Consider the following 72,089-nt stretch of genomic DNA (forward strand, 5'->3'; position numbering starts at 1 on the left):
AAATTGTTCATTTTATGGGTTTAAAGTTAACCATTTATTCTAGTTCATGTTTTAGATTTTAATTTTTAAACTGTAATATTATACAAGTAAAAGTTTTTATACAAAACCGACAAAGGTTGTACATAAGTATAATGCCTTATTAAGATAGTTGTTAAAGTTTTTTTTATCATCATTGGAGTTTGTTGTGCGAAGATGGACTCGGGCATTAAACCTGAGCCGCTTAAACAATACACACGAAAAAATAAACAAACAAGTTACTTTCAATGAAAACTAAAATATATAACATAGTAAAAATTTACAAATAAATAGTCTCGTATGATCAAATATATATTAGTATTCACAAATAACAAAACAAAATAAATTTCCATAGATAAACTTATGTATTGACTATAAAAGATTACACATTTACAAAAATTAAATAAAACAAGTTATAATCCTTAGGGGAAGGCGTAGGGAAGAAAAATCGTTTTTAGTAATACTAATACTTTAAAATAAGTAAACACAAACTACTTCAAACCATCATTATAATGATTTTTTAATCAATAATAACTGTATTTTACTGGTGTTTTTATTATTTAAATCTATTTTCTAATTTTTAATCGAAAATTTTCCACCTTCTTACACGAAACCACATTCTGCGGTAACTTATTCCACGTATTTATTGTTCTGTAGAAAAAATGACTTTGCCACTGACTGTTATTAAGATTACTTTTACATTTTATTTTTTATCATTTCCTTTCAAATTATAATTGGTCTGAGAAAATTTAAAAAACTGATTGAAAAATGCTTTATATTTACCATTAACAATTTTATAAAGTGTTATAAAATCGTACTGCCATCTTCTATATTCTAGAGACTCCATTCTGAGCTTTACCAATCTATCTTTGTATGAGGTGTTGGAAATGTTGCATCCATTACAAACAAAAAATTTCTCTACACAGACTTAATCCTAATAACGACTTTTTTTAAATAGGGGTATTTTGGTACTGTAACCATATTTTGGTACTGTATTCAGTTTAGGGCGAACATAGATTTTAAATAACTTAGTAAGAACACTTGCAGAACTAGTCTTAAAACTTTTAAGTACTTGATAAGATTAATTTTAAGCAATTTTATATAAATAATTTACATGTTCGTTCCAATTTAGATTTTCAGATATATACTCCTAAATCTTTAAAAAAACTTTACTGTTGGTATTTTAGTTTTATTAATTAAAGGGTTAATAGGAAAGGATTTATATTTATTAATGGTTAGAACTTGGCATTTTTTTGGATTTAAATCAAGTTTTCTTGTTTTTAGCCATTCATGAATATTGTCTAATATTAATTATAAAGAAGTTTCTGACTTGCCAAATACTTTTTCCTCATCTGCAAATAAACTTATTTTGCTTTGAAAGTGAGTATTTAAAGTAATATCGTTGGTGTAAATTAAAAAAAAAAAGAGGACCAATGATTCCAACTTATGGTACTCGAATGTGAATTTTAAAGAATCCGATAATGTGTTGTTAATGAGTACACTTTGTGACCTATTATTTAAAAATTCGTTTTACCACTTTAATAAGTTATCATTAAATCCTTTTTGAGTAAAAATTTTTAATAATCTATTGTGTGACACAGAGTCAAAAGCTTTTTTGATGTCAGTGTAACCACTCTGGCTGATTCATTAACCAAGTAAGTTATTAACCAAGTATGTAAACATGTCAATAGCTGAATTCCTGATGATCAGTGGGGAACAAAGCTAAATTGTTTTGATGTATATAAATTAAAGTCGAAAAGGTGATTAAATATTTTATGAGAAATAATGTGTTCAAAATTCGGGAAAACGTACTGGTTAAGGATATTGGCCTATAACTTAATGGGTCGTGTTTGTTACCTTCTTTATATACTAGAATTACATAAAAAATTTTCCATTTTTTTTTGGTACTTCTAGTAGTGCTAGGGAGCAATTAAAAACTAATGATAAAGGAAAAACTAATGATGGAATAGCATGCTTAATAAAATAAGGTGGATTTTTTGTGGCGTTCTGATGATTTTATCTTTAAGTGCTCAGTCGATGTGTTAATATCTTTACAACTTATAAAAAACTTTTCATTTTACTGCATTTCTTTAGGTTGTTAAAAATTTTGATGATTTTGATCTTGTTTAAATACATTTTGGAAATTTTTATTAAAAAGTGTGGCTCTTTCAAAATCGGAACTTACTTGTCTTTATGGTGATCAAATAGGGGAGGCAATGAAGTATTTAATTTAATTTTAGATTAGAAAAAAAAATCTAAATTTGGGTTAGTGCTGAAGTATCTTTCGTATTCTAAATTGTATTTTTCAACAGCTAATTCATATTTTTTGATTTATTTTCATAATCTTTGGAGATTGATTTATTTTTCTTACTTTTTACCCCTACTTATCCTATCGTTTCGGAAAATATTATAATTACGAGGACAAATAACGGCATCGTTGACTATAGGAGTCAACCATGTTTCAGTTTAAAAAAATAAATTAATATCTTTCATATTAAAATAATTTTCTAAAATATAAATTTTTTAAAAGAGATCGTATATTAGTATAAAAAATCTTTAAATTACTATTAATATAACTATTAAAAAAAGACTGATTAACCTTATCAAAACTAATAGATATATTAAATTTCTCATAAAAAATTAAAAGGTCTGAGTTACAGTCTGTCCTATTAATCCCAGGGTTTCTTGGCGTCATATCGAAAAAGATGATTTGTAGCTTCCATTATTTTATTGTTTTTAATCATGTATTTTATATTGAGATTATTTTGTTCTGCCATAGCTTGTTTTTTTTTTAATTCTTCTCGTAGCTTCTTAAAAATTTTCAGTTGTTCAATGGTTCGATCCGGATTAAGTATATTTTAACTTCAAATCCATGTGTCACATGTTTGAGATTTCTCAGCTTAATCAGTCTTTCTTTAGCTTTTATGTCATTGAGTTTTACAATTATATGTCTCAATTTTCCAACTTCAAATTTACCTATACAGTATAAAAATTTTAGTTCATGTTTTTCGATTTTAGTTTCACCTAATATTTCTTGTAGGATTTTGAAATCTTTCTTACAGCTATCAAATTGACTTTGTAGAAAAACACTTTTATTTTCAGGAATATTAAATACGATGGTACTCAATCTTTTCTTTTCAATCTGTTTCTGTTCGGTATCAACGTCTTATATATCTTTAACAACATCAAGTTTACTGCTTATGTCGGTAAAAACTTCAACTGGCTTGTTTCAGCACAAATTTTAAATTTTGCTTCAAAACTGTTGAATCTGTTCACAAATTATGTCTTAAAGTCCGTTAAGCTATTTTGCAGAAGGTTTATTTTAATTTAGAATTAAGGAAGTTCTACGTGATCAATTTGTAAGTTTAGAATTTTTTTCTTTTAACCCTTCACTTTTGTCTGCATAGTCAGCTTTTAAATCATGTACGTCAGTTTTCAGAAAATCTAGCTCCACATCCTTTGATCTATCAAAATTAAAAAGCTTTTCCTTTAGGACTTTGCTAATTTTTGCTGACTTGACTAAGCAGCGGATTTGAGATTAAGCTCGTTCCATTCTTTATTTTACAAAACTTACAACAAAAACCTTATTCAAATAGAATTTTCTTAAATTAAAAGTTTTTATTCATAATTTTCTTTTTGTAAACTTCCAATAAGAAAAGCCTAGATTAATTCGTTCACATTATTTGACTTTTAGCTGAAAAGGATAGCAAATTACTTTGTCAATTGCTATAGGGCAATTTTTCAAACTTATCAAAGTTATTTAAACAATACTTTAAATAAACAGTTTTCAAACTTTGTCTTTCCATATTTTTAATTTTCTTTACTTAGTTTCAAGAAGTTTTAATAGCCATTTAGAAATATATTTTTCCTTAAAGTACAGAACTAGTTTGGCGTGCTTAATTTATTTCTAAAATAAAAAAACTGATAGAAATTTAAATTAAAGGCTTTTTTGTAAAATTATTTAACATTAACTTATTATAAAACAGCACAAGTATAGTTTTATATAAAGCTATACTTATGCTGTTTTTTATTTATGCAAAATCAAAACTGGCAACATTTCTTTTGTTGTTTATATAACAGGAAAATTAGCTGGAAATTCAGTTTTCATCAAAACTGCGTGTTAATACTTTGTGTTTGTTACATTAATAAATTAAAAAAAGTTATAATTCAATTTGGAAAGCTTTTTAAACCTTCAGGTTTTTTATTAAAAAATGAACCTTGTATATTTTTTTCTGTGGAATTTAATGTAATTTAATAAAACATCTATAACCTACACATTAAGTACAGTATAAATATGTAAATTTACATAATTTTACAAAATTTTAATTAATTATTTTAAGAGTTAAATGAGGCTATGTTTATATTTTAGCTAAAAAATTCTTAAAATGTTTTAAATAAAACATGTAAACATTGTAAATGCATTTAAAAAAATTATGTAAAAAGCATATTAAGAATAATATTTTTATAAATTATTCTTTTTAGTTTTGTGCTTGAAAACTAAAAGGGTAAAGTTTTTTTTATAATTTAAAAACACTTTTGCGGTCAGCAGACGTATTTATGACTACAGCAATACTTTGATTATATTTTTATAATTTATAAAATTTACCTATTTTATAAAAATTACAACTTCAGCTATATATCAAAAATAAAGTTCGTATATTATACAAGCTGTTGGAGCCGAGTGGTTGAGTTGAGACGATTGAGCACTTTTCAATTGGGCTCTGCCCGCGCAGGTTCAAATCCTGCCGACGATGTCTTTTTACTTTATTTAATACTATTGATTCCATTTATACTTAGTACAATAATTTACTGTAAAACTTCATTCTTTTTACAAAATTGTTACGAGAAAAAACTAGTTTTGAAATTTACATTAATTTAAAATTTTAAATACTTCAGTTTGATTAGAAATACTACTATAACAAACAGACTATAATATTTCAGTAACTAAACTTAAATAAAATATAGTTTTATTTTAGTTTTTAGAATTAATAAAAAAAGCTGGTTAAAATCCATTAAACATTTTTGGGTAATAAATAAAAAATATGTTTTTATGAATTTTATAAACAGATAAATTTTTAAAATACGCTTTTAATTGACATAGTACTCTCTGTATTAAACTAAGAATTGTTTCAGATAGTCATTTTTTTAACAAAGAAGAAAATTTCGAAGCAGATTCCTTTTATTATTTACTCCAGCGATTTTGCTTCGCTATAATCTGTATTAACAAACAACTAGTCCATTTGCTATAATTTTAAATATTTAAAACATGATTTTCATTTTTTTTGTTTAACTTTATTTTATTTTTTTTATTTAACTGAAAACATTTTTGTGAACTCTATTTTGATTTTTTAATATATTTAACTCAATTTTGTTATTAACAGTACTGAATAACATTAATTTAATTCTATTTTAAACTGTAACAGTATTTAATTTCATTCAGTTTATTACTTACTATTTATATTTGAGGGCTCGAATTATTATTAAAAAAAATACGATAAAAATAAAACTCTAATTTAAATACAAAATATTTTTTAACTTATTTATAGAAATACTAGTTAAATAAAAGCTAGAAACGAAGTAATTTATACAAGCCTATCTCTTGATTTAAAATTAAAAAAATTCACAAAATTAAAGAATCGTTTACACTTTTTACAGGCTGTAATAAAAAAATTCAGATTTATTTAAATTTTATTATAATTAGCTGATTTTTTTTTACTTAACATTTAATCCTATTTTACTTTATGAAAAAAGCTCAAAATTTCAAAAAATGTTAAGGAGAAAAATTCCATCAAAGCTTTGCAGATGGAAAAAATGGATTTTGCAGGAAATTTCTGCAAAGTTTGTTCAGCGAAATGTAAACAAAGAGTTTGGAATTTACAATACAACTGTGTTGTGTGTTGACTTGGCAAAATGAGATTTAGTTTTTTATTTTTATTTGTATTGTTTTTTTTTTGTTTACAGTTACATAGGAATATTCAGAAAAGTTAATAAAAATAAAACAGCTTGGACTTATCTAGTGACTTTTACAAAAATAACATTTTCCAAAAAAGAAAATACAACTTAACTTTTATTGTTACTTCAGCAATTTTAAATTGGCAAATAGAAATAAAATTATCACTGATATAATTCATTTTGGTTATTAATATTTAGATAAAATTTTACTGACAAAAGTTATCAAAAAAAGTTTATTTTAATAGGTTTATTTTTTATCTAATTGAAACATTAAGATTTCTACCTTTAAAAAAACAAAAAAAAAAATATTTTTTTGCACTTGTTCAACTTTTGAAAGACTTTACAGTTAAAAAACTTATACTTATAATAAACTTGATATAAAGTTGTTTATTGTATGTTGAATTAAGCTAAAGTTTTTTGTTATAGTTTTTATTTGTTGTAACTGTAAACTGGATTGTTTCAAAAATTTAAAAAATCATATTTATAGAACTCAAATCATGGAGGACTTAATTAGATGTTGTTATAGTTCTGTGTTCTTGATAAAACTCTAGTAGTTGAATTATAAATACAAGTTTTTATTGATTATTATACATTTATAACTACAAACTTTACACTCAAAAACTAATATGTAAATAAAACTCTGCCTATAGGCCAACGTTTAATTTAAATATACCAATAATGTCTGTAATATTATCTCTGGCCAAAGTATTAACTATATATAAAATAAAGTTTTTATAAACGAAGCATTTCTAACTACTTTTAAGTAACATTTTTTATATATTTTTGTAAAAAATTTCCTAGAATATCCTATAGTAATCCTAGGGAATTATCAGAGTTTTTGAAATAAACTTATAGAATGCATTTTAGTTTTTCTTGCAAATTATAATAATCATAATTTTTTCTATTTAATTTGAACTAAACCTCAAAATTTCAAGCAATTTACCTTGCATTGTATAGATAAGTAAGGCAAAAAAATGTGTTTATAAATTGAGATCAACCTTCTAATCTAATAGATATCAAGTTTATCATATAAAAATAAAACCAAGAAAGTGTATCTTTGCTCAAAAATAAAAAGAGGAAATAACATTTAGTTAGGTTTCCCAGAATTTTTAGTATGTGCTTTTTATAAGTCTTGTAAACTCTCAAAATTTGATATATTATATTTGAAATATTCATAAACTTTTATAGAATGGTTAAAAATATATGCTAGTATTGGTAGCTTATAAAAAAACTTTAAGAAAAAGAACATATATTAATGGCATTTAATATTTTTTTAGTTTCACTTATTGGTTTACAACCTTCCTAAATTATTAAGTTATAAAAATATCTTTTAATTTATTTAATTATTTTATTAACTGTTTTAAAATAATATGTTTTGATAAGCTTAGGTTGGAATAATTTTTTATTAAAAGAATTATTTTTACAAAACCTTATAAAAATACAAAAACAGTTCAAAATATCAAAACTGATTAATTACAAATAGACATTTTTTTAGAATAAGATTTCAACTTTATAACTTTTTATATTTTTAAGTTGTATCCTACTATATGCAGAAAGTATTTATGTAATAAGAATTTCACTAAAATTCTTTAATCTCTTATAAGCCTTATTACCGGAATTAAAGTTAGTACTTCTTTTAAGTGATTATTATTATTAGTTGTACTATGTATCATTAAAACTTTAAAACAACTAAGTTTCATTAAAACAAAAAAAAAAAGATAATAATAATGTAATGCATACCTGTGTTAACTGAAATGTTTAAAATTTTAGGATTTTGCATCTTAAAGTAAAACTTTTGTAATTTATATAAAATTTTAAAATAAACTTTTTATATAAATTCCATACTGTTAAAATTCCAGCTTAATGAATGTATAAATTTTCTTTTTGATTTGTAAAAAAATACTTATGAGATAGAAAAGTCTATCAATTATAAAACAAACTCAAGTTTAATGCTTTTATTATTGTTTTAAAAAGAGAAAGTTTAAATTTAAGTTTTTAAGTTGTGTAATACTTTAAAGTTTTTGTACAAATTTTTATTAGTATTTTTATTGGGTACATCTGTAAAAGATTTAAAAACAGAAAATTAAAATATTTTTCTTAGCTTTGCAAACTAAAACCCTGTTATTACATATGGTTGTTTAAAAATTTAATCAACTTGAATAATTTTTTAATTTTGGTCTTTTAGCATATGTATATAATTTTTTTTTTCACTGCAGTTTATTGACTGCTTAAACTATTTAAATATGTTATTTCAGAGAATTTGTTAAAAAAGTTAATTTAGTAAAAACTAGTAAGAAATTCACTTGGAAATTTTTATATTTAAAATTTTACTTACATATATAAGTTGTAGCGTCCTTATTAATTACATTAAAATACAATAATAAGTTTCTTGTATTTATTTAATTTTTTATTAGTTAGCTTAATAATGCTTATAAGAAAATATTACATTTAAAAATTTAACCAACATTAATATTTACAGTTATAAAAATACTTAATACTGAAATTAATATGAATTTAAAGTATTAATGTAGTAAGTTTTGACTAACTTATTTTATACTTTTCCCTCTGTGAAAATCAAGTTGAGAACTTGAATTGTTATATTTAATATTACCCCTATGCAACTGCACCTAATATTTATAAAAAATAAAAAAATAATTTTTTAATCAAAAATTACTTGGTAAGCACATACTGGCCAAAATAAAAACCAAAAAAAAAATTGAAGTTGTCATTGATTTTGTCTACTCAAAGTAATTTAAATACTTTAAAAAAATATTTATGTTCATAATTTATGGTGCTTAACAGTAATTTCTTGAACATTTGGTAACTATTGGTGATAAGTAATTTTTTAAAAATTCATAAACATAATCTAAATAAAACATAAAATCTTCTTATTTGACCTTCTAATTATAAAATTTTTTTCTGAAAAGTTTATTCAGGCTTATGGTATAAAAAAATTGAAAGTAAACTTTGAAAAAAACTTTGAAAAAAAATTTACAACATCATTAAACTCAGAATAGTTAAAGCACACTCAGAATATCTTAACTAGTTTTTTATTTAACTCAGAGTAGTTTATTTTTAATTTGGACTAGTTATTATATATAAAATAAAATAAAATATTTTTCGTTAATTTAAGGCTAGTTTATATGGTTAGAAGTATTTCTATTTTTAAAAGTTATGTTTTTATAAAATACTTTAGTAATTAATTTGCTTTTATTAGTTTTTAAGTTTTGATAACAGTATTTTTTTTGGCTCATACTAATATTTTCAATTTTGTCAAGTACTCGTAGACTAGTTTTTGTGTTTTTTTTTGCTTGAAAGAATAACATAGCATTCCTATTAATAACACTGAATTATGAAATATTTATTTATTTTGATATTTTAAATTATGACTTGAAATTGTTTTACAATTTTATGTTTATAGATAAGAAATGAAAATAGTAAACTAGTAGTAAGTAAAACATAAACAAAATTTAAATATAAACATAATAGTAATGTTGTTTTAATTTTCACAGAAACTTATATTTTTTCATTTTGTCTTATCTGCAAAACATTCAATATGACGTGAGTTGTTTTTTATTTTTTTGGTATAAATTTTATAAAATGATTTTTTAGGTGCAATATATGTGAATTAAAATTTTGTGACCACTAGTTTTTATACTGAAATTTAAATGATAACTTAAAAAGTTTTGGCTATTGGTTCTAAGTCAATTTATTATATCCTATAATATTCCAGCATTTGCTAGTTAATAAGTTTTGGTTATAAATAAATTTAAGATATGGTTATTAATTGTATACCATTAAATGTGAATCTGCAAAAAAATAGTTTGCTCATCTTATTCATTCTTCTCTATGTTACTTCTCTTAAATTCTACATTTTTTCAATGACTTAATAGATTATTATTTTTAACTGTTTTCTTCTAATTTGTAGGCAAATGACCCTTGTGTTTTAAAATAGTTTGTTTTTAGAATTTAGATAATATTTTGGCAGGTCTTTTTTGTACTGGAAAGAAATAAATTTTTTTGTGTTTTAAAATTAGATTCACTAATAAAACTTAAGAACTAAAGAATGTTTTTGGTTAATTTTTATACGGCCTTTGGCAGATTTTTTTCTTATGATTTAACAGTTTTATTTATTCAAATAAGAATAATATTTATTAAACTAGACAATATAAATATATACATATTTTTTTTATTATTTATAGTATTTTTGATGTTTTGGCTGAAAATTTACTTGATTTTATTTTAAACCTACTTTGTAATTACACATAACTGTTTTGTTTTAAACAAGTTTTTGATGTTTTCTGAAATTGTATCAATAATAGCTCAAATATTGTATTTTATTTTGACTTTTGGCTTAAGTTCAAAGTATTGATTTTTGCTTGTGGCTGCTAAAAACTTGATGTTTTCAAATCAAACAAAGTTTTGCTCAAATTAATATTTAATTTAAATCCATCACTTTTAACTTTTTAATTTTTTAATTTTTTTCTTCAAAACTGAAAGTTGTAATATATTAAAGATAAAATAATTCTAACAATTTTGAAAACTTTTTATTTTCATGTAATTGTTAAAAAATTGTTTAAAATAAGTACTATTGATGAATTTAAAATTTCAAAATATTTTAATTTTAGTTGTAGAATAGTCTTTACATATAACAAAAATTTGACTTACAGAAAAACTATTTGTTTAAAAAAGATATACCCAAGCAGCCACAGAAGCATTCAAATTTCAACACAATTTTGTTTTTTATTATTTTAAGATGTTATTCTAGTTTACTAAAAACACATGTCTTAATTGTAAAATATTCTCTTTTTATATAAATAGGTACTCTCATTACTATGACTTATAAGATATTACAAAAGTTGACATATGTTTTTAAACAAAAAGTAAGTAAAAAAGAGTAAGTATGCAAAATTTGTTCTTAAGTAGTCATAAATAAAATCAATTGTTAATATATATATATCTACTGAAATGTTTTATTTTATGAGCCCAAAATTTTATTAATCATATGACTAAAATGAATAGTTATTAGTATTTATAGTTATTGGCTGTGTTTAATTCCTTTCAATTTGTATCTCCTTCAAAAAGTTTTGTTACCTTTAAAAAGTTACAGTGTAAGACCATGTGTAAGAAGAATATTTTTATAATATTCATGCAAGTTCATGAATTACTAAAGCTAATGAGTACATAATATGAATCAACAAGTATGTAACCCATTTAGTGTTTTAATTTTTCTAGTATATTCTGCCTAAACTTAAATTTGTAAATACTTGATACAGAGCTGAATAAATATGGCTGAGTCAAAATTTTTAAACAAAGTAACTCACATGGCATCTAAAATTGTATGGACAATTAAATAAAACTAATATAACTCTTAAACAAATTACTGACAGTATACTAGTTATAGTGGCACATATAGTTTATTGCTTATATTTGATTTTTTACAGAGGCAAAGAAATAGCTAAGTGCAAACTTTGCAAGGCAACAGTCATGTTCTACGACGAAGCTGGTTAGAAGATTATATAATCTACATATGAATTAAATAGTTAATAACACATTAAGAATCTTACATTTTAAGTGTAACAATGTGATTTTTAACTATTATCAGGGTTGCCAAAAAACATGGAAAAACCTGGAATTTGACAATTTAGGAAAAAAAGTTAGGAAAAACCTTGAATTTTGAACAAAAATCACTAAAAAAACCTGGTATTTTTAACAATTTTAACATGTTAAGTAAATATATTTCTATTTGACTGAAAAATCTATCATATAGAAAATTTTTTATGTCACCATCAATAATTTTTTTTATTAAAAAACATATTTGAAGTAGTTTTACAATATCTTTTCCATGTTTTTATAGTAATAAGGGCATGGGGGAGGGGTAAACACCTTTTTTTTGAAATTTGGTCTTATTTTATATAGTTTTAACTAAGCTACAAAATTCTTTTTACAGATTTAAAAAATTAAAATATTTTTTGAGATATAGCTGGTCAAAGTCGGAGGTAACAATAGGATCCTTATGGGAGACAAACTAAAACAGCAAAAATAGACTATTTCATTAAAAATCTATCTTCTCCTACGTTTTTCCTCAAACTTTCAGGAAATATTCCTTGATATATTTAGAAAATTCTGTCCGGAAAATTAGACAAAAAAATTAAAACATAAAAATTTTATATAAAAAATTAACAAAAAATTTTTTTTTTTTTGTTTTTTGTTATAGAATTTCTAATTTTTAATTTTTTTAAATTTTGTTTAGACAGAATTTTCTAAATATTGCAAGAAACATATCCTGAAAATTTGAGGTAGTTATCTCAAAAAACGTAGGAGGAGATAGATTTTTAGTGATTTCTAGTTATTTGCTGTTTTAGTTTGGGCCTCCCATAAGGATCCTATTGTTGCCTCCAACTTTGACTGGCTATATCTCTAAAGTTATTTTGAATTTTTAAAATCTGTAAAAAGAATCTTGTAGCTAAGTAAAAACTATATAAAACAAGATCAAATTTCAAAAATAGGTGTTTACTCCCCTCCCCCTATGCCCTTTACACAGTTTTTTACCTTAAACCTAACTTTAAACTAATATTAGACCCAAAAATCAGTCTTTTTTTAAACTTTTTAAAAGCTTGGAAAGTTTTTTGAAAACCCTAAGAAACATTTGGCAGTTTTGAGTTTGAAAAGATTTGCTTGGGTGAGAATTGTACAGTGTGCGGGTGTGAAATGATTGTGAGTTGAAACCATTCCCATTAGTTCATATACTGTTACTACAGTTTAACAAAAAATATAACACAAATATCAACACTCATATTCACACAAATTAATAAAGTTGTATGTATGTTATATATTATATGTATTATTATAGGAAAGAAGTGGGTCAGAGCCGGTTCACAGAAAGGCATCAGCAACGTTTGCGTTTATGGAAACGACGAAAAGCAACAATACAGGATTGTTGGAAGGATGGAAGTTAATCAGGAGGTAAATGTACATAAAATAAAATTTATAATAGAAGTAGTGTTAAAAGTTGTAAAGATATGTTTGTAGAATTGTAAACAGTAATTGTAGATATTCAGCTGTAGAATCTTGCATTTAAGAGTAAGACATATAACATATAATAACTTTTGCTAACTTATTTTTTGGTACTTTTTCTAGGAATAACTGTGTATTTCATTTGTTATTAAATTTGAAAAAATTGTAATATTGTTGTGAGGTTATTCAAGTTTTATTCATTATAAAACTTAAAAAAAGTTTTTTTGGTAGTATACAGGGTTGCCACACAATAAGGGGAACTCAGGAAATTTTGATTTTTTCTAAAATTTTCAGGGAAATTTTAAGATTTTTTAAAAAATCTCAGGGAAAATTTTTCTTGAGATAGAATGAGATTTATTTAATCCAGGTTCAATATTTTGTTCAAAAGAGTTAATTTTGTTTATTTTTTTTTGCTTATTTAGAATTTTTTAGCTTTGCGGCTAGTTGTTCAATATTCCTAGAATTAACATTGTAATTTTGTAATAAATAACAAAATTTTTAAGGATTTAAAAAACACAGGGAAGCTCAGGGAAGTTTCTGGTCACTCAGGTAATATTTTTTGACTGAAAGAGTAGCAACCCTAAGTATAATTAAATTAAAAAACATTGAGTAGTTTCAATAAGTGTATATATTTCTATCCAAAAAGTAAGCAATCTATTTCTTATATTCTGTTTGTTAAAGTTGATAGCCAAAAACTAAGAAACAGAAATAGAAGCACTAAATTTGTCATTTGTTGTTTACTATAACAACTTAAATGTTTTCTGAGATATATTTTTATAATAATATAAAAGAAAACAACTAATTATTGTAGAACTATTTATAAAAGTTAAAATTAACTAAGTATAGCAACTTTAAAATACATTTTTAAAAATTATTATTATTTAAATACTTTAAGAAGAATTTTACTTAAATTGCAAAATTTTTATCATGTTAACATTATTAAAAAAAAAATCAACAATGATATGTTATAAGTTTTAACAAACAAGTTAAAAATAGAGTTCAAAATAGTGTACTACAAGTTTAAAATATAAATCTAGTGATATATTTAACCTTTGTATTTGCTATAACCACTAAAACATTTCTTTAATTTTAATTTTTTTAAATACCAAAAAGAAAACGCTTACTTTTATATCCGTCAATATTAATTTTTTGAAAGTTCAACAGTAAAAATATAAAAAATAATAAATAAAATAAAAATACAAAATATAAAAAGTAGTTCTATCAATATATTTTTCATTTTACTACAACCAATAATTTTTATTTATTTATTTATTTTTTATAAATACTACAAGGAAATGTTTTGCATCAAATTTTATGCATATTAATATTTTCTCAATTATTTTCAACATGTTTTTATGACGTCACAAGCGTCACTTCCGCCCACCAATGTGACGTCACATTGAGATCAATTCGTCACATATTTGCTTTGCAGTTTTGATTTGCTGGTCAAAGTTGATCGAATCTTTTAAATAAATTTTTAAACATAAATTTTACTTATTTTTAAATATTTAGCCAAGTATGAAAAAACTGATCGATAAGTTAATATGACATCAAACTGAAATCTAGTTTTGTAAAAACTTACTTGCAGTTTTGATTTGGAAATATCTTTAATTTTATTAAAATAATACTTTTTTATATTCAATTAATTTTTTAATTAGATAGTCAATTAAAAACAAACTTTTCTTAAATAAAAACTGTTATTAAACTTTAAATTAAAAGTCATTGAAATTAAAAAAAACTTTCTGTCACAATTAATATTTATTTGCTGCTGAAAAATAAACTGAATCTAAAATTTTAAAATAATAAATATTTTCTACAGTTGATAAAGTTATATTAAAAAAAGAGGAGTTTTAAATTTCGATTAAATATTTAAAAAATCTTTTTTTTTTCATTTAAAATGGTTTTGATTAATTTGTTTATACATCAAATATAACTTTTTATTTTGTTGTATCTTAATGCTTACTCATTTTTACAATGTAAGTTTATTTTTTAAATATCATAAAGCCATTATATTTATTTTTATGTTATTTTTTCTTTTCTTAAAATTAACAGCAAAGTATTTTTATATTCTGCGTTTGATAAACTACATAAAATTGAAAAGCACCTTAAATAGCACAGTGACTATGTGTTTACACTGAATTATGTTATTATAAATATGAAAATAATGTAATAATATAACAAATTATGTATGAATCATGTTGTATGTGGTAAACTAATAAGTAAAATCTACAAACTAATGGTAACCCTAAAATTTACAATAAAACTTATAAACAAATATAGCTTTACGATGTTGTCAAAAAATGTTAGGTATAAAGAATAATTTACAGTGTTATTTGAAATAAATGTTGAATACACAATACAACATCACTACCAACGCACATAAAATTTTACTGCCCATATTTTTGTACATTTGAACTCGAGAGCGAAGTGTTCATTCAACTATTTTAAATCTTATTGATTGGATATACATCTATTTTGATGATCCCACATAAAAAAACAAATCACTGGGAAGTAAACAAATTAGTAAGTCACAGTGCTCATTTTTACAGTAAATGAAGTTTCTTAAAAAAAAATTAAGCAAAGCTCACCGACTAACTGAGTCGGATAAAATAAATAAACTTACTTTACTGCATCTCAAGTTTTTACCTTGTTAAGTTTCCTGAAAGTAGAAAATGTCAAGTCACAGTCCTCGTTAATACAATTAGTTGTGCTTTAAATGAAGTTTCTTCATAAAAAACTTATAAGAAAGCTCACTAACTCACAGAGTCAGATCAAAAGATGCATCTTTAGTTTCCACCTTGCTAAGTTTTTACTTATTTGTCAGCGTAATAGTTGAATGTTTTATTCGATAAAAATTAAAATTGTGATAGTTGTCTCAGAATTACTTTTATAACTTTTTACTACACAGTTAATATCAGCTGGTAATAAACACTGCAAAACAATATACCTATGTTTATCAGTCTGCTTATATGCTGAGCATTGCAACATGCAGTTCGTATAGTTTTTTACTTATTTTGTAATCTCAAGTCATAGGTACTAATATTGCAGAATATAATTAAATTTTCATTGTTAAGATTCTACTTGACAGTGTAACTTCATTCAACCATCTACTAAACACTTGTTTTTGTACTTTTGCCGTCACAGGTCGTTGCAGAGTGGCCGTTAGAATCAATACAGCAAGTCACATACAGAATCGAAAGTCCTAAGTTCCTCACTGTATTTATTTATTTTATTTTGTTTTGTTCTAATTATTTTAAATTAATATACAAAAGCTGCGTTCAACAATGGTGCCAATAAGTTCATCAGTGTATTTGTTGCTTATTTATTTTATTTAGTTTTTGAACCAATACAGGTAGTAATAAACTGTTTAGTCCACAAATACATCTTAAAATATTTATTAAGTTTTTTACATTTTGCAGGGTTGCCAAAAAACCTCAAAATATGGAAAAACCTGAAATTTTAAAAATTTTGAAAAGAAGAATCTGGAAAAACCTGGAATTTTAAACAATTCCTACATGTTTAAGTAGTACAATTTTGATTTGACCCAAAAAATGTATCATATAAATAAAAGATATTTGTTAACATCAAGTTTTTTTTTTAGAAAACATATTTGAAGTAGCTTTACAGTATCATTTCAATGTTTTTATAGTATTTAACACAGTTTCTAACCTTAAACTTAACTTTGAACTAAAAAAGACCCAAAAATGTGTACTTTCAAAACCTGGAAAACATTTTAAAAACCTAAAAATTTTTTTGAAAACCTAGAGAAAATTTGGTAAAAACATTTGGCAACCCTGATTAAGCTTTTTGTTAAGTAAGCATTTTTTGTGTTCAAAGTACGCACTCAAGCTGAACATTACTTTTTATTTGAAAATGATAAAATATTTAAAAATATAATGTATTACCTCACATAACAATATTCCCCATAAATCTACCAGATAGTGATCAACTGCCAACTATTACACATTCAAAATATTAAGAAAAACCTAACCATATATAAATACTATTTTTTTAAAAATCCAGGTAAACAGTAATAAACAAACATATATACAAACAACTTTTTATAATACAATTTTTCTTATAATTTCCAGGTGGTGATCAACTGCGCGATACTGCCGACACTGAAATACAACGCGGCAACGCCCACTTTCCACCAGTGGCGTGAGTCTAACCTGAAAGTGGTCGGGTTGAACTTTCAGAACGCTTCTGACGCCGTGATGTTCGGCAAGGCTGTCGATGACATACTGGCATTACTGAAGGACGGGGGTGCGAGCAACGCTAACAAACAAGCTGAATTGCAGAGGTATAGTTTTATTTATATGGTGTAATAAAAGTAGCTTTAAAAGTATTTAATTTATTGAAGCTGACTACAATTTTATGTTTAAAGATTTAACATGCTATATCATAGGTGGGTATGATTTGTACAAGTTTGATTTGTACGAATTTTATGAAAGTCTCAAAACCTGTTTTGTATTTTTATGTAGTATTTAGTAAACGTCTTCTATTTTTGATATAATCCTTCCCTCTTTTTTACCTAAACTTGTTTGATTTTAAATTCTATGGTATTGACAGCATTTGCTTTTCAAGTTCAATACAAATTCCAACTATAATCTGCTTAGAATCACCTAATGGCTTGAAATAACATTTGTAAATATTTTTTGTCTAGATGTTCTTTATTTTTAGTCTGCTTGATTTCATACGGTTGTAAACCCTATTAAAAGAGAAATCATTATCCTAAGGTTTATTAATCTTTCTTTTATATTTATTCTGATTTTCTTCACTTCCAGTCCAAAGCTTTTAGAACCCAACGTAATTACAAAACCCATCAAAATCTTCCTAATATTTTCCCTATGACATTATAAATTTTTATCATGAAACCTTTTTCTCAAGGCATCAACAACATCAATATAATTATAATGAGTTTTGTAATCATTTAGGTCAAAATAAATTCATAAATATCAACTTTCATTTCAAAGTTGAACCCTGGTCTGTCATCCATGATTTTTAAATGATGAAAACTTTTTTCTCCAGGCAACAACAACTCCAGCAGCAGCAAGAGCAGGAGAGGCAACGTCAAGAGCGAGAGAGGCAGCAGAAGGAGGAAAACGAGAGAAAGGAACGAGAGAGGCAAGAGAAGGAGAGAAGAGAGAAAGCGGAAAAGGAGAGAATTGAGAGAGAGAGGCAAGCTTCGGTGAAGAAGCAAACTTCAATACCCCCTCCACCAAGTCAAGGTAACTGTTTGATAATATGTAAATAATTATTAAATGTTTATTACATGTATACTAATACTTATGTCAATTCCTCATAAGCCAAGTCAAGATGAGCACAATTTGTACAAGTTTTAATTTATGTGTATATATAGTTATATATAAATATATACATAGTTGTAGAATATAAACACTAAAATTTTTATCGGTACTGTTTTTCATTACTATTTTCTTAATTTAAAGTATCGATATATTTTACAACACGATGAAGCATAAAATGTTTATGATAAACGCTTACACCGTTTTAATAGAAGATCTTTAAGTTGCTTATATCTTTGTGTTCTACCATGGCTATAAAAAGTATATATTGATAATCATTGATAAAATAGTCAATGGAATGATGTAATATTTAATATTCCATTGACCATTGAAAGAGTTGATTCACCAAGTCAACCTGTGTATTTAGTTTTCACAATTTAAGTATAAGTTATAGTAACTATTGAAAATAATTTATAGTAAGTCTTTTATCATTTGAATTCACTGATTGTTGCCATATAATTATTGAGTAAATAAAGACTAATGTATTTTCATTAATCAATCGGTTACCCATGATAGGTATTGTAGAGTAAAATAAACATACATCATATAGCAGTAAAAAACTATTTAGATATTTCCCATATAAAACCTCTTAGTTGGTATTTTGAATTTCACAGACAGCACTTAGCCAAGTTAATACTCATACTTTTGTGATAAAACTGTTTTAAACTTATAATGTTTATATGTTACAACATTGCTAAAAAGATCAGTAGTAATCAAATTGGTATAAAACAATTCTTAAGCGTGTAAAAATTGAGTCATAAACACAAATTGAATCTACAGTTAATATGATTGTTACTGTTATTAAATTTATAAAATTATTTTTATATTTGAACAAAAATTTTCACTTAAATTAAAATAACAAGAAATCAATTAAGCTAAATAAACTTTAAACTTGACCGTATTTTTTAAGTGTAGTTTTAAATTGAATTAATTTAATTTACAAGTGGTTTATTGACTTAACGTCTATACTATAAAAATGTTAAACAATATAAAAGTAATACATGATTTATTTAAAATTTGTGCCTATAAACTTTGTTTCAAAACTTTGCCTTCTTTTATTGATTAGATCACACGTTATAAAAAAATAAAAAAGAAGAACTGCTATAAAAGTCTTATTTAAAAATTTAAAAATAACTCTCACCTCTAAATACTGTATTGTTTCTACAAACATTTAACAGTTTGTAAAGTTTTCTAACGTCAACAGTATACATTTCTCTATACAGTTACTTAGCATCTGTGACATTTATTAAATATTAAAATAAATCCTCTATTTGTGTTATTTACACTTTTGCGACTGACTTTAAACAAAAAAACAATATATGTGTACAAAGCTTCATTTTTATTTTATATTTTTTAGCATGTTTGTAGAAATAATTTTTTTTATATGTAAAAAATTGATAATTTTTATAACTGAAGCAGTATTTCTGTAACTATTTGGCACTCAATGTTTATACGTATACAAAAACTTGGTGATATTTAGTTAGTTTACTTGTAAAATTTTGATAATTTAAACCAATCATTTAATACTGTTCTAACTGACTTTAAACAAAAAAAGTAAAAATAAATCTTTAAACTTGCTGATATTTTCTTAGCTGTATATTTTTACATGATGTAAAAAAATGACATGTAGAGTTGGAAAACTGTTTTACTGATCTTTATTAGATTAATAGATAACTTCGTAATGGCTTTAACTAATTTTATTAAAATATTTTTATAAATTGCTGGTTATTAAATTAAGAATATATCATTATGTTAAAAATAATTGTATTAAACAGTTGGTAGATATTGTTCAATATACATACTATAGAGTTTTAAAAGCTGTTTTATTTATAAGGATATTTATTATTTGTTTACATGAGTCAATTGAAATGAATCAACATTATGATCTGGCTTCTTATAAAATATAAGTTTATGGAATCTATTGAAGCTAAAAGTTAATATAGTAGACTTTTACTTTATAAACAGCACTATAACTAAAGTGCAACTAAAGTTTACTTGTTTATTTTTCGTTGTTTTTTATTCACCACAATAGTGTTGAAACGATATATTTATAAACATTTCACAACAAAAATGAAATGTAGAATATAAGCCAAGACGGAACTAAACATTTAGTGTTCACTTAGTTGCATTAAGTTGTAGTGGAATCAACATTTTTTTATTAATTTGAGTGTAGAATTATATTCTGTTTTTGTTTAGAGTTAAATAAGTACATAGTTTTCATAAATAAGTAAAATTAGTAGTTTGTGTATGTTCAAATTTTTAGTTTAAGTGTTGTTTTACAAAACCTGAACATTATTTTAAGCTGTTTAAATATAAAACAAATCTTAATTAATTTAATAAGATTATATATATATTCTGATGGTAATTTCATCATTCGTTTCCTCATTGTAAAATTAACTTAAGTTTGAGTAACAGCTTTTAATTAAATAAAGTTTATAATAAAATAAGATTTAATTTTGTGTTTTTTTCTTTGCTATAAATTAAGTAAACTTAGTTGCTTAGAGTTTATAGTCACTTATAAGTTTGAGCTCTGTTTTATATATACTAAATAATTAAAGATATATTTTAAAACACTTTGAATACTCAAAAAAAACATATTAAAATAATTTAAATAGTGATTCATATAATTTGGATAGTGATTTCATATTTTTTTCTCTTAATTTAACAACCTCTAATTAGGTTATAAAAAATTAGTAATTAAATTCAAGTGTTTAGAATAGTTGCTAGAAATTTATCAGTATCTAAGTTGTTTTAAATGTTTAAATATATTTATTCAGTTTAAAACCTAAGTAGAGATAACAAGTGAATCAAATGTTTAGAATAGTAGTGATGGTTAAATTTATTGTAGTATCATCAATTTGTCACTATCAAAATTGAAAGCTAATCCTTTTTGTGCAAATTTTGTTTTAAAAAAGTATTTTTTTGATTAAAAACATGATCAATAGAAGTAAAATAGTTTGTAGTTCAAGGATTTTATTAGCATGACATAGTTTCAAGATTTGTCTTATATAAATTAAAATAAAGTTTTTATTTGTTAGAATTTTAAGATCTCATAAGTGTTTGTTTTAAATTTTACATTCGACTATATCATTCGACTATCTTTACTTAAAAAGCATTTTAGTCTTCAAAATGAATTTTGTTTTTAATCAGAAATTTAAACTCTAATTTTGGTCAAAAAATTTCTAAGCAAAAGTTTATTTATATATTTATTATTTTACAAGATTATAAAACTACCGACAGCTTACTTTAAAATCAGAATTATTTATTTGAGATTTATTTAAGCCTTTAAGAAAAGTAAGTTTTAAGTTTTTATAAAAATTCAAGATCTATGATAATGGTAAAAAATATGTTTTTATATAAAATTTGAAGTGCTAAATATCTTTTAAAAGTTGACTGAGAACAAAGTTGATTAGAAATTAAATTACAACAAAGTAAATTAAGTTTTAATCTCATTTACTATTTAGGCATTATTGTATTGTTGGTAGTTAAAAAATCATATATTTAAAAAGTGTGTTTTAAATATGAAAAATAAAGTATTCAAAGTATTATTTACTTTAGCAATTTATTATTCATAAAATAATGTTGTGAATTTATCTTCCATTTTTAATTTTTTTTATGAACTTATAAACCAAACTTTTTATTACATACTTGTTTAATAAATTAAAGTTGTAATCTCTTCTCCTAGTTTGGCATAATGTATTTTAGCATGTAAAAATTTGAGGCAATTATAAGAAAAATAAAATAATAAAATTTGATCCAAGTTTTTATTTACATGAATAACTTATTATTTATAAAATTAACTTCTAAAATATGCTTCTACTTAAATAAATTATATTTTTAAAATATTCCTATATTATGTATAAAAATGAAATTTTTCCAACTCATGCTTTTCTAAATAGATTTTCCCCATATTTATTTTGAAATTAAGTTTTCCAACTTAATTTCCAAAAAAAATCCACTTTTAAAATTTGAAATTAAGTTTTTCAACACTTTTTTTATGACGTACTTTTAAGCTTACGTAAACAAAAAGGTTTTAATGATTTTTTACGATCTTGTTTTTACAGCAAAGCTTTATATTTACTATAAATAACTTTGAATTTACTACTTAAAAGGTTTTTTATGTCCTTTGCTGAAATTATTTTCTTAGCAGTCTACCATATTTTTTTATAAAAGTTAAGCTGTTAAATAAGTAAGATTGTATATATTTTTATTTATTTAGGTTTAGTATTAAAATTACTATGCCATCTGAAGAGTTTTGTTAGTCTTGTATTGTAAAATTATGTTTATTAATAATATATAATTACATTTTGTTTTTTGAAAGTTGTCATTCTAATAAATTCCAAGCTTGTATTTAAACTAATGTTCAATCTTTATCTTTATAAGTACTTTCAAAAACAAATTTTGAAAAGTATATATTGTCATAAGATGAAAGTTTTTTTCTATTCTTCTGCGTACTATAAATAACTTAACAAGTTACAGAGTAATTTATTGGCTAAAAACTTCCTGATGTAACTAATTAAATGAGTAATTGTTTGTAACATACGTGCTATTTAAGCTAATAAAAAATTATATAATTAAGCATGTTTTCCAGCTTAAGTTAGTTATTAAAATTTCATTAAGTTACTTAATTACATTTAAAAAAATTTAAAATGTCAACACAAACAGCTCCTGTTAATATTGGTTAGTTTTGTTTATAGTTTACAGAGATAACTATGTTGAAATGAAAAATACATAAACTTTAACTTTAGTACCTATTTTAAGATTGTTTTCTAATATGTCAAAAAAATTTAGTTTTACCTTATTTGAATACCGTTGTTGACTTATAAAATATGTAATAGGAAAAACTACTTTAAAAATTAAAAGTTTTGTTGTTAAACATTAAATAAAATACTCCATTAAACCTTTGTCATTAAATAAATACATTAAAGGTATCTGTGTTACTGATTAAAAACTCAAGTTTAGAACTCCTAGGATTATGTGATAAATTGTTAAATATCTTTTAAAAATTTGAAAAATTTAGCTAACAAAACATAGTACAATGTGTGAGTAGTTACACACAAAATAGTCAAAAATATACAATGAATTTAGATAGTCATTTACTGTTTAAATTTTCTGTGTTATATTAATAACACAATAAGGTCATAGTGAACTCCTTCTAAATTGTTAATTTATGTCATTATTGTGTAATTGATGATTCATGCACCATGAAAAAGGTCATTAAAGTTAAATTACTGTAGCTAATGTGATTTAATTGAGAAATTTCTCAAATGTATACTAAACCTATTAGTTTACAAATCAATTTTTTTTTTACCTTTCACCGAAACCATGTTAAACAACTAAAGTTACTGCATCACCAGGAGTTGCTGTGTGTTAATATTAAATTTACAGTTTATCAAATCCTATCTTAAATATTAAGTTTTTTTTTCTAGCAACTTTTGTTAACAATATTTCAGCCTCAACAGCGCATCCTGTTGCTGCGCAGGGGTTTCAATTTTATTGACAATGATTAATTAAATATGGAGTAAAAAAATAATTTAATTTACATCTCAACATCGCCAGTAGCGTCAACAAGAAGTTTCTTTAAGATATTCATAAAAAATATTGAGTAAAAGTAAACCAAACATATTTTTAATATTGTTTAAATTAATAGCATTTTCATCTCTTTAGTGCCAGTAGTGTCGACACCCGCAAATAAGTATTTCTAATTTGTTTTAAAAAATATTGTTTATTCTTATTAATAATATTTTCAACTCAACAGCGCCAGTAGTGTCAACACCCGCAGGAATTCCACCTCCGCCATCGGGAATTCCCCCGCCGCCCCCGGCACCCGCAGGTTAGATTTGTTAATTAAAACGTTATTGTTATTTTCATTAATTAATTGCTATTAATATCAATACTGCCAACTGAGGCTAGTTTGACTTTTTCTTAGATCTCAAGCTAATCTTTTCGATATAAAGTCGAAATATATCGATTTTTCCGATTTTTCTTAAAAAATGTCTTTTCTATTTTGTCCTTTTGTAATTGTTTTGATACATTTATGCATTTAAGGTATTAAATAGAAATTTTTTATTCACTCATCCCATTTTTACCTCAGTATTTTGTTTTCATATTTTGTTATAATTATTTATCTTTGTACAGGAATGAGTTTTTTTCTAAATCTAAAACTTAAATGATTTTCTTATCAAGTGTGTTTTTTCAAGTTTTTTCTTACTTATTCTGTTTTAGGTATTCACTACCACTATTAACTTATTTTTCAGTTATTTTCAATACAGTTACTTTTTTTTTATTAGGAATCCCACCACCACCCCCAGCAGGCAGCATCCCAAAAGCTCCAACTCCATCAAGTTCATCTTCTAGTGGAGGTAAGATATAATTTAAATTTAATATAATAAATAATTGTAAATATGTTATTGTATTTATTCCAAAAGCTCCAACTCCTGCAAGTTCTTCTAGTGGAGGAGGTAAGATATAATTTAAATTTGTAAATAATAACTGCAGCAATGTTTATAAGTTTTAATTTGTCTATATATATTATTTATTTTTAGGTGCAATCCATTTGCTATTATTTTATTTTTATAAAACCCTAATTTATGTTATACATCAACAGTGTTTATTATATTTTTCATTTTTATTTATGTTTGTATCAAAGTAATAATAAATATGTCAATATTTTGTTTTTTTTATTAATTAATTTATTGATTTTAGGCGCAGTCGGATTGCAAACTATATGCTTATAAAAGTTGCCACAAAACCTGAAGTTTGACAATTTAGGCTAAAAATTCTGGAATTTCAATGGTTTTTATATGTTAAGTAGTGACATTTCGATTTGACGCAAAGCATCTATCATATAGATAATCTTTTTTGTTATCATCAAAATTTTTTTCTATAAAAAAACACATTTGAAGTAGCTTTACAGTATCTTTTCAATGTTTTTATAGTATTTAACCTAGTTTTTCATCTTAAACTTTAATTTAAACTAAAAAATCCCAAAAACAAGTACTATTGAAAACTTTAAAAAAAATTTGAAAACCTAGAGAAAATTTGCAAAAGTTTAGTGGCAACCCTGAATTAAGTTTATTTGTAATTATTATATATTTTATTATATAATTTATATTTTTAGGCGCAGGCGGACTTAGTGGATTGGCTGCCCAACTCCAAGCTGCTAAACTGAAAAAGGTTTGTTGATAAGTTTATATTAATATGAATAATTTGATCTTGATTAAATTCAGCAAGTAAGCTAAGTATAATAGTGCATTAATATTCAATTTGTGAGCTCCTTAGACCAAATCAATTGTTCATTTAATGTTATCTGGTGTTTTGTCTGATTTTAATTTAACCATGATAATGATCAGTGTTTAATCCAGGGATTAGCAGGATGTGTATGAAATTGTAGGTGTCAAATTTGCAGTAGTATATTTTTTCAGCTTTATGTAATTGTGCCTTAACTTGAATATTACTTTATAATTATAATAAATTTTTACATGTTACAAAGTTGTTCTCAAAAACTTGCTAGAAGAAGCAGCAAAGATAACAAGTTCAGCTTAGTTTTGAAGTAGTTATATCGTAAAGCTTAGGAAGCTGAAAATAGGTTTTAGTTTCAAAAGTTCTAAAATTAATTTTCAACCAATAAGCGTAAATTGTGAAATTTGTTTTTTTTTTCTGTTTACAGTTAGTTCTGCTTACTTGTTTGTGAAACATTTGTGTTTATGTTTGTTTACGGTCTAGCGATATCAAATTTCTCACTAAGTGTTTATATGTATTCAAAACTGTTTATATCTGTTCACACATGAATAACTGTGTTTTCTTTTTATCCATTTGAGATTAATATAAAAGTGATATATCTAAATATAAAGAGATTAAAAAAATTAGCATGTTTTTGGCAATTAATTTTTTAAATGTGTTTTGTTAATACAGCACAATTATCAATAAGATTTTATACAACTTTTACATCACGTAGCTATAGGTCTGAATGTGTAGAATATCAAGAATATTGTTTATATGTATTCACGCTTGGGTTAATGTGTTGACTTTTTGTAGACATTTTGATGTATTGAAGATTATGCGGCTAGACATTGCAATAATAAACATTTCTCTATAGTGTGATAAATCACAGTGTTAATAGGTATTGTTAGGTACATATTGGATAAATAACAAGCTATATAGTTTTATCAAGTTATCAATTTTTATTGTATTAATCATTAGCTATAATTAACAATATAAAAAATATGTGAAATAATATAAATTTTGACATTAAATAATAAACGCAAGTATTAATTAGAAAACATGACTTTCTAATTTGTTTTGTGCAATATTAAACAATTCTCTATGGTGTGATAAATCACAGTGTTAATAGGTATTGTGAAATTACTGTTTATTTGTATTGTGAAAAAAATTGTTGAATAAATATTAAACTATGGTATTTTTTATGTTTGATTTCAGTCATTGTTGAATTTAAACTGGTATTGTGAAATAAGTTTAAAAAAACCTGTATTGTTTGTTTTTTACTATTGAAATATTCGTATTATATGACCCAAACTCTACGTCATATTTTAACTGAATTTTATTGTGAATACTACTGTAACAAATTTTAAGTTCGGATACAATAGTATATATAATATTTAAAGTTATGTAAAATTCCACATGAAGTATTTAAATAAAGATTATTAAGTGATATACTTGAATTTTCTATAGATATTCATTAAACATACCAAGCTTTTAAATAACCTTTTATTTATTTAACTTCTAAACTTTACATTGTTTGTTACCAATATTGCCAATTTAAAAGGTCAAAAAAATTATTAAAATTTAAATTAATCAAAAAAGTGTGCTAAATTACACGAATTAAAAATATTTTATAAACAATCTTTAAGATGATGAAAATCAAACAATTCTCTGTTTTAAGAGATAAACATCAACTTTTGTGATAATTTGAGCTGAAAAGTTTTGCTAACTATTTCTACTCAATAATAGATTAAACTAAGGTCACAATGAACTTGTTAAAAAATTTTTGAAAATTGCTTTTCAGTCAAACTTGAATTTTAAAGTGGATAATTTGAACAATGGTTAAGCACTTCTTGTTACAATTTCTATAAACTTCTTTGTTTTTTATTGTTTACTTTGAAAAATACATTTTTTGTTTCTTTTTTCCTGCAAATAGTTTTTGTTTTTTATTGTTAACCTTGTTTAATTTCTACAAAAGTTCTAATTTCTTGCAACAACTTTTAAAATGATTTTTTGTTTTTACTTTATAAATTCAGAAATACTTTTCAAAATTTCTTTCACAAACTTTTTTTTTCACTGTTTACTTTCTAAAATCATTGTTATAAAAAAACTTTATTTATAACAATGTTTAATAACTTTTATAACTTTTTTTTGTATTTATACAACATTACAATATAAAAAAATATTTTATAAAAACAAGTTTTGTATACAATTTGGAAAAAAAGTTTATAGTACTTTTGAAAATTACTGATTTGTAAGTGATTATTGTAATTTTCAGTGGTGATTATAATGTTTATAATTAAAATTAATAGTTACTAAACGTTGTTTGTTCCACAAATAATCTATAAAGCAAAAATATGAAGTTTGTAACGAGTAATGTTAAATATTGAAAAAGTAGAAACTAATAAAACTAGTATGTTAAACCTTTATTGTTAACCTTGTTTAATTTCTACAAAAGTTCTAATTTCTTGCAACAACTTTTAAAATGTTTTTTTTTTTGTTTTTACTATATAAATTCAGAAATACTTCTTAAAATTTCTTTCACAAACTTTTTTTTTACTGTTTACTTTCTAAAATCATTGTTATCTATAACCTTTTTTTTGTATTTATACATCATTACAACATATAAAAATATTTTATAGAAACAAGTTTTGTATACAATTTCGAAAAAAAAGTTTTACTTTTGAAAATGATTGATTTGTAAGTGATTTTAGTGTTCTTTATAATGTTTATAATTAAATTTGATAGTTACTAAACGTTTTTTGTTCCACAAATGATCATTGTTTCAATTCATTGTAGAAATGTTTTAAAGTTTATAACGAGTTATATTAAAGAGCATTTAAAAAAAAGTAGAAACTAATAAAACTAGTATGTTAAACGTGTTAAACTGGGAAATAAAGTTGTACTACGTGAGAGAAAATAATATTTCATATCATTTGTACGTGTTTATGAAGTCAGGTTTTAAGTTGTACTTTTAAGACTACAATTATTTCAACAAGCTGCACAATTTTTATTTAGTGTTGTTAATGTACAGTTAATTCTAAATTGAATTTCTTACAACTTCCTATGCTGAGCAGTACTGTTTCATAAAACATTTTATTTTTAACCCAGTACATCACTTATTTTGTTTGTTTGAAGTTTTTGTCATTGATTTAAAATCTTAAAAATTGTTAACGTAAATCTTTTATGGCTTTAAAGTGTTCCGTCAAATTTTAAATTTAAACAAAAACTTGATGAACATAAACTCTTTATTACCAATATAATTTTCAAAGTGCTAAGTTAGTTAAACGTTTTCTGTGAACTTATAAAAACACATTACTGTTAAATCCATTAAGGTACAAACTAATTTTTCAGTTTTATTATTTGCTCTACACTCAAAATATTCACAAAATAAACAAAATACATCCAAATGTGCGTCATAAACTGCTGTAAAATTGATTTAAAAGTTTATTTTTCCCAATTATTCTGTCATTTTGTTGTTGTTGTTTTTTGTTACTTAATATTTTTCGGCATTGTCTAAAGTCTAATCAAATTTTTTGTCAATGGTCATTACATTAAAAAAAAATCAAAATTTTTTAAATATGTTAAAATTGAAATACTTCTAGTGTTTGGACGTAATAACTTAATTTCGTGTATGCATTTTACTTTAACTTATTAATTAATTAACTTTTAGAACATTCTAGTTTTTATTTTAAAACTTAATGATCAGTTGCATCAGTATGAATTAAAAATTTCCAACAAAAAGACTTTTAAATTTAAGAGAAATATCTTTCCAACTTCTCAAGTTTGCCAATAACAATGTAGTAATTTGATTGATCGCTTTACAAACAAAAATTTCATTACAACACATTCAAATAGTTTTCAATCAGTTTTGTGCAAACTTTTAATTATTCATAAACCCTATTCATAAAAGTTATGCCAAAGAGCCTTCAAAATTTCGTTATTTTCTCGTTCGGACATTGATAAATGAGCCCAATAACATTGTTAATTGAATTTATGATTTTTTTGCATTGTTTTATATAAAGTGTCAGCTTTAATAGTCAGTAGATTAAGGCCATAGGGGGGGGGTCCACTTTGTTTTTTACAACTTGATCTTATTTTGTAAAATTTAATCTGAGCTATCAGACACCTTTAACCGCTTAAAAAAACTCAAAGTAACTTTTGAGATATAAGCGATCAAAGAAAGGGCGTTCAATAGGTTCCTTATGGAAGGCGAAAACAAAAAATGCGAAAAAAGACTATTTCACTAAAAATCTATCTCCTCCTTCATTTTTTGAGTAATCTTTCTCAAATTTTTACAGAATGTGTATTATTAAACATTCTATTGTAGGATTTTTTTTAATTTTGAGTAAAAAAAAACTATTGTAAAAAAACTACCCTTTTTTTAGTTTTTTGTGGATAAAATTTTTATTTTTCAAATTTTCAAAAATTCCAACATTCAGATTTTTCAAAATATGAAAAGGTACATTTCCTGAAAATTTGAAGTCTCTAGGTCAAAAAATGAAGGAGGAGATAGGTTTTTTGTGAATTTTTAAATTTCCGAGAAAATTGACCCCGAAAAATTTGCGGTCCATACGTTTGTATCGGAAACTTTTTACAAAAAATAAAATATCTCAAAAGTTAAATTATATTTTTGAATTCTATAAAAACAGGCTTGTAGTTTGTATTTTAAGCTTTCATATAAAAGCCAAAGTTAATTTTTGTAAAATAAAGTCGGACCCCCCCTATGGCCTTAATATGCAATTTCCTAAACTTTTCATTTATTATAGGTTTTTAAATAATATAACTGTTATAATCATACAATAATCTTAAATATTTTTTATTGAAGCTGAAAATATGACCATGTACATAAAAAAAGATAGATACTTAAATATTACAACACTTTTTTTTAAACTATAAATAACTATCATTTATAACACAATTCATATCTCAATCCTTAAAATCTTGTCAAATTATATACATACATTTGATAGAAAAAAAATGTCAACATAAATAATTTGTACATTCACGTTAAATTTATGTATACCACTCAAAACCACACTACGACACTTTATCCAAATGAATATTCAATCAGTTAGAAAATGTGATGCAAACATTAAATTATTCATAGATCGCCTTATGGTGTTTTTTGTGGAAATTTTTCTTTGTAAACAAGAGATGATTGAACGTAAGCTACGTTGGAGCTACTGGTATTTTTAACCGGAAAAAAAAGAAAATTTATTAATTTTTAAGCAACTTGAAAAAAGTTTGAAAACTTTTCGTTGAAACTGATTTGAACTTGTTTAAAAAAAGTAAATGTTTTAGAATGATTGTTTATTGTTTTTTAATTCTATATATGTTATATTTTATTTCATTCCAAAAGACATTTAGTATTTCGTTATAAAGTTTAATCAAGCTATTGTTTTGCTACTGGTGATTTTAAATGTTAGTAGGTATTGTTTTAATTATTTTAAAATTTGAGTTTTATGTTTGTTTAAATTGAAAGTTTAAACGTTTTGTTTGTTGTATTGAGAGTAGTTTTAGTAACTGGTATTTATTTTAAGTTATTTAAAAGTAATTGAATGTCGGCTCTATAGGCAAACTTGTTTTATAATAAAAAATACTGTATATACATTCATATAATATTTCATAAATTGATAAGCTTAAGTTATTTTATTTTAAGAAGCAATAATTAAAACATATTAAATATTCTGTTAGATTTCTTAGATAGCTAAAATACTTGTGATAGTACCCTATAAGTTGTATAAGTAAACTATTTCATGCAATTGTATGGTTCTTATCACAACAAAAATGACTTAAGTTATAAAATTTAAGCGCTAAAGGTCAGAAATATTAATGACTCAAGGTTAATTTTAACTTTAAATAAGCATTTAAGTTAATACAAACATTTAAGTTTTTTTAATCTTGTTTCATGATCATTTACAGTACATAATGTATACAAAAACTAAGCATACTTTTTTTTGTGTATAAGATATGTTAGCCCTAAAGATATGTTTTTACTTAAACTGTGCTAGTTAAATTGTTAAATTAAAAAAAATATACCGTACATTTTACATGTTTCAAAGAATATCGTGATTTTTTTTCTATCTAGGACTTGTATATCATATAAAATGCATCTTAATTTACGTTTTTAACGGTTTCTTCACCTAAATAATTTTCAATAAATAATTGATGTAATATTTTATGTTCTAGTGTTTGTATTATGGTTGAGTTCTTGTAGTACTTAATGTTCTGTAAAATTAAGTGTGTGAAAAAATAAAAAAATTGAGCATGATAAAACATATTTTTTTTAAACTAAATTACAAAACTAGAATTAACAAAAAATAGTTGTTTGAGTTTTTTTTTAATTTGCACTAAAACTTGCAACAAATATAAGAATAACATAAACATAAAAATACATCCGAAACATAGGAAATTCTGTGGTTATTGTTTCAAATGGCACACTTTTTGAAACATTTAACAAACAAAAGTCCTTTCAAATAATATCCATAGGAATTTTGTGGCACACTTTTAGAAATATTTGCTCAAAAGTTTATACCACTTGAGAGTTATATTGAAGCACCTAGTATAAGACAAGAGTGAGCAATTGAGAAATTTGAGTATTTACTCAGTAAAGCAGCTGTTTAGAAGGGGTTTTGATATTATCTCTCTAAATTTGCCGGTAGAGAAAATCAATTTGCGCCTGTAGTAACTTTATTGATAAATTTATATAAGTTATAATTGGGTAGTTTTGAATGTAAGTTTAAAAGTTTGGATAGTCTTATATTTTTTTGACGTGTTATAAGTTATCCTTTTTAATAATTAAGGTAACAAGACCAATATTAAAAAAAAATATCTCATTAAACCTGATATACGGTTGTTTAAAAGGGATTTTGTATAAATCTCATCAAATTCGCCGTTGAGAAAATAATTGCGTCTGTAGTTCCATTGATGAAATTATAAGTTCTAATTGGGTACTTTTAAATGAAATTTTTATATTTATATGTTTTGGACTACTTTTTAAAATATTTTTCTTTGGTAGTAGAAATTCTTACAGTATGCAAGTAAAAAGACCAATATAACTTACACTTTATTAACTGTTTATATATTAGAAGAATATACTTTTATGTAGTATTTTAATTAAGTATGTAAAAGTATTCTTGATTACATATATAGAAACATTTTACCAGACATGATGAAATGTAAAAATGTTTACAATACATTTACATTGTTATCGTGATCTTATCTTTTTTTAATACATTTTATTTGATTTTTTGACATTTAAAGTATATATATTTTTTTATTCTTAAAGTATAATAACATTTGTTGCTTTAAAACTTATTATATTTTTTGTAGTTTGTTGGTGAGAGCTTATTTACTTATTTTTTTCACAGATAGCATTTTTATTACTATAAACAAAAACTATAATTGTTGTTTTAAATTTAATCAAAATAGTTTGTATTTGAGAACAAAATAAACGCAAAGTTTAAAAGTTTAAAATGAATTCGAAAAGTGTAAAAATAGATTGTCAAGTTAAATTTTCAACTTGCAAGTTAAGTTTTATTTTTAAGGTATAAACATGATTTAAAACTAGAAAAAAAGTTTTTCTACTTTATTTGATTTAGTTCATACTGTATTATATATTTGCTTTTTTGTATAAGACTTAAGTTATTACATTTGATACGAAATAATATGTTTAATAATAAGAAGTATTAGAAATTTCTCTTTGAAATTAAAGTATCTATCAATTTTAGAATTTTTTTACACAGTTAATTAATTTTTTCTTTGTTACATGCTTAGACGAAGGTAAGTTATAAAATAAGTTATTAACTAACAATTAACTATCTATTATTAAAAAAGAGCGAAAGAATTCAAAAAACGACTGCTTGTTCATATTTTAAATCATTTCTATTCTTAAACTGTTGTCAGTTAAGGTATTTTTACTTCAGTATTTATTAGATTAGCAAACAATAAAACTTACTATTTATGGTTCAACATTTTTGCAGTTGTTTATTATATTGAAGATGTTTTAAAAAGCACTGTAGTAAAATGTATTTTAAATATTTAGATGTTTTGTTAAGGACTAGTTTACTACAAAAATTAAACATAAATGCTTTTTTTTGTACTTTTTACTGTTAAAAAGCAATAATTGGCTGTTAAAAATTTTCTTTCAACAAATTCAGAAAGACACCCCTTTTTATATTTCCGATTTAAATCAAATATAAGTGGTATTACCTCTTTTTCACTTACAAATTGAAGCTGAGTTTGCCACTTTTTATTAGTTTTTAACAGAATAACTTTATTAAACTGCATAAAGTTTTTTTTCTAAATTTTACTTTTTTTTAAGTATTTAAAAAGCTAGTTTGATTTGTTTTCTTAGTATAGACAAATGTTTAAACTACACTTAAATAAATGTAATAAAACCCTTTAATCTATCATATGATACAATATTTTTACAATTTAGACTATTTAAAACTTAAATCTTTTAATTTTAAGTTAGTTTTATATGAAACAAAATATACAAATGTGTCCAAATTTTTTATAATCTTTTACAAAAAAAAAATAATCAGAAACTGCTTATTTTAGCTTTGATTAGATTTTTTGGTTATTTTTGTTTTGTATGTTTATCTTTAACACGTCAATTGTGCAAATTTTGCTGATAAAATTTTTTATATAAAAACAAAAATAGAACCACCAAACTGTTTTTATAGTTTAATGTTAGAAAAAAAATGTAAGTCAATAAGATTTTATGATTTTAAATAAATATTTTTATGTTAGCTTGTTTTTTTTTTACTTACATCAAATAAAAAAACTATTCTATACTTATAAATTTTTTCTTGGAATTAGAAATATAATTTCAATAAGTTTTTATCCGTAATAAAAAAAATCTTTTACGACTGCAAATACGAACCGAAGTTTCACCACAATTTTTCTTTGTAATTTACAAGTTTTCACAAAAACTTTTGTCATTAATCACAGAGTTTTTTTTTTACATAACCTGCACAAAAAGTCGTAAAATTTTCACAAAAAACCGAACTTTTGTTAATTACACACAGAAAACAAGTTTTCTGTCTCCTTACATTACAAGAAAAACATCTTTTTTTCTGTAAGTGTAATTACGAACATTTAAATTTGGTTTTTGTTATGCGAGAAGTTATAAGTTTAAAATTGTGGTTTTATTTTAGTTTGTTTGATATAAAGATTGAGTTTTAATAGTTTCTGCTTGAAGTGTTTAAAATAAAGATGTATAAAAAATTGTGGTTTTGTTTTAGTTAGTTTTAAAAGGTGTTACAACGAAATGAATTTGAATGTTGAATTTTTTAAATAAAGCTTTCTATAAATTACTATGTTTAATTTGTTTATCAAAAATATTTCTGAAAAAAAAGTTTTTTTGAAATTTTTTTTTGTTGTAAAAGTTAGGAATACTTTATTGTTTTACTTGAAAAGTTTTATTGGCTTTTTCAAATTATTTTTATATGATGTATTTTTTTAGAACTTAAGCCAATCTCGAATAATGATGTCTTCTAATACTCATCTTTGAGTTGATTTTCATACATTTACTTGTTTTTTGGCTGTTTTTAGTATTTCAGTTTTTAATCTTATATTTTTGTTTTAGTTTGTTTAAATATAGTCATTCTCAGAACAATGATGTCTTCAAATGTCGTTATTCGCCTGAGAGTTAGTTTATTTAATTTTTTTTTTTAAATTTAGTATAGTGATTTTGTATTTTATGAAAGTTTGCGTTTTTGTAGTTATTATTAAATAACGCTACTAATTTGTACTTTATATACTGAATCATTGTATAAAAATATCTGTTGTAAAGTAAATAAATACTTATTCAGTGCATAACTAACTGCTAGTTTTGTATTGAATGAAAGTCACAATAATTTTACTTATTATTTGTCTTTCAAAACAATCTTGTTCATCAAAAGACTCAATTTTTAACTGTTTTACGGTTCAAGTAAATCAAAAAATTGATAAAATTTTAAAATGTGCATAAATAATAAACAGTGACGTACCTTAAAAGTTTTGAAATGATTTTTTACGGACGAAATGTATAAATACAGTAGTAATGGAAGTGACTTGCTACCCAATGAATTGTCCACAACAAGTAATATTACAACGAGCTAACTATCATTTATAACTGACTCGTCTATTAATAATTTATCTAATAATTAACATACCAACACTTATGGTCGCATGACAATTGAATGTTCTGATAGTTCACAAAAAGTATTTAGAAGGCCACATCTAACAAAAAACACTTGAAAAATTCTCATATAGATTTAATTGATAACATTGGAATATTTTTGAGTTGTAAGAATAATTTTTAACCTTCAATAAAAGACTCAACTGATAATAATGAAAAATATTTAACTACTGCAAAGATAATATTTTTGCAATAGTTAAATATTTTTGTTTCTTTCTATAACACCAGTTTATAATCTTTGATTTTTGAAGTTCCAATCTCAAAATACTACTCGAGTTTTGTTTTAAATCTGTTAAAAATTGAGACTTAGAAGAGTTAGCGGCAATATAAGTTGAATAGTTTTACTGAACATATTTTTAGAAAAGTGTTGATTTATAAAAGTGATTCAATAAGTAGCAATATCAATAACTTGTGTTTTAAAACGCTGTAATTTTAATATTTTTTTTTTGTATTGCTTCTAACAAGATTAGTGACGTCAAGAATAAAATAATAAACGTTCTTCTACAAAAATATTATTAATACCCACTATATTTGTGAAAATAACGAAATTGTTATTCCTAATTTCTGTTAATTTTGAACGAGCTCATGGTTATTTATTATACCCAGCTCGCACACAATTAAATCGTATATCTGATATTAACTCTCTAAATATATGTCATAACGGTTTTGTTAAAAATATTACATTATTATTTTCCCCAATGAGTAAAATGCTAGTTCTTTTGTTGCATGATAATTCTTAAAAAATATTTAGAAGGCCAAATCTCATAAAATAGTATACATATGAAAAATGGTATAAAAAGGTTTAATAAAAAAACAGCTAGTTCAAATTTTTAGAAAAGTCAGTTTGAAGCTTTAATACTTGTTAAATGTATAAAAAGTCACTTTTTCTCAACTTCAAAATGTGCATAAAAGATTAATAGTGACGTCATTTTAATAATTAAAACGAAAATCTACGAACAAAATGTATAATTTTAAGAGTATAATGTAACGAGATCTGTTCAAAAATTTTTTGCTACTAATATTTATAGTGAGTCAATGATCTTTTATATCGGACTTACAACAAGTAATACAATCTTATTGATACAAAAATTTCCATCTAATGTGCTTCGTGCATGTAGAAGTCGTTGGTCAGTCAGCCAAAACCTAAAAACTTGCAGTCATCAATCTATAAACGGCTTATCAAGTATTAAAATAAGCCGTTTGTAGATTGATGATTGCAAGTTTTTAGGTTGTGACTGATTGATGAGTCCTAATAAGGACGAAACCGGTCTCAGTCTACCAAAAAATTGTGGTCTGATGATCGAATTGGCATGATCAAACTTTTTGTTAAACTTGAGCTTGTCTCACGGCATACGAAAGTCCAGTCTTCCGCTCTGCTGACTTTCGCTGATGTTTTTGTTGATCTTTTTAAATAGTAACAAGTCACAAATGCACGGAGCGTCAATTTTGCACTAGCTTTATCTGTTCTAATTTAGAATAATTTAAAACTGTTTTCTTCAAAACGCTGTTTTCCAATAAATAGAAAATTAGTTTGCTAATTCTTTTTTTTTAAACTTTTGAGTAAATTTTATTCAATTTGTTAAAGTGAAGGTCAGTACATTTCTGACACTTGCCCTTCAAGAGTTGTTTATATTTTGGCTCTCTTTACAGTATGTTTTTCAAAAAAATTAAGAGCATCTATTTATTTTAGTGAAATAAAAATATTGATCAAAAAATATTTGATAATAGTTAAGAAAATTTATTTGACAAGATCGAAATACCTAGATGAAAAGATTTATATTTAGTGTATATCAATACTATATATTCAACATATCTTCATTTGTTTTTTTCTAAATCTTTTTATCTCCTGGTCAAAAAGTTTACCTATTTTGGTTTAAATTTTTAAAGTTATTTTTAAGCTATTGGATCGAGTTAGTTACGTCTCAAAGTAATATTTAAAAAAGTCATACTTTATTTTAAGTTTAACACCAAAGTTTAGTATATTATAAATTATATTTTTTATACTTGTATTCTTAGTCTAATGTTGCAGTTTTCCAACTTTAACAAAAAATACATGAAAATAATATAAAGACGTCATTAGTCAAAAAATGTATTTTGCAGAAAAGTTTTGATATAAATATTGAGTAATAATATTAACAATTTATTATGACTCTTTGTTTATGGCATCAAATTTTAAGCGAGTACATGATCAAATACGACATACTCGTTAATTACCAATATCAACCAATATTACTTAAATAAAAAGTATTTTAGCCGCTTTACAGGTGTAAATGCAACATCTCGTAATAATTAAACATTTCACGAACCTTTTTTATCAGACCAAACAAAAACTTTCCAACAATGGTGATATTTTTGTTTTAGTCTAATTTTTATGTATGTACTCGATTAACCGTATTTCCATCTTACGGGCAACTATGACAAACTAGCTTAAAAAACCGCCTCAAGTTGCATTGTATAAATTAAATTTATAATAAAAAAAGTGACAACAAATCTGTTTTAAAACTAACTTGTACATGGATATAAGATTAAACATATTTACACCTCACAGGCGACACCAAGCGAGCCAACATAATTAAGTAGTATGTTATTAATAAAATGCCTTAAGGATTTTACCCCGTTTAGATATAAATTAAATTAAAAAAAAATAACAACAAATCTATTTTAAAAAAGAATTGAATATGAAATTGAAAAATTTTCCTGCTCACAGGCGACACCAAGCGAGCCGAAACCTCTTTATTTTTAACATATGATAGTTAGCTACTATCGCTTTTTAATACTTAATCGTATTTATCTTTGTATAATTTTTATGAATTAACCATTAAGTTTAAATTAAACAACTTTTCCTTCTCGCAGGCGACACCAAGCGAGCCGAAACCGGCACCTGCATCATCAGGTTCAGTGGGAATGGGCGACTTGGCGAGCCAGATAGCGAACGCCAAGCTGAAGAAGTCGTCGAATGTGAATGTTGAGAAGAAACCGGCTCCCATTAGTAGTGGTGGTGGAAATATGATGGATGAACTGCAGAAGAGAATGCAGTTAGTAATTTGTGTATTTAATAAAGAAATCTAAATAAATAGTTGAGTAATAGATTATAACGCAATTAGATTGAAATACTAATTAGTTTTTAATATTTTAATTGAAAAAAAACTTAAAAAAAAAATTAATATTGAGTTCTAATGTCTAATATAACAGACAAACTGCATAAAAGAACGCAGTTAGTTTGTTACATTTAGGGGTACAATTTAAGTCAACAGAGTACAAGAGTTTGTTATGTACATAGAATAGATAAATTTGTATGAAATGTTAATTATAGGCATAAGAGGGCAATTCACTTTTTTTAACAACTTGATGTTGATGTGTATAGTATTTACTACCATTGGTAGTATGATTGATTTCATACCAAAGAGTTTGTATATACATAAAATAGATAGTTAATTGCTTTTATTGTTCAATCAAACAGTTAAACTTGATGATTCATTTTAACATATGTCATGATTTAGGGAACGAAATAGTAAATAGGGGACCAGTAAAAGACTATTTATTTTTAAATTTTTGCCTAGTGTAAGATTATAAAAATCAGTTTGGGGATCTCTGCTTTAATATAATTATTATTGTGTTTTGCCAAAATTAAATGTAAAAAGAAAAAAAATCATAATCTAAGAGTGTTAAGCTCATAAAGGTAAAGTATTTAAAAATTTATTATAGGAATTTTTAATGTCAGATAAATTTTAACAGGAGAAGAAAAATGGCCGCTGCTAATGGAGTGAGTTTAATTTTAATTTATTACAACTTTATGAGATTTTATGTGACATATGTTTAGGTGTAGATTTACTTTTAACACTAGATTTTTAAAAAGTTCCTATTATTTAGTTTTAAATAAAACAATTTCCATTTATATACTATTTAATATTGTATAAGTTTTAAACAAGAAAAACAATGAGTTTCTATTTAAAGTTACTTTGTATTTTTTTGAAAAAAACTCTGTCAGTAATATATAATTTTGTAGTTTTCACCACTTAAAAAACATTGCTACAACAAATTGATGTTTTATTGCCTTCATAAAACTGAATGATTAATTAGAAACAAATTATGGTTAGCCCCTTAAATTATACATGAAAATTTGATATTTTCTAAAGTAGGGAAATTTTTATGGCTTGTCATACTTTGAAGTTTTCTTAAGATTGTTTTTATTGGCTTGAAAGTTTAACAACCTCTTCTTTCACTTCAAAAAACATTTACAGACAATTTTGTGTTGTAGATAAACCACCATTTTTTCAATACGAAACCAAATCGCCAGAGTACAGTGTAGATTCAAACTCAGGAAGCCACTATTTAAAATAAGAGCTATTATGAAATATATAATAAATAAATCAATTAATTAATAATTAATAGGAAACCAAGTCGCCAGCCCACTCAATAGGATCAAACTCAGGCGGGGGTGTTGTTCCTTCACCCAAACCAGTGAACAAATCACCAGCAAACACCATAAAGAAAACATGGGGAAAGACAACAAGTAGCACCAATGGAAGCACTAACAGTATGAACAGAAGGAGTGGAAGTCACAACAGTATGAGCAGCTCAGATATGGAACAATTTAAACAAGATCTCAAAAATGTTTGTTTAGTTTTAATATTTTATTTAATTAAAGTAATAGTAGTATTAATTCAAATGATATGGAACAATTTAAACAAGATCTCAAAAGTGTTTGTTATGTTATTTTATTTTTTAGTGTACAATTTATTTAAAGTAATAATAGTATGAGCAGTTCAGATATGGTACAGTTTAAACAAGATATCAAAAATGTTTGTTTTAAATACATATTTTTTATAACTTATTTAAAATAAAAAAAGGGTAGATAAAATTTTCGTATTCAACAGTTTAAGATCTCAAAAACTTATGCTTTTTAGTTTTTTTCTAAATGTAGGATTAATGTTTGATCTTTAAAATGATATAAGTTGACTATATATATAATTTTTTTTAAATAATGAATTATGTGTTGTTCTCACATTCAAATAAATAAAAAAAGCTTCTTTCTATGGCCTTTCAATACTTTAATCTGCCAAAATATAGTGTATTAATAGTACTGAACTTTAGTTTATTCAATAACAATTTGTTTTTCATATAATATTTTTCTAAAAAGTTTTCACACAAATAACTTATAGTAACACCTGACAAACTTGTTTATTGCCTTTTCTTGCACCTGTTTAAACAGTTGCAAAAGAGAATGCTCAGTTTTAGAGTGTACTTTATACTTACTAAAAACACTACATGCTCAATCATAATCAATTTTCATCCTAGTTACCATGATATAAGTTTTAGTAAATCTAATGGTTGTAAGAACTATAACATTTGGATATTTGTTTATGTAGTATGGACAAATAAAGCGCGAAAAAAGTATTAAAACTGCTAGGTTATAAAAGCTTTAATCATGTCATTGTAAGCTTTGAGTTAAAAATAAATAACATTATAAAAATGTTATTGTATTAAATTTATTTAATAATTGTGGAAACTATGATTTTTTACATTTTGAATCTTCAAGTGTATGACTTTGAAAAGTTGCGTAAAAAAATTTTAGAACAGTTGGAACATTTATTTTTAAAAATGCTTCATTTATAACTGCTTTGAATTGGAAACAGTTGAAATTTATTTTAGAATTTTATTAGGTATAAATATTCTAATACAAACTTATTAACAGGAGATTCTTGCCGATGTAAAACAAATGATCAACCAAGCTAAAGACGAAATTATTGCAGGTAATATATACAAGATTAATAAAAGAGGATTATGATCATATTAACAAAATATAACTAAGTTTTAAATAGTTTTTTATATGGTATTTCCAAAACCTTAGAAAAATATTCTGTTTATTTATTTGTGGAAGCTTATTTCCTTGAAAAAAAGTTTAATTTTAGAGAATTACCAATAATTAAACAAATTTAATTTAAAATTATTATTTAAGCAGGCTTGCCAAAAAACTTGGAAACCTGGAGCAACGTAGAAAAACCTGGAATTGTGAACAAAAATCCCTAAAAAACCTGGAATTTTAAACAACTTTTTCATTTTAAGTAGTAAAGTTACAATTTGACGCGAAAAATCTTTGATTTCGATAAAAATTTTTCGTCATCATCAAAATTTTTTTTATTAAAAAAAAACATTTAAAGAAGCTTTTAGATATTTTTTCAATGTCGTTATACTATTTAACACAGTTTTTTACCTTAAATATAACTTTTAACTAAAAAAAGATCCAAAAATATGTACTTAAAAAAACCTAGGGGAAATTTGCCAAAAACATTTGGAAACCCTGTATTTAAGGCTACTTACTCAACTTTATTATTTTAATTCTTACTACTTATAATTTTTTCTAACAACATTTATTCAGCCATCCAAGCATCCAAGTAAATTGAAGACCAGTATATGATGTCACACAGAAAAGTTGGTGATTTACTATTATGACGTCACATCATTCCTACGAATTCACATTCTACTTTGAAGACTTTTGCCTTCAAAATTTTCTATACAGTTTAGAATCGATAATAATATTTATTTTGTTTTAGTAAAAAAAAATATCATGTAAGTTATAAGCAATATCGTTTCTTTTTAATAAAAGTAGTTTTAAAGTCTACCTTAAAAGTTTTCTATATATTTTTTACAAATCGTTAAATAAGGTTTTGAAATAAAAAAAAATATCATGTAAGTTCTAAGCAAAAAAGAAGTTTTCTAAACAGACAGGTATTTGAAATATTGAAGTTTTTATTGCAAAAGTATTTCTATTTTATAGTTAGTTTTTATAATGTGTATATACATTTTTTTTGAAATACTCTCAGAATCGTGATTTAATATTTTTATTTCCATCAAGTCTTTTATATAAGTTATATGTTTTTTTGGGGATCAAGTTTAAATTATTTGAAAGCAAGTGAAAAAGTATTTTTTATAAAAGTTGCAGTTAATGTAAAATCTGGTGTCTGAGATTAAAATAGTTAAAAAAAGCCGTTATCAATAAGTAACAAATATTGAAAAATTTAGTAGCTGCTTTAATAAAAATAAACAAATATAGAACTTGCCTCTTAAATTATAAACTATTTGACAAGATTCCATTCTTAAAGTTCACGTTTTATATTTTAGTACATCTTTTTCTGAAAAGTACAAACTATTTTCCTGACTTTTTTATATGAATCGTGTTTTATATCATTTTGCTTGAAATATATTTTACAATACTAACAAAAAAAATTATCAAAATATTTCTTGTTTTTTATTAAAAAAACCTAGATCCAATAACTTCAAAGGTAGTGAAACTAAATTTTTACAAGATAAATTTTCTATGTTTAGCTTAATAACTTAGACTAGCATTAAAAAACTAAACTAATTATATATTATTTTGCTTTTATATGCTTTTAATAATTTTAAAATAAAAACTAATAAATAAAAACAAAGGCACTGTCTCCTTTATCCTTTGTTATTTTTTAACAATATTTTCTACTAATTATAGTTCTTTTTATTTCCAAAACTTTTACATTTTCTATGTTAACTTGTTTTTTTTACCAAGTTTTGTGTGTGTTTGTTTCAAGAAAGTTTTTGTGTTTTGGATGGTTTCGTCTTTTTAATAAACATTAAAACAAATTTAATATTACACTTTTAGTTGATTACTTTTGTTTCCAAGCTTATTGATAAAATTAATTGTTTTTACAAAAGGTTATAATTTACACACGGCTAGTCTAAACATTATACCCTTGATAGAAATTGAAAAATCTATGAACCCCTCCAACAAGATTTCTCAAAAAATCACCCTTAAATGCACCTAAGACTTTTTTTGCTCTTCTTCATCAACTCCAGAATATCTAGTGTAAGTTTAAAATTATGGCCTCATGGCGTGTTGCAGCTTAAGTTGTTGCCATGATTTATCGTTTTCGTTTGCATTTAAATTACATGATAAATCACAAAAATGCCCGAAATTATTGTAGGTATGGGCCCACTTTTTGGAATCTTGCTTTAAAGCTGTGTTTGCTAAGTGTTCTTGTATGTAAATGACCTATAGTTTATTTCATCATTCGTAAGAAGATATAGATAATGGAATATTTACTTAAGAAATAAAATACACTATATTAATTTATAAAATATACTTAATTGAATTAATAATAATTTTATCAAAAAATAGTTGAAGAGTTTTTTTATTATTTATACTTAGTACATAAGTTTATTATGCTTAACAGCATATTGTAGCATTAAATCTTGTTACAAAAAATTAATTTAGAAGAATTGGGCATCTAATGATCCTTAAAATTGCTTAAACTATTTTATATTTTTGATAATTTTAAACTATTATAAGGTATCTAAAAATGTATAATGTGGATCAGGGTTTCCAAAAGTGGGCGGTACCGTCCCTCTGGGGGCAGTTTTTTGATGGGGGGAAATAATTAGTAAAGGGGACGATTTTGAAACTTACACTAGATGTTTTTGAGTTGCAGATGAAGAGCAAAAAAAATGCTTTAGGTGTATTAAATGTTAGTATTGTTGGAGGGGGCAATAGCCTTTTTTATTTCTTCAAAAGAGGGCAGTAGTAAAAAAAAGTTTGGGAAACCCTGCTGTAGATACACGTTTAACAATAATTTTTAGTATAGAAACGAAGAACCGAAAATTTTTATACGTTTTACATTTATATTTTTTTAAACAAATTACATTTTTAAAACTTAAGAAAATTTTTGAGTGAACATTTTTGTTTAAAATTTGTTAAACTCCTGATTTTAAACTATGTTACTAGAAACAACTACCAAGGTTTGTTTTAATATTAAAACTGTATCAACTGAACACATTGTAAAAAATAAACGTTTTTGTAAGTAGAATAATATCACGATATTAAATTCCTTTATCTTTACTCTGCTGCACGAAAATACTCTGCTGAGTACTTTATTTTTTGACCTAGCCATATTTTTTTTTTATTATAATCAAAAAGAAGCATCCAGTTACTTTGTATTTTCTTGGTCTTTTTTTTAAGAAGACTTTTTTAAGGTATTTTATGATCCTTTTTGATGAAACCCAATAAATCTTTAATAACTAGTAATTTATTTTGATAAATAATATGAAAACAAATTCTAATTAGTCTTTTTCACCCTGCTTCGATTTAACTCTCCGCAAAAATTTCTATCAAACAATTCATCGGCAGAGCCAAAGCCTTTGCTTTCATGCATCTTAAGTTTTGATCTTACCATTTCGATTATCAGACTACAAGCCTTCAGTAGACCCGGGTTTCGTTCTTATTAAAACTAGCTGACGAGTTTCAACAAAATCAATTCCCGAATCTCAGTATACAGAAAGCTTGTTAATGGTGAAAGCTTATATAAAAATGTGATACATATAGATGTTGTAGTGCGCACTAAAGACTAAAATCAAATGATTGTTAAGGTTTCATATAAAAGTTAAGAAATGCAATGTTGTCTAAACTTAAAATATGAAGTTAACTTATTGGTATGAATCAATTTTAGAAAAAAAAAACAGTTCTTCTAACCATTTATAACAAAATTAAGTCCATTAGGAAATAAGTTATTAATAAAAAACACAGCGTGATTATTTTTAGATCGACATTAGAATAAGTCTTAGACTTAAAAAAATCATAGTTGTCATAACTTTTTGAGTTAACTACTAACTTTTTTTATGTTTGCAACTTAAATAGTAAACACTACAGAGTTGTTTTCAAAATTAGTACAAGTGAGTTTTATCTTTCTAACATTGTTTACTATTATTAATCTTCTTATAAAATTTTTCTTGAAATTTGTCGATTTTAAGTTGTTTGAAAATTTTTACCATATGATGAAGATTTGAATATTTAAAATTGTATGCAGCTATTTGTAACCAAGTTGGTAGATAAAACTTAAGAAAAAAATACTAAACAATTAACTTTGACTAATTTTTTTCTAATTATTCTTTTTGATTATATATTCAATGAAATGATCTGAAAAAAAAGATAAAAAGATAATTTTAATTTATCTTAGCAGTAATTATAGCTGTGCTTTTTTTAATTAAAGTTTTAGACATCAAAAACTACTTAATCAATGTATGATAAGCATATACAATTTATCTTTACTTTTTATAAAACAATACTGAAGTAAATTATTTACTTCAAGTGATTTTATATTTTTTAAAAACGGTTTAGATTGAAAAGTTGATACTTGTTGTTAAATCTTAGTTTATTGTCGTTTTTCTTTTGACATTTACAATCATATCTAGATTAATTTGCTTACTTCTACAAAGTTTGAAAACCACTATAGAAAATACTTTAAAAATTAAAAAGTTAATTCGTTTATTAAGTAAACTTATCCTTATACATATTACATTGTAAGAAAACATACTAATGTCTGATTTCTTTGAATTGTTTTAGTTTTGTAAAACAGTAAACTAACCTGTTTTTGTGCTACTAATTTATAACATCTTAACACCTACTGTTTAAGATAAAATGAATTATCAAATAACAAAACAAGCTTGAAAAAATTGTTTAGTGTACCAAATATATTTTTAAGTTTTAAATTTAAAAGAAATAAACTCTGTGAATTTATATGTACATTGTAAACTTATTATAAGTATTTTTTTTTTGTAACTACAACTTTATATTTGTTTTATATTACTACAAAACTATAGCAATGATTTATAAAAGTTTGTTAGTTACAACTAAAGTTAGTAAGACTAGTTTTAACTACTTATTTATAGACTTTTGCAAGTTAAAATAAACTTTATTGAAGTTTTTTTCAGACTTATACTTACCTTGTGAAAGTTTTTTTTAATTTCCTGTTTATTGTAACAAATTTACAAGTATAAGCCATTATCTGAAATTGCCTGAGGAAATTAGTTTGATTAAACCAAAACCTGGACAAGACGTTTAAAGGTATCCAAGAGGTGTGCAACTAACCGAAAGGATTTTATTGCGCACAAGGTCTTAGAACCATTTATTTTAAGCGTTTTTTTTTTTGAATTCGATACAAAAGTATAAAACAAATGTATTAAAAAAAAAAACATCTTTTCTGCGCAGAATTGTCAAAATAATAGTTTCCCATTTTTGTTCAAAGTTACTAGGTTTTGCTAGAGTAGCGTTTTGCATAAAAAAATTAAAAATTAATATTGCTTAACATATTTTTAATTAAGCTTTACTAAATTATGCTACAGAGTTTAACTTAACTTTTTGTTTAAGATTTAAATTTTATTGATAAATTCATTTTATTTATTTTCTGTAACTTAGCAGGATTCATCTAAGCATGTTTGCAAAGCTACTAACAACTAAATTAGCATCAATACTAGACAAACTAGTTAAGATGTTTTTAGAAGGAAGTTCTACAACTGTTTCAATGTTAACAATTTAAGCTTATTCATTTAAGTTTTTGAAAAATTAAACAAGTCTCTTTCATAAACTAAAACAGTTGTTTTACGACTGATTTTGAAAGCATATAATTAAACTTAAGATATGTATAAATATGAGATTTTTACTTTATACCTTTAGATGAATAACTCTTATTAATTTTTCAAATGTTTTTACTATAGCACCTTGCTCAAGCACTTCTGTATACTAAGTTAAAAACTTGATTTACCTTTTGCTTTTGTTTGTTTTCATTAATACTTAAGGTTTACTTTTAAAGTATTAATATTTGTTTACTTTCTTTTGTAGTTATAGCTTATTTTAAAATGTTTTATGCTGTAGGAAAACCTTTTTTGGTTTAGCAGTAAACTTTTAACTTCTAAAAGTTATAACAAAACCAAGAACTACAAATAGTTTTAAGTAAAAATAAAACTGATTATATACTCAGCTCAATGTATTTTTATTGTTAAAAGTTTATGTTATTTTATATTATAGTTAAATATTTAAAATGATGAGTTAATTGTTTGGTAATAATGAACCTAGCAAAGCAAGTTTACTAGAATATATAATAATAAGTTTTCCCAGAACTCTTTGTTTAACAAATTAGTTTAATTGATAAAGAGTACTGCGAAAATTTGTTGTTGTTTTTGACTTAAAAAGTTACATCATTTCTTTAACTTTTAAGTTGTAAGAGTAACTTGAAAATTAAAGAGGTAAATGTAGCAAATTTTTATTTTGTAAAATGTTAATGTTTTAAATACTATTTAGAGTTCTTTTCTTAATTTTCAAGATAGAAAACAGAGACATTTGCCTAAACTACAAACTCAAATTTAATTTTATTTTCTTTAAGATCAAGTTTAAATAAATATATATACTCTTATACATTAGTCTGCTGTTAGACTTTAGAAATATAGCTTGCAGCAGAAAACTCTTAAGAAAAAATAAATTATATCACCACTTTTTAACGTATGTTTTAGCATTTTTTTTAGCGTTTGGTTTGACCAATGAAGCAGTTTTTTAAAATATGCTTTTTTAGTAAGTCTAAACAAAATTTAGACAAAACTTGTTTGTTGATTTTGGTTGTGATGTGCAAACAATCTAGTTCTACATAAAAAGGTCTACATAATGAATATTTTTCCTACCCTATATATTCTTAACAGTACCTGTAATAAATAATTTTATAAAAAAGCATATACGAAAAAGATAACTTTTTGTCACAATTATTAAATGTGTTTGTAACTAAGTAGTAACAAATTTTGAAAGGACTACAAATCAGTTGAAACCATTTAAAGAGTACTTTCAACATGACTTCTTCAATACTAAGTAATTTTAATAACTGTAGTAACTCTAAAAGTCAATCGTTTTTAAAGGAGACAGAATTGTAAAAAACATGTAAACTTTTTGTTTTTGTAAAAGTTTATTTTGTTAACAACCAGTTAGTAGCACCACAAAATTTTTTAAAATTAGTTCTAATCAAACATTTTAACATTTTAAAAACAATTTTGACAGCTATATATCTTCAGTCTATAAAACCTTTTCTACAACTTTTATAATTTTTAAATAGTAAATTTTATTTAATGTGTATTAAAAAAATGAACTTCAATTTAAAATACGTTTTTAGTTGTTGATATAAGAGTTTTCTGACACACAACCTGTAAAGACACACTTTAATTCTAACGGTTACAGCTTTGTTTAGACAATACACCTGAAAATTTGTAAGTAAAACTTTAATTTTATAATTAGAAGTTTTGTTAATTATGAAACTTTGAAAGTAAAAAAACGAAATATAATAATTTAAAGTAAAAGTAAATCATTAAATTCTCATATCTAACTTGACTAGGTATAAGTTGTTTAATTGACAGAGTGTTGAACTGTTTTGAAAAACTTAACTAACTCAAACAATTATCTCCAAAAAATGACAAAAGCTTAGAGTACTGATATAAAAACTTTATAAAAGAATTTAAATAAATGATAACTGTTACCAAAGTGGTATTTCCTTCATATATTACAAAGTGTTGTGCCAGCTTAAAAAGGTTTGAAATCCTGTCTAAAGTATTTCGTTTAAAAGCATAAATTTCTACTTATTTTTATTTAGATAACAGCTATCATTTATTTTAATTCTTTCTAAAATTTTCTTTTTCAATACTCAAGGTATTAGTCTTTTTTTTGAGATAATCGTTTGACTTAGCTTCATTTACATCATTTAAAGTAAAATAAAAATAGTAAAAGCTTTTTATTTGATACGATTTAAAGCTAAGTTAAATGAAAATATTCGTTATTTATGGTAGAAGTCAGCTTAAAAAGTTTAATGTAAACTTTTTTCAGAAATATGTCAAGTTTTAAAACAATCTCATTTAAATTTTTCAGCATGAATAAAAAGTTAAAACAAAATAGTATTTTTAAACTAAGTAATTCTAAGTATTGTTAAAATACAATAGATAAATGCTATATGAAGATCAAAAAAAGACTTTAAATCTGTGTTGGTAGATTAAGTTGACAGTTTAGACTTTACACATAGTAAAGTAACTGAGTTTCTTTTTCTAGGGCAGATTTTACAAATGAAATTTTAGGAAACATAATTGGGAAACCCCAAAGTTTTTGAGTTAGAATAGTTTACTAAAAAGTTGGTTAAAAACTTGTAAATGAGACTATTTTTATTTTTTAGTACTTCTGTTTTTGAAAAGTCTTATATTTTTATATTAAAACACGTACGTTTATTGGTATGTATTAAAATATAAATATCATGTTTCACATTTGCAATTGTTACAAAACAACTTTATATGGTTTAGAAATTCTATTTTTTTCATAACGCAAACGGAGTAAAAAAGATATTCCTCAAACAAATACTTAAGTTTCTAATTAGTCTGCGAGCTCTTAGACTATCTCGACTTTTCACAGTCTGAAGTTTTTAGCTTAATTGTAAAAAATAAATCTTTTTTTTTGTAATGAGCACACTTTAAGTTTTGTATTAAAGTTTTCATAGCTTGTTTATTTATCAGTAATCAAAACTTTAATATTAGTTGTAATTCTTAAGATAGTTGTACATTTCAGTTTTTTATATTTACAAATTTTAAGCTTTTTATTACTCTCAAAGTTTTTAGTTTTTTTCAAGTCGTTTCAAGTCAAAATTAAACTTTAATTACTTTTGTCCTGGGCAAAACGTTAAAAGGCATCCGTGGTATGCGACTCGTTCTTCGTGCATATTTTGGGACCATATTTTCAGCGCTTTTTTTTTGTCGTTTAATAAACTATATGAAATTAAAAAAAAGAGAACAGTCGTTGCAAATACAATAAACTATAACTGTTTGGTACATCTGAACACTTTTGAAGTACGTTAAAAGTAACAATAAAAAGTTCAGTTTAACGTTTTTATCAACAGTTAAATATGTCTAATATTCAAAAAAGCCGCAATATTGTTACTTCTTTAAAAACAACAGCGACCCGCAAAAAACGGTTTCAAGTAAAAATTCTCCGTTTAATAAAAGCTGCCGTCGCCTGGTATAAAAACTGTTAAACATAATCAAGCTGAGTTTTTTCATCTAAACTTTTTGAAAACTACCTTTTTTATTGTACTTTACTATTTAAATCAATACCTTTAGTAAGCCAGTATTTGTTTTAACCAAAACGTTGGCCATATCAATAACCATACAGATAAAAACAAATAATAAAACTTTCGCTGCACGCAGAAAACATAGTTTTTTATGTATTATTAGACATAAACAAAACAGTTAAGTTTTATCTCTCAGTGACATTTTATTGATCTGTAGTAGATTGTTTTCGTATACTATACATAAAGTTGGTTTGCTGAAAATTACATCGCGGGCCGCAGTTTGATAAACTCTGATTTTTTTTTAAATTTTTGTTTAGAAAGTTTTATAACAAAATTTTTATAAAGGGTCTCTATAAAGTTTTACTGCAGTTTGGGCCAAAATTATTAGGAGTTAGAAGTTGTTGCTATTTAGTTTTGATGTATGGAACAAAACAATTTAAATACAACTCTGTGATATAACCCTTCTATTTTAATAGCTACATTTAACAAACCAGTAGTTATTTCAACTAAAACGTTTTTTATGTCAACAAAAACTTTTGATCTAAGTTAAAATTTGTTGCATACAGCAAAGATTAAGTTTGCAAAAAGAGAAAAAATATAAAAACAATTGAAATTTACGAGTCTTTTATTCAATGCCCAAAACTTTATTTACTATGTGCTTCAGTATACGAGTGTAGAACTCGTTTAAAATTTAAAGTTGTGAATTGAAAAACCATAACATATATTATGGTAATCATTTGAAATTATTCGTATTAATTGAATAAAATCGTTCAATTTATTAAGGTGACGTCACTAAATAGTTTTCCTGCACTTTTGGCTTAAAAAGTGTGATTTTAGGCAAACTAGCTGATATTCGAAACAAAATCTTTCACTGAAAACTTTAAACCAAAGACCAGCCAACTACGGCTAACGCGGTGCATTTCAAGCAAAGTATAAAAGTAACTACTGTCCAAAACAGGGGTCGGCGGCATTTTATAATTTGCAAAATTTTCTATAAGAAGTTGCTGCTTGCGCAAAATGTTACTTATTTAAAAAACAAAAATGACTCGCGGACAACTTTTCAAGTAAATATCCTACGTTTTATAAAGGCTGCCCAACCCTGGTATAAAATCTGTTATATATAATCAAGCTGAGTTTATTGTTTTAAACTCTTTGAAAACTAACGTTTTTATTTTACCTTTCTGTTTAAATGAATACCTTTAGTAAACCAGAAATTGTTTACCTTCACTAAACTTATTCCATATAAAAAACCATACAGGTTTAACCAAATAATAAAAACTTTTGCTGAACGCGGTAAAAAGAGTGTTTTATGCATACTTAGATAAAAATATAACAGTTTATTAATAATTTTTATAAGCAATTTTTGTATCTGTAGCAGATTGCTTAATGTATTATATAAAACAGTCTAACTATTTATAGCTAAAAAACACATCGTTGGACGCAGTTTGACGAAATCTGTTTCTAACTTTTTATATTAAACTTTTGGTAAAAAAATTACAACATCTTTTAAAACAGCAATAACTTTTTACTCAGTGCAAAGGAAAACAATTCAATTGTTTTAATTATTGAAAAGATTTGTACAAACAAGATCTACTTATTCCTATTGATACTCAAACAACTATCTTGTGATTCTTCAACTCTTAATTAAATCGAGTTACAGCCTCGTATAATGGAACAAAACCTACAATCATAAATAAGTCTATTACGATGCTTCTCACGAGGATTTTTACAAAATATTCAGGTAAACTAGTTGTTAAGAGTTACTTTTCAGCCATAGATTTGTATGTACTTTTTGCTCGAAAGCAAATTCAGAGATTTTTAAAATACATTTACAAATGTTCTTTATAATTTTTGCAGAAAGCAATTGAGTTTATTTAATATATTTTTTTGCAACTTGGTTTTGAAAGTTGTTTTTGAGTTAATATCAAATTAACGGCGGTTGAGAAAGGCTCATTTTAGTGAACATAAGTTGTTTTTTACAAGTTGCTGATGCCCCATGGTGTAAAATCACATAAATTTAAAAATTTAAGCTGTGAAAATATAGTCATGTAGTTATACATTCCTGTTTATATTTCTACCTTTAATAAGCGGGTATTTGCTTTAGCCAAAACGTACTCCATGTTAAAAACCGTATAGGTATAAGCAAAAGTTTTATATTAAAACTTGTGTTGTAAAAATAGCATAAGATTTGAGTAACAATTCTTACAGGTGATAAACTCTTATTTTTAGGATATTTCGAAATACGAGTATAAGACCCTTGTAAATCTAAGTTGCTGTTAAAAACGACGTTTGTACTTTAATGGGTCAGTTATGGTTTATTCAATTTTATAAAATGTCTATATATAGCTTTACTGCAGTTTGGGCCAAAATAAACCAAAAATATTAGGAGTTGGAAGTAGTTGCTATAAAGTTCTAGATATATGAAGTAAATAATTTAAATATAACTCTGTGATTGTACCCTTCTATTTTAGTTTTTACATTAAGTATGCCAGTAGTTGTTTTAACTTAAACGTTTTCCAAATCAATAGAAACTTTTGTTTTAAGTTAAAATTTGTTGCATACAGCAAAGATTAAGTTTGCAAAAAGAGACAAAAATAAAAACAAGTAAAATTTCGAATCTACAAGTCTTTTATTCAATGCACAATACCTTATTTACTAATTATTTCAGTATACGAGTGTAGAACTCGTTTAAAATTCAGCCTGTAAGTTCAACATATAGGACGTGAACATATATCAGTGGTCATTTGATATTATTCGTATTAATTTAAAAAATCGTTCAATTTATTTAGGTGACGTCACTGAATAGTTTTCCTGCACTTTAGGCTTAAAAAGTGTGATTTTAGGCAAAATAGCTGATATTCGAAACAAAATCTTTCACTGAAAACGTTAAACCAAAGACCAGCAAACTACGGCTAACGCGGTGCATTTCAAGTAAAAAATATAAATAAGTAACTGCTGTCCAAAACAGGGGTCGGCGGCATTCTATAATTTGCAAAATTTTCTATAAGAAGTTGCGGCTCGCGCAAAATGTTACTTATTTAAAAACAACAACGACCCGCGGACAACTTTTCAAGTAAATATCCTCCGTTTTATAAAGGGTGCCCACCCCTGGTATAAAATTTGTTAAATATAATCAAGCTGAGTCTATTGTTTTAAACTCTTTGAAAAACTAACATTTTTATTTTACCTTTCTGTTTAACTGAATACCTTTAGGAAACCAGAAATTGTTTATCTTCAGTAAACTTATTCTATATAAAAACCATACAGGTTCAACCAAATAATAAAAACTTTTGCTGAACGCGGTAAAAAGAGTGTTTTATGCATACTTAGATAAAAAATAACAGTATTTTTAAAATAATTTTTATAAGCATTTTTTGTATCTGTAGTAGATTGCTTAATGTATTCTATAAAACAGTCTAGCTGTTTTTAGCTAAAAAACACATCGTGGACCGCAGTTTAATGAACACTGTTTCTAATTTTTATATTAAACTTTTGGTAAAAAAATTACAACATCTTTTAAAACAGCAACAATTTTTTACTCAATGCACAGGAAAACAATTCAATTGTTTTAATTGTTGAAAAGATTTGTACAAACAAGATCTACCTATTCCTATTGATACTCAAACAACTGTCTTGTGATTCTTCAACTCTTAATTTAATCGAGTTACAGCCTCGTATAGTGGAACAAAACCTACAGTCATTAATGGAACAAGTTTAATACGATGATTCACACGAGGATTTTAACTAAATATTCAGGTAAACTAGTTATGAAGAGTAAATTCTCTACCATAGGTCCGTATGAATATTTTGCTCGAAAACTGGCGGCAAAACAAGCAAATTCAAAACTTTTTAACAAAATCTCTTTTCAATTTACAAATGTTCTTTTTAATTTTTATCAGAATGCAATTATGACTATTTAACTTGGCCTTAGAAGTTGTTTTTAAAATAATTTTATAATTAACGGCGGCCCGCGAAAGAATTTTTCTAGTAAATACAAGTCGTTTTTCATAAGTTGTTGATGCCCCATGGTGTAAAATCACTTAAGGATAAAAATTTGAGCTGAGAAAATATAGCTATGTAGTTTTACCTTCCTGTTTATATTTCTACCTTTAATAAGTGAGTATTTGCTTTAGCCAAAACGTGTTCCATGTTAAAAACCATACAGGTAAAAACAAAAGCTTTATATTAAAACTTGTGTTGTTTGTGGAAAAAATAGCAAAATATATTAGTAACAATTTTCTTTTTGTTATACATTGTTATTTATTAATGATGTTTTTCAATACGAGTCTAGACTCTTGTAAATCTAACTTGCTGTTTTAAACGACGTTTGTACTTTAATGGGTTAGTTATGGTTTATTCATTTTTATAAAACGTCACTATATAGCTTTACTGCAGTTTGGGCCTAATCAAAAATATTATAAGTTTGAAGTAGTTTCTATTTAGTTTCAGATGTACCTTTCGGTTTCAATTTCTACATATAATAAACCAGTAGTTGTCCACACAGGTAAAAACAACCAATAAAAATTTCGAAGTGAAAATTTTGTTGCATACGGCAATGATTGAGTTTGCAAAATGAGACAATTACAAAGTAGTGTTTCAAATCTTTTACATTATGTATAAAATGTTATTTACGTTCTGTTTCCGCAAACGAGTGTAGAACTCGTTTAAAATTTTAAGTTGTGAATTGAAAAACCATAACATATATTTAATGGTAATCATTTGAAATTATTCGTATTATTTGAATAAAATCGTTCAATTTATTAAGGTGACGTCACTAAATAGTTTTCCTGCACTTTTGGCTTTAACCTCAATATGTGTGATTTATTTAGCATTATATACAAAACAAAATCTTTTTCTCAGAAAACATTAAACCAAAGATCATCGAACTATGGCCGGCGCGTTTCAAGCAAAAAACATATTCATGTCTTAAACATAGGTTGGCAGCCTTTTATAGTTCGCAACTTTTCTAGAAGTTGCTTGTGGGCCACTCTGTAGAAATAAATATTACGCGGGCCGCAGTTGTCTCGATGGTAATCAACAGAAAAATACAATTTAAAACCTCGGATATGATTAAATAAGCAATTAGAGCACTAGTAATTATTAAATTAAGAGCCTATTTGTAGGTTTTTCAACACAAAACTTTCTCAAGTTTTTAAAAGAACGTTTTTAGCTGAAAAACCTCCCGTGTTGTAGTATGCTAACCCCTAGTCTAAAATAAAAAACAAATTGGAAAAACTTACAATTAGAGCCATAATTTATTGACCAGTTAAAAACTAGTGCTTTATTATTAGATAAAATTTACTTGAAAAAAATATACACTTTTTTATTGACTTCTACAGTATTTACAAACAGCTTTGCCCACTTCAAACAGACGCGGGCCGCATGCAAGTTTTTCTAGGTTATTTGACCAAGCTACACATAAAAGGCTGCCAAAGTCTGGGACAAATTTAGCTACAGATAATATAACCAAAGATTGAGAGACTTATGCAAGTAACGACTTGCCAGATAAATGATTCAGCAGTGGATTAATCTTCTGTAAGTTTTTGTAGAAATTCAATCTTACTGTTTACTAAAAACTAAACTATGAGCAATTTTCAAACATTTTTATTAGATTTTGCACAATGTTTTTAATGAAATATTTCGGCTTTGTGAGTCGGAACCGGCCCATAGACAATGTTGACCATAAATTGTTATAAATGGACGCTTTTATAGATTTTATTTGTATGGTTTAAAACTTTTTTGTGATAACAAATACATTTGCTGGTAAACTTAGTGACATTAAAAAAAGATTTGTAGCTTGTACGTACCCATCTTATTAATTTAAATTTATAAGTTATTTCTAAAGAACATTTTTTGGCTTGTTCACCTAAACATTCATTTCTAAAACAACATTTCACATTGTGCCTCTAGTTCACTCAAATTTTGTAATTAAAATAATGACACACCAATATTTCTATAAACCTGCTCAAATGCTTTTTGTTTGTAGAATTTAAACACAGCTTAAAAATATGAATAATTTTCTAATAGGCCAAATGTACAAGAAAATTGTTGTATAACTCAAAGAACATTACTTATCGCGTTACATACTATCATATATATAATAAACACTACAATATTTCATTACCTTTGAGAAAAAAAATATTTAAACAAAAATTTAAATTTTGGCTTGGAATAGATATATTACAAACTAAGTACAACTAGAAAAATCTAGTATGATGAGGAATTACGATACAAAAAATAACAACATAAAACTTTTAATGTTTATTTTTACTTCCTTCCAAAGTTTTCTTCTGTTTCTTTCATCAAACTGACATATTACAAATTAAATAAAGAAAGTAGTAAGATGAGGTATTAGAAAAAACGCAAACAAAAAAAGAAAAATATATATTTAATTTTTAAAGTCCATGACACTTTCTTCCAACACCTGGCTTCTTTTTCTTTTCATCATGGCAAATCTATAAAAATAATAAAAAGCTTAATTAATAATTAAGCTATTTTTGTTTTGGTTTTTATTTCGACTCTTATACAACGCTTATCAAATTCTTAAGAAAAAAACTAAGAGTTTATAAATAAAGGTGTAAGTTTTATAAAAATAACCAAAGTTGACAAAGTCTATGCTGTTTCTATGTAAATAATTAATTATTAATTTCTATGTAAAATAGTAATTTACAAAATTAATTGCATTTGTAAAAAAGTTTTGAATTAAGAACGAGTTCATAATAAAAAGATTTTTTGAAAACTAAATTCAACCAAAAATCTAATATTTTCACTATATTTATTTATTATTGTATTGTGACTTTATGTATGCGAACTTTTAAATTACTAGTATAAGTTTATGTTTTTGCAAAAACATAATAGATAAAAAATATATTTCTTTAACAACAAGGTAATTTTATGTATTATGAATAACATATTTAGTTTACGCTTTTCAAAACCATGAAACAAAATAAAAATTGTCATATGTATGTTCTTGCCAAAAAAAATCAAAACAGAAATATAAATTCTGATTCTTATACTTTTTATAAACTATATAAGAAAACAATAAGCTTTATTTAAAAACCTGGTAACACTACTTATTATTATTAATTTTTGCTGAAAATGAACTAGACTAAAAATGAAGCTAACAAATTACTAATACATAAATAATCGGAACTTTTTCTTATTAGTAAAATAAAATTTTTTATTTTAAAAATGTTCATTTAATTAAAATTATGATTCTTATACAAATGGTAATAATTTATATGGTAACACTATTTATTATCATTAACTTTTGTTGAAAATTAACTAGACCAAAATACATTTAATAAATTACAAAAATAATTAGGAATTTTCTTTTTCATTAGTAAAATAATTAAAAACTATCTGACTTTTTTTTGAATTTTTTTTATTTTCAATAATAAAATAATCAACTTGTCCTTTCCTTAAAACTTTTAAAGTAATCTTTAAGCTCGATATCCAAATAAAGCTATACAGACTCTTAGTATTTAAGACTTATTAAATTTTAAATTGACAACATAAAATCTCTGATCCACATATTTGTATCTTTTTAAGAAAATGTACAATGTGTAAATAATTAAAAAAATGTTTATAACTAACAAAAAACTTTTTTATTAAATCAATTGATTTTCCTGTGGCCTTAATTTGTGCTTTGCATAAAGAGCCTATTGAACTATGGACTTTGAACCCTAAAATAATTTGAATTGAAAAAAGCAACTGCTAGATCTTTAGGATGAGATCAACAAAAATGTTTTATTCAAAAAAAAAAATGTTTTATATTATTGAAAAACCATCTGATTTTTTTTGTGGAAAATTTAATTTTCAATACTTTTTTGTAAGATTGGAAAGCTTAGAGGAAAATGTTTTATTATTGCAACATCACAACTATGTACAATTATCAAACCTTGCAGGAGAAACTTCATTGGTCAATCATAACATGGTTGCTATGGCAACCTTAAAATCCAAAGCAATGGCGACCCCTAGTGGCCATGTAAATTGATGTCTGTTTGGATAAAATGAAAATAGTTTTAATTTTTTATAGGTGTGAATTTAGTTATTCAATCATGTTTTACATTAAGGGCAAGGCACCTTTATTTTACATGTTGATCTCGTATTTGTGAGCTTTATAAATACTTTTTTTTTGTTTGTTTTTATATATAAGAAACAATAACTTAATTGAAACTGATAAGAACTGATAAACACATTAAGAAGCTTTGTAAAAATATCAGAAATTCAGATGTTCATTTAATCTTTTCAGTGATAACTGTAAACGCGTTAATTTGTGCTTAGCATAAAAAACTCTTTGACGTTTTACCCAAAAACTATTTTAATTAAAAAAATGCAACTGATTTTCAGTAAACTTGTAAAAAAGACCCATAAGGCCTTTGTTAAAATTAAAATGTTTTGTAAGATTATTAGTTGGAAATTTTAAAGTAAAAGTTAGATTAGATTTTTTTGGTAATAAAATTTAGTATACTAAAAAATCTATGATAAAAAACTTTTAGCTAATGAAGTTGAAAATTGTTGATTGTACTGTAAAAATAAAACACAATTTTTAATTACAAAAATGTTTTCTTATTACAACAACTATGGACAATTATCAAACCTTGCAGGAGAAACTTCATTGGTCAACCAAAAGGATGGTTGTCATTGGCAACCCTTGAATCCGCAGCAATGGGGACCTCTAGTGGCCATGTAAATTGACATCTGTTTGGTAAAATGAAAATTAGTTCTAATTTTCTATAGGTGTGAATTTAGTGACTGTTTTTAATAATGTTTTACATTAAGGCCGATGGGGATCCACCAAGATTTTTACAAGTTGATCTCGTTTTGTAGAGGTTTATCTGAGCTTGGAGAGCTTTTAACAAAATACAAAGTAACTTTCTACATACAAGTAAAAAATTCGGTCAGCTCTTTATAGCAGAAACAAACTAAAAACAAGAAAAAAAACTGTTTGACTAAAAATCTAATAATTAAAAACCTAAAAGCATAAACCTAAAACTATTACACTAATTTCTGCAATATTAGAAAAAAGAATTTTTTTTTGACTTTTGAATTCTAAAATGCGTAACGTCATAAGTGCGCAAAGATACGAGAGGTTACTTTATATATGGAATGTTTATTGAAAGTTTGAGGTGTTTAGCTCAAAAAATAAAGAAAAAAGATAGAGTTTTATAGACTTTTTAAAATTCTGAGAAAATTGATAATAAATAAATTGAGATCCATATGTTTGCATCGAAAACTTTTTACAAAAATTAAAATCTTTTAAAAGTTAAATAAATTTTTCTAATTTAAAACAACTGGCTTGTAGTTTATACTTGAAGCTTTCATATAAGAGCCAATGTAATTTTTTTGAATAAAATGTTGGACTCCCATATGGCCTTAAACTAAAAACTTGTGGTGATAAACGCAATCAGAATGTTATACGCTTCTTGAGTAATTTTCTACATAACATATGGGAGTTAATCCACTAATTATTAAATATATAAGAAATAAACAAACTAAGAAGCTTTGTAAAAATATCAAAAAAAAAAGTTAATTCAATCGTTTTAGTGACAGGGTTGCCAAGTGTTTTTGGCAAATTTTCTCCAGGCTTTCAAAATTTCCTATAGGTTTTTAAAAAGTACAAACTTTTTGGTCTATTTTTAGTTTGAAGTTAAGTTTAAGGTAACAAACTGTGTTAAATGGTATAAAAACATTGATGAGATACTGTAGAGCTTCTTTAAATGTGTTTTTTAATAAAAAAATTGGTGATGACAATTTTTTTTTATCTGTATTTTTTAATAATTTTCTAACCTATATGATAGATTCTTTGTGTCAAATTGAAATTTTACAACCGAATATGTTAAAGTTGTTAAAAACTCCAGGTTTTTGGTTCAAATTTCTCAAATTTCAAGTTTTTTGGCAACCCTGCAGTAATAACTGTATAATTTGTCACAAAAACCGCTTAAGAAAAACTATTTCAAGTTTACGCCTAGAGTAATTTATATAAATGAACTTATTTAAAAAAAAATTATTGAATAAATATAGTCCTAAAAGTTATGTGAACATAATGAAATAATAAAACTTTCTTTCGACCGTTGTTGCTAACCCTTTGTTACAAAACATTCAATTCCTAATTTAAACTTAATTTACAAAAATTAGTAGCGAATTGAAACAGCAAACTATTGTGGGAAATCATCACAAACCTGGTGGCTGCTAGAACCATTGTTTGCATCAAAAATTGATTTTTTCTACAATTTGATCTCAGCTGATACTGGTGGTTGCTCTGAAGTTTCTCCTATTTTGGAATCTAAAACTTCTAAATTTCTGATATCAATGACTAATTTGAAGGACCTTCCAAGCTACATCACTACAAAAAATAAAAACTAATTTGTTTTGATTTTCAAAAATTAATTTAGTTAGAATTTTTTGTTCATGAACTTTTGTTTATAGCCCCAGTTTTTACAACTCAATATATGAGCAAAATCAAGTCTTCTTTACCGATGAAAGGTCATTTTAAATAAAAATTTTCTAAAATAGATTTTTTTTACATTTTTGTTTATATGTTTGTACAATTTTAAAATTTAAATTTTGTAATATATATTGAAATTTGTAACTAACCAATTAAGGTTTGGTCCAATCCTTACAATGCAAAAATATCCGTCGCCAATTACAGTGAACAGTTCTTGATAATGAGCATGACAGGTCTTGTACGGTTGCTCACATCTCATTATGTATGTGGAATTTTCTGCTATAATAAGTTAAGATGTTTACAATCATCATGTTTATTGAAACTATGTTTTTTTTCGGAAATAATTATACTTAGTTCAAAAAAGGATTGAAAGAGTTGAAATTAGTTCGAGTCAGATTCGTTATTTAACAATATATTAAACTAAACTTTTTTTTCTAAACTGCTTGAGTTAGTTACAATTGTTTAAAACTAAATCTTTTAAATGCAAAAATATTGGTATCTAACAAAACTGTGTTATTAACAAAAACTGATAATTTCAAAACATTAAAACAATAAAGTCAGTTATAAATCGTTGGTTGTTAATGTACGTAATCATCTTTTAAACTTAGTTAATATAAGATAAGTTTAATGTTTTATTTATAAAAAAAATTACCTTTCAAAGTGTTGTAAAGTTTGTATACTCATTACTTTATACATCAAAAGAACAACACATCAGACCATGAAAGATCCAATTTAAAACTATTTAGTTAATGACTAAAATAAAGTTGTACTGAGTTACTATTAAATATGTTTACTAAAAGACCATTTAAAATGAGAAGTCAAAATTTAGAACTTTATTATAGTTTTAGAGAAATATAAATCCATTAATGCAGCAACAAATGCCAGCAGTTATACTGAAATATAAAATGCCTAACACTGGAAAGTTTAATACTAATATTTGTAACTATTTCATATGCTTGGTTTTAAACATCACCAAAAATAATAAAACACTCTGTAAGAACATCAAACAAAACATCAAACAGTTTCATAACCTTAGAACTAATCAAAAATAAAAAACAGTTTAATGTTGTCAAAACACTTACTAAAAAATTTCATTATGAATGGTACAACAATAGTATAAAATCTATTTATAGCAAAGAGAAATGCTTAAAAAGAAAAAATCCATATCAAACAATGGCTAGAAATTCATTAAAAATAGAAACTATTTTTTTACTTTAGAGTTCATAAACATTACAAAAAGAAACTAATTTTTATATCAGAACATTTGAAAATACTAAAACCAAGCAGTCTTAAAATGAATTCTATCAAGAAATCAAGAATTTTTCTTAGAGCAAAAGTTTGTTAATATCCTTGAACTTGGCAACAATTAGCAGCATGGAGGAAAGTTTGGAACTGAAAACATCACAAGGTAATTTACGTCAGGCGTACAATAGAAACTGCACAAGGAGAAAATTAATACAAATTGCTGCCAGCCAAGGAATTGTATATATCTATCATCTTCTGATTGAGCCATGCTCTCGCTGAAGCGTAAACTTGGAGTTCTTCATCGACGTCCACAGAACAGGCACTTTTTATTGCGGCAAGGTCTTCAGGAAGTGTTGGAAGGTGATTCGTTACGGGAGCTGGTGAAGAACTGTCATCCTGAATCGTATCAGTTACCTCAGCTTTTTCAACCACGTTTTGCTCTTCAAAGAATGGGGCTAGAGCAGCTGAACTATTTTCACTGAGTCTTTGTTTTATTCCAGACATCATAGTTTTGAGATCGTGGAATGTCATTGAATTACAAGCTAAATTGTTGGCAGCAACTTCGAGCTCAGACAACAAGGTAGAAAGCAAGGCGAGATCTTGTACTGCAGCAGCTTTGTAAAACACAGTGTTGCAGAGACTCTCAAACTTTAACTTCTCAAATATTGTCATGTCAAGCTTCTCTTTCATTATGCCCTTTAGCTTTAGTAGGGAATCAAAAATTTCTTTCTTCAAACAATTGATGGTCTTCATGCTTTGGGGTTTTTTGCTGACCTAGAAAAAAATGAATAACATTAAAAATAAATAAATAAAAACTTAAAACAAGTATATTTAAAATAAATTTTGCAAAACTAATAAGAATAATAGTGTCTCACCTTATCCCTGACAGCCCTCATTGGTTCTTTTGAAGTTGTTGCCTCTTTGGTGATTTTCATACCAGCCATTTTACTTTATATATAATAATATCTGTAAAGTTAATTGATGTGTTATGGTAATAGGAATAAAAAGTACTTTAAAATTTCAAAATTATATTGAATAAATTATATTGATAACCTAGGTATAAAATCAATAAAACCATTAACCTAATTATTTGTTATTTAGTATAAAGCTAACAGAAAACAATTTGTATAACAACTACCTAGCAAAATAAATAAAGCATTACAAAAGTAAAAACATCTAGCTATTGGTCAATATCAAAATTGGTTATTTGAGCAAAATGTTCTAAATACAAGAAGCCTAGACAAAAGACTTCCTTGAAAATTCTTTATAAATAATCCTGAAAGAGTTCATTCTTGTAAAATATCCATCTCACAGAAGCTTGAGGTGTCCTGTGATTTTATCAACCACATCCTCAGGGGCCGGACCAACTCCCAGCACAGTTTTTGATCCAGGAGCGATCTGTGTCCTTCCAGCGTCCCTGATCAATGAGAAGGGAATTTTTAAGGACTGGGCGTGATCCCTCAACGCTAATAATTGCTCTTCAGTTTGACACTTGACGGCGATCTTGGGCTGCCCGTTGAGCTCCCACGACTTTATTGCCATCTTGTGGTTCTTGAGAGCCGCTTTGTAGCACCCCAAGGTTGCGTGTGAGCACTGAGCAGCGACCTTGCCCTTGCCCATCTTCAAGTCCTGTCTGACAACCAACACCATTTTGTGTGGTTTGGTTGAAATGGTCTCGGGAGTGTCTTGGAGATCCCCTTCATCAGTGGCTTCTGAGGAAGTCTCCCAGTCAGAGTCATCATCAACAGCTTTGTTTTTGCTGTATATATACTGAAGGCTACATGACAAGACAATTCCAGTGACTAGGCCAATTACAAGATTGCTGTCCACAACTGATGTCATATTATTAATTCTAAATTAGATTTAAAACCTGTAAATAAATGTTCAAATTGAAAATTAAAAATGTTGTTTACAAGATTCCAAAATGACATTATATGTAATTTATGATTTAGTATTTAATTATACTAAAAAGAAAAATTGGTAGCTTCTAAGATTATTTTATTATTATCATTTATGATGTGTTTATAAACAATGTAAAGTAAAACTACTTCTACAATCTTAACTTATTTGTAGAGTGTTAATTAAACAATAAGTTGCTTTTTAAAAATATATAATATTGAAACTATTTTTTGAGATATACATCAGAGCGTAAAATAGGTTCCATTATAGGAGGAAAACCTTACAGTGAACATAAAAATAATTAAAATCTATCTTCTTGAATGTTTTTTAGATAATTACCTCAATATTTAATAAAACTTTCCTGGCAATATTTAAAAAAATCTGTAGTAAGGAGTTGTTAAATTTTCCACTGTGTTTTTCTTTTCAAATATAAATAAAATGTTAAGTCTTTATTTCAGGGTTGCCATTTGTTTTTCAAAATTTTTCCAAGTTTTCCAAATTTCTTCCAGGTTTTTAGAAGTAAACATTTTTGGGTCTATTTTTATTTTAAACTTAAGTTTAAGGTAAGAAACTGTGTTAGATAGAAACTATTGAAAAAAAAAACTGTAAAACTACTTTGAATATGTTTTTTGACAAAAATTTTTTTAGATGATTACAAAAATGTTTTATCTAATGATAGATTTTTTGATTTAAATTGAAATATTACTACTAAACATGTTAAATTTGTTAAAATTTCAGGTTTTTTTTTGCCTAAATTGTCAAATTTCAGGTTTTTCCAAGATTTCAGGTAAAGTGGCAAACCTGTTATTTTTCGGTTATTTGATTTGAAACTTTATTTTTTTATCTAAAAATAAGATAAACTGCAACAGATTTAAGTACAAATATTCATTTACTACAAATAATTTCAATTTAGTGCAATTTAGGTGTAATGTTAGCCTGGTATTTTTTAAATCAAACATTACCTAGCTTGGGTGTGTGGCAACCCTGATCAAGGTGATAACTGTTTTTTTTTTTCAAATTTTCTCACAGTTTTACTAGAGTATTAGTTATCTTGTATCTTTTAAAAATAAAGTAAAAGTGCCATTTCTTTATACACAAAAATTAGCCTGACCTAATAAAATAAAATGAAAAATGTTTGCTTACAATTGCACTAATCATTTCTATGTGTCTGATTTTTGCATGGTAGTGTGAATTGGAAAACTTTTTAGGAAAAGAAAGTATATCCCTAACAGATGTTAATATAGCATTCATAATTAACTAAAAGTTTTAATTTGTCATGCAACTGTAAATACAGCTTGAATAAATAAACTTGAAAAATATTTCTAGCTTGTAAAAAAGTTTGATTAAAGTTGAAAATTGTAAAGAAACATCATTTTTTCAAAATATAATCAAATTTTAACATGTTTTTCTTTTTTGGTGGGTGTTTATTTATTAGACATTTAAAATACTTAATTCTACGTTTTTAAAATATACACTAATTTAACTACCTTACTAAAAATATTAGCTTTTCAGTCTTGTATTCACATAAATAACAAAGCTACCATTTAAAATTTACTTTTTAAACTTTTTTTAATTATCTTTTGTGGCTTGTGTAACTAAAATCTACCTCTTTTAAATATTTTTGTGCAATCTTTCAAGATCATTTGGTTTCTTTAAAAAGTTTTGAAAACCTGATGGAAGCAACTTTTATTTTTTATTTAACTAAGATTCTCTTCTTTTAAGATGTATATTTTTTTCAAAGGTTTTTCTAATTTTAAGCTTCACTGTAAAAATTTTGACCAATTTATTGTTTAAAGTTAGAGGTTCATAACTTTAAACAATAAATAGGTAAAAACTTTTACAGTGAAGCTTAAAATTTCTGACAAAATTAACAATAAATAATTGCAGGTTTATATTTAAAGCTTTAAAAAATAACTACATGGTTAAACTAATTTTTTTTTTATATTCTCATAAACTTAAATTTTATAGTTCATACTTTTTTTTGTACTAGAGACCATATTAATTTTTGTAAAAAACGCTGTGCCTTCTTTTCCCCTTGAACAACATTTAAAATATAAATTCAAATATTCAAGGATTTATCAAAAAAATTATAAAACTATGAGTTTTTCTATGATCAGGCCACTGTTTTTTTATATACTTTTTATTGATTTTTTATTTCAAGTACAAATTTTCTTATTACAATTGAGTTGAAAATTTAAACATAAGGTAAAATTATTATTTAACAGTATAAAATTGAAAAACTATAATGTAAATTGGGTCGCCAAAGCTTTTTAAAAATTTGATCCAGGTTTATTAATGAACAAGTTTTTGGTTCATTTTTATTATAAAATTGTCTTTGGTAGTAAAAACATACTCAAATGTACTTTAAAGCTAATTTATATATGTTTTTCAATTAATAAAATTCAAAAGAAATCTTTTTTAAACTTAATTAAATGATATATTTTTTGTACCTAGTCAAAATTTCATCATTTTACATTAAAAAAAAAATTCTCAAAGTTTTTTGAATTTTTTCTATTCAGGTTTTTTAAGTATTTTACAGTTTTTTTATGATCAAGTGCTTTGGTAAATTAATTGAAATTTAAGGTAAAAAATGTCTTAAACAGAACAAAACTATTGAAGAGATACTATAAAGCCAATTTAATTGTGTTTTTCAAATTTTTTTATATTGGATAGATTTTTGGAACCTTATCAAAATTTAATGACTGAAATTTTTTTAATTCCACATTTTTAAATGATTTTTGTTCAAACTATATGTTTTTTACCTAAATTGTTAAATTAAAGGATTTTCCAGGTTTTTTGACAACACAATTTATGTTCCACATACGACTTTTTTTTCTAAAATTCTTAAATTTTAGATTTTTTTGATAAAATAAAAAGTTCCAGATTTTTGACAACCTTGTCTTTTAAGTGTTTTGGAACAAAATTCTCCAAAAATATTTTTTAATGTATAAAGAAATTGTTCCTTATTCATTTTAAGTCGAATTATTAGAATTCTAAAAGTTCTTCCAAATTCCTGGTTTTCATAATTTTTACTAAATTTCAGTTCATTTTAGGTTTTTTAAAAAATTAACAAACTTTAAGTAAAATGTCCATGACAATTCTTAGGGTTGCCAGTTATTTTTTCAAAATTTTTTTCCGGGCTTTTTAAATTTATTTCAGGTTTTCTAATTTTCTCCAGGTTTTTCAGATTTTCATCCAGGTTTTTAAAGCACACCTTTTTTTGATAATTCTTAGTAATAAGTTACCATTTAGTTAAAAAACTGCTGTTCAAAATATAGAAATTATTAAAAGTTACTGTGAGTATTGCAACATATTTTATTATGTTGGAACCTGTACTAAATTCTTCTAAGATGGTTGATAAAAAGCGGTTTTGTTGGTTTAATACAAACAGCTAAAAGTCTACTTAAATTTTTCTTTTTCTTTTAATGAAACAGCAAGTGAAACTGCTATTTCATTAAAATATATATAGACTAATCTAAGTAGTACTTTTCAAGCTTTATAATACTTTTTTTTCTAATTTAAAGAAAAAAATTAATCTGTCTGAAGTATATTAAATTCATCTGGTACTAAAACAGAAGAATGGCAAAATGTGCATTGTTTAGTTTACTATAATTTTTGCTAAAATATTTGAAAAGTTTTGTGTTCACTTAATGTTTTTCTGTATAAAATTTGTATCATTTTTGTTACTAGTCCAAATGTTTTTATTTCTTTCCTAATGACTTCGATTTACTAACAATATCAACAAAAAGGCAAATTTTAAAATATTACTGTTTCCATAGAACAAAGTTGGCTAAAACTATAGATTTATAAGTTTTAAAAACTATAACAGGTTTAATTTTATCTATTTTATAAAAAACAAAATCTAAAACTTGAAAAAATCCAGGTTTTTTCAGGTAAAATGGCAACCCTGCAATTTTTCATTTTTTTTGTTTAAACATCCAGGTATTTTTGGTTTTTATACAAATAGAACTAAATTCAAGACTTTTTAACTTAAACTTTCTAATTCTAGGTTTCTCATTTTTGAACTCTTTACCCTAATATAGTAAATATTTAAGATTGAGACTTGATTATATTAAGGGCATAAGGGGATTCACACTTTTTTTTTTAATTTAATCTATTTTTTTACATATTTAGATGAGCAACTAGTTACTTTTTACCACTTGTTAAAATTCAAAGTAACTTGTTTTGAGCAAGTGTTTTAAAACTTTTTTAAGATCAGTATTTGATAAATTTTAAACAATTTGTAGGAAAGAAACTTTTTATTTTTTGTAAAAAAGTATTTATAAAAAATAAACAAAATAAATAGTATTTTTTTAAATTCCCTTCTTTTTCTTTTTGAAAATCCGCTTCCTGCAAGATGTTTGTAAAATTGAAAAGTAAATTTTATTAAAACTTGAACTAAATTACTTTAAAAACAAAAGATGAGATATATTTTTAGTGAATAGTTAAAAAATCTAAGAAAATTGTGCATAAAAATTTTCAATTCCATATGGTTATATCAGAATTTTGTCACAGTACTTGTTTTATCTCAAAATTTAATTGAAATTGTCCTATTCTGTAAAAACTATCTTATGGTATATACTTAAAGTTTTGAAATGAGAGCCATTGTTATTTTTTGTAAAAAAAAACATTTGAACTAACACAGGGGTTTGGCATTTGGTGATTCTGAGCCAATTATAAGAAATAAAAATCTTCACAGTTAAAGTTTAGTTTAATCTATAGCATCTTTTATTTTCAAATTTCCTTTCACTTAAATCTATGACCTTTTTTATTAATGGTTTTAATCTCATTTTAAACCATTTAGTGTGTAGGGTAGCGCATTTATAAATACAAAGACTTAGAGTTTAAGGCAGGAAAAAAAATAACACTTACCAAATATCACAAAAACACACTATGTAAAGTTATCAAATTAACATTGACCTTAGCATAATTCAATTTTCTGATATGGGACTCAAAACCTGTAGTCTCTAAATTTTTAGTTGTAACTTTTGTTATATGTGGCAATTATCACATAAAAACATTTTTGTTCACAAATTGAAACATTGAAAATAAACTTTATGAAAGAACTTATTAATTTTATGTAATTTTTTGTAAATTACCAAAAATTTATACTTTTTTTTTAAATAAAAGCCTTTTATCTGAAATTTTGCATAGGGTGTTTTTGTGGTATTTGCTAAGTGTAAAAATTTTCAAAGCCAGAAATTCAAAAGTTGTGTATTTATAAACACCCTAATGTAAATCACGGTTTCCCAAAGTACGCCATACAATTAAAAATTTAAGGGACCATAAGTTGCAAAGGAGTCACAAGGCAGACTTTTAAACAGTCAGTAATATATTTTTTACAACCAGATTATAAGTAATATAAAGATCTTTTAGATCGAAAATTTTTTGATTTGAAAAATAAAATCTAAATTATAAAACTTGCATTTTAATAATATTTCAAATTTAACTATTTAAAATCTTTTAAACTATCAACAGAATGAGAATGTTTTCTAAAATTTAGGTCTGTAGTTCAATGTGAATGAGGAAGTAAATTTTGAGTGATTTTTAAATTATCAGACTAAATTGATAATGAAAAATTTGCAATCCATATTTTTGTATCACTTTTTTGTATCAGAAATATTTTACGAAAAATATAATACCTTAAAGTTAAAAAAAAATCATAACAGTTGAAAAAACTGGCTCGTAGTTAATACTTTGTAGTTAATGAGATGTTATATAAAGTGAATATGTTAATCTTTGTTAAAAGAAATGTTGGACCCGTTTATGGCCCTTAAGGGCATAGGGGTGAATAAATCACTTTTTTCAGAACTTCATATGTCACAAACTGTTTTTTTTTTTATAAATTTCTTTTTTTTTTAAATTACAACAGAATTTTCTAAATATTGCATGAAACATTTCCTAAAAGTTTGAGGTATTTATCTCAAAAAACATTATAAAAGATAGATTTTGAAGAAATAGTCTTTTTTCACCACTTTAGTTTGCGCCTCCCATAAGGAACCTATTGTTGGCCTTAACATATTGTTGACCTGCTATATCTCAAAAACCATTTTAAAATTCAAAAATATGTAAAATGCATCTTGTAACAAAGTTAAATTCTATAAAATATGATTAAACTGTTAAAAAAGTGATATACACATTCTTATGCCCTTGATACAATTTCATTTAAAATATTTCAAAATTTAGTCAGCCTTAAATGAACTTGTCCATTCCATAGTAAGAAAGTTACAGGTAAGAATTTATTTTAACACAAACAAAATTATTCTCTCTTCATTTTAATTACCAATATTTATTTGTATCAATTGAACTTTTTATAACACAAAAAACATTTGCTAAAACTTTGAAGTCTTGCTTAAAAAACTAAAATACAGTTTTTGTAAATATTATATTTCTGAATAAAAAATTTTTCAATGCATAAATTCTAAATTTTCACGTAACATTCCTTACAGTTTATAATACAATTTATAACCAAATTTTATTAAATGTAGAAAAATACATATCTGTCTACGATTTTAATGAATGGGACAGTATATATATACTATTTTATACAATAAGGACATAGGGGGGTTCAATATTTTTTTTACTAAAAATACATTGGATCTTATAAGAAAGCATAAAATACAAACTACAAGCCAGTTTTTAAAAAAGTAAAAAATTTCATTAAACTTTAAGAATATTGTAAATTTTTGTATAAAGTTTTGGATACAAACCGCAAATTTTTCAAAGTAATTTTTCTCCAGAATTCAAAAAATACTAAAAATTTATCTTCTCCTTCATTTTTTAAGCTAGAGACCTCAAACTTTTAGGAAATGTTCCTTTTATGATTTAAAAGACTTTTAATGTTGAAATTAAAAAATATCATAAAATAAAAATTTTAGAAAAAAAAGAAAAAAAAATTGGTATTCTTTTTTAATAAAAATTATATTTTTCAAAGTTAAAATTCCTGCATTAAATCTTTTTAAAATTTAATAACACACTTTATGTAAAAATTTGAAGATTGCTTAAAAAATGAAGTAGGATAGATTTTTAGTGAAATTGTCTTTTTTTGTGTTTTTAGTTTGCGCCTTTTATTAGGATCCTATTGAGGTCACCAACTTTGATAGCTCATATCTAAAATAATACTTTGAATATTTTCAAGCGGTTAAAAGTGTCTGATAGGTCAGATAAAACTCTATAAAATAAGATCAACTTGTAAAAATCAAGGTGGACCCCCCTATGCCCAAAATTTATAATTTTTATACGTATATGGCTAATTTTAATAGAAAGGTTGTGGTTGCTCTATATACAGCGTTGCTGAAGAGTTAAAAAAATTTAAATTTCTTACAGTTTTTTTATTTAACAACTTTTTGTATATTTTTAATAAAAAATCTAATTTAAGTCAAAAAATTGTCGTAAATAGTAGAATAAAATTGAAAAGATTTTATTGGAAAATTACTTTTACAGGGTTGCTACTGGTTTTTGGCAAATTTTTTTCAGGTTTTTATAATTTCTTCCAGGTGATTTAAGTACATGATTTCAGGTCTATTCTTAGATAAAAGTTAAGTTTAAGGTAAAAATAAACAGTTGAAAAGATTCAGTAAAGCTAGTTTAAATGTGTTATAAAAAAAATTTTGATGACAAAACATCAAATACTTTATCATCATCAGGGATACCACTGACTTTTGTCAAAATTTCTTCCAGGTTTTTATAAGTACTCGTTTTGGGTCTATTTTTAGTTTAAAGTTAAATTAAAGGTAAAAACTGTGTCAAATAGTATAAAAACATTGAAAAGATACTGTAAAGCTACTTCAAATGTGTTTTTTAGTAAAAAAAAATTTGATGATCACAATTTTTTTTTTTAAACTATATGGTAGATATTTAGTATCAAATCAAAAATTTTCTACTTTTAGCATATAAAAGTTATTTAAAAT

At 24.7% G+C, this 72,089-nt stretch overlaps 3 protein-coding genes across 3 annotated transcripts; 1 reads left to right on the forward strand and 2 right to left on the reverse strand.

The window, feature by feature from the left end:
- Positions 1-9,483: 9,483 nt before the first annotated feature.
- Positions 9,484-43,039, forward strand: LOC145838156 (uncharacterized). Its single transcript, XM_082945708.1, has 13 exons — positions 9,484-9,528; positions 11,412-11,473; positions 12,821-12,933; positions 17,076-17,287; positions 18,016-18,215; positions 24,049-24,123; positions 24,581-24,652; positions 25,411-25,466; positions 38,554-38,735; positions 39,436-39,463; positions 40,093-40,314; positions 41,396-41,453; positions 42,080-43,039. Exons 1-13 carry the CDS (start codon positions 9,524-9,526, stop codon positions 42,097-42,099), a joined length of 1,305 nt encoding a protein of 434 aa, XP_082801834.1. The 5' UTR covers positions 9,484-9,523; the 3' UTR covers positions 42,100-43,039.
- Positions 43,040-62,429: 19,390 nt separating this feature from the next.
- LOC145839401 (uncharacterized) lies at positions 62,430-63,247 on the reverse strand. Its single transcript, XM_082946975.1, has 2 exons — positions 63,156-63,247; positions 62,430-63,054 (listed from the first exon to the last, which is right to left on the reverse strand). Exons 1-2 carry the CDS (start codon positions 63,222-63,224, stop codon positions 62,488-62,490), a joined length of 636 nt encoding a protein of 211 aa, XP_082803101.1. The 5' UTR covers positions 63,225-63,247; the 3' UTR covers positions 62,430-62,487.
- A 198-nt stretch (positions 63,248-63,445) lies between these two features.
- LOC145839284 (peptidyl-tRNA hydrolase 2, mitochondrial-like) lies at positions 63,446-64,122 on the reverse strand. Its single transcript, XM_082946881.1, has one exon. The coding sequence runs from the start codon at positions 64,120-64,122 to the stop codon at positions 63,589-63,591; it is 534 nt and encodes a 177-aa protein (XP_082803007.1). The 3' UTR covers positions 63,446-63,588.
- Positions 64,123-72,089: the final 7,967 nt, after the last annotated feature.

Source organism: Thalia democratica, chromosome 6, assembly GCF_965202585.1.
Source record: "Thalia democratica chromosome 6, ktThaDemo2.hap1.1, whole genome shotgun sequence".
NCBI lineage: Eukaryota > Metazoa > Chordata > Thaliacea > Salpida > Salpidae > Thalia > Thalia democratica.

Bases quoted from the DNA above. Each gene is read 5' to 3' on its own strand.
- LOC145838156 (XM_082945708.1), top strand. The intron at 25,467-38,553 runs GTTTGTTGATAA...TCCTTCTCGCAG, and splicing joins AAGCTGCTAAACTGAAAAAG to GCGACACCAAGCGAGCCGAA. The intron at 39,464-40,092 runs GTGAGTTTAATT...AATAATTAATAG, and splicing joins AAATGGCCGCTGCTAATGGA to GAAACCAAGTCGCCAGCCCA.
- LOC145839401 (XM_082946975.1), bottom strand. From the start codon at position 63,224: ATGGCTGGTATGAAAATCACCAAAGAGGCAACAACTTCAAAAGAACCA. The intron at 63,055-63,155 runs GTGAGACACTAT...ATTTTTTTCTAG, and splicing joins TGAGGGCTGTCAGGGATAAG to GTCAGCAAAAAACCCCAAAG.
- LOC145839284 (XM_082946881.1), bottom strand. From the start codon at position 64,122: ATGACATCAGTTGTGGACAGCAATCTTGTAATTGGCCTAGTCACTGGA.